The sequence below is a fragment of the Sciurus carolinensis genome, chromosome 3 (genome assembly GCF_902686445.1).
Source record: "Sciurus carolinensis chromosome 3, mSciCar1.2, whole genome shotgun sequence".
NCBI lineage: Eukaryota > Metazoa > Chordata > Mammalia > Rodentia > Sciuridae > Sciurus > Sciurus carolinensis.
In genome coordinates, this window is record NC_062215.1 from 58,123,825 (window position 1) to 58,195,913 (window position 72,089).

General features: G+C 36.8%; 3 pseudogenes; 2 read left to right on the forward strand and 1 right to left on the reverse strand.

Annotated features, from left to right (window-relative positions):
- Positions 1-10,234: 10,234 nt before the first annotated feature.
- On the reverse strand, positions 10,235-11,197 carry LOC124979388 (olfactory receptor 1P1-like; annotated as a pseudogene).
- A 15,709-nt stretch (positions 11,198-26,906) lies between these two features.
- Positions 26,907-27,443, forward strand: LOC124979389 (ras association domain-containing protein 5-like; annotated as a pseudogene).
- Positions 27,444-32,179: 4,736 nt separating this feature from the next.
- On the forward strand, positions 32,180-36,852 carry LOC124979390 (olfactory receptor 1-like; annotated as a pseudogene).
- Positions 36,853-72,089: the final 35,237 nt, after the last annotated feature.

Genomic DNA, 72,089 nt, shown 5'->3' on the forward strand with positions numbered 1-72,089 from the left:
AGGAACATGGGAGATCTTTCCATCTTCTAAAGTGTTCTTTAATTTCTTTCTTTAGTGTTCTGTACTTCTCATTGTAGAGGTCTTTCACCTCTTTTGTGAGATTGATTCCCAAGTATTTTATTTTTTTCGAGGCTATTGTGAATGGAGTAGTTTTCCTAACTTCTCTTTCTGAAGATTCATCACTTATGTATAAAAATGCATTAGATTTATGAGCATTGATCTTATATCCCGCTACTTTACTAAATTCACTTATGAGTCCATAGCACAAGAAATAAAAGCAAGAATCAACAACTGGGATAGATTCAAACTAAAAAGCTTTCTCTCAGCAAAGGAAACTATCAGCAATGTGAAGAAAGAGCCTACAGAGTAGGAGAAAATCTTTGCCAATCATACTTCAGATAGAGCACTAATTTCCAGAATATATAAAAAACTCAAAAAACTCAACACCAAGACTACAAATAACCCAATCGACAAATGGTCTAAGGAAATGAACAGACACTTCACAGAAGAAGACCTACAAGCAATCAACAAACATGTGGAAAAATGTTCAACATCTCTAGTAATAAGAGAAATGCAAATCAAAACCACCCTAAGATTCCATCTCACCCCAATTAGAATGGCGATTATCAAGAATACAAGCAACAACAGGTGTTGGCGAGGATGTGGGGAAAAAGGTACACTCATACATTGCTGGTGGGGTTTCAAATTAGTGCAGTCACTCTGGAAAGCAGTATGGAGATTCCTTAGAAAACTTGGAATGGAACTACCATTTGACCCAGCTATCCCACTCCTTGGCCTATACCCAAAGGACTTACAATCTGCATACTACAGAGATACAGCCACATCAATGTTCATTGCTGCTCAATTCACAATAGCCAGATTGTGGAACCAACCTAGATGCCCTTCAGTTGATGAATGGATAAAGAAACTGTGGCATAGATATACAATGGAATATTACTCAGTCATAAAGAATGATAAAATTATGGCATTTGCAGGCAAATGGATGAAATTGGAGAATATCATGCTAAGTGAGATAAGCCAATCTCAAAAAACCAAAGGAAGAATGATCTCGCTGATAAGTGGATGATGATACATAATGGGGTGTGGGAGGGGTTAGTTTTAGGGTTAAAGTTAGGGTTAGGGAGGGGGGCAAGAATGGGGGAAGGAAGGACTGTATAGAGGGAAAAGAGGGATGGGAGGAGTGGGGGGAAGGGAAAAAATAACAGAATGAAGCAAACAACATTACCCTATGTAAATTTATGATTACACAAATGGTATGCCTTGACTCCATGTACAAACAGAGAAACAACATGTATCCCATTTGTTTACAATAAAAAAAAAGATTTTTGTTTTCAAGGCCTGCAAGATTTTCCTGCAATACCAAAGGGATTTAAAAAGAACATTTTAAAGAATCTAATTTGAGCAAATCAGTTATAAGAAAAGAACAGCAGCTGACGTGTTGCAGAGAAGTCCCTACAGTCCCTGCCATGGCTGCTGGCATGAACCACATAGTAAAATGTTCTCAACAGGCAGGAAGGGACAGAGCTGCTTTTTCTCTTCAGAGTTGCCTCCCTTAACCTACCACAGAACAAAAGATGTCTTCCTCAAACTTCAACCTAAAATAGATGGTGACTCTTTTAAGTATTCAAAGAGTTGTCTTATACAAATTATTGACTTCAAGATATTTTAAAATGGCCAGCAAAAATGACCCTTAACTACCTTACAGGTTCATTGCTCAAAGTCCACTCAAGTGTGTTTCCATATGAGATTGCCTTCTAAGTCTTTTATCTTTCTAGACACTTACATTGTCCCTCAAGAATAGTCATTCTCACACTAGAAAATCAGATAATTCTCAATGATGTTAGTGTTTTTCTGCACCAGGAATCTATGAGACACATGGAATAGACACAAATGCCATACCTTTCAACAGATTTCAAGAAGCCCAGTACTTTAATCATACTTAGCAGAGGATGGCTTAGTATTTTAACTCATGTATAAATGATTCAGGATTTTACTTCTATCACAAATATTTTTAGATATTTATTCCATTTTTTCTTACCAAATTCCTTTTTTTTTTTTTTTTGGTACTGGGTATTGAACTCAGAGGCACTCAACAACTGAGCCACATCCCCAGCCTTATTTTGTATTCTATTTATAGAAAGGGTTTCATTGAGTTACTTAGCACATCACTAAGTTGATGAAACTGATTTTTAGCTCACGATCCTTCTGCCTCTGCCTCCCGAACCATGGGATTATAGGTGTGTGCCACCATGACTGGTCACAAAATTCATTTTTAAGTAATTTCTTGATTACCTACTCATAAAATTTGACATACCAGAGAAGTACAGTCAATACTTTAATTTAAAACACTAAAAATTGCTATAATAATCTTAAAAGGTAGAAACTCCAGCCCCAAACAAAAACAAAACAAAATAAACATGTTACAGTTCTGAACACTGTTATTTTCTCTAACAAATCTAAATTAACAAAATTTTCAGAGATCCTGCTATGTAAAAATTTTAGCCATGAGACAAAGCACCATGTAATGTAAGTACCAAGTCTACACAGGGACAGTCAGATCTGAGTCATGCTGTGACCTGCTGAAACAAGCAGAGGTCACTTGGTCATATGACTTAATTTGAGAATCCCGTGTTCAAGCTTCAGAGAAGTCTTCAATACCCAAATAGTCTGAGAGTTAATTTTCTTTCTTTGTTTGTTTTCAGAGAGGTGATTCACTTAGGAAAGCAGATTCACATTCAAGGGAGCAGACAAGTTAACTTGCAGATTGGCAAACAGTCCCCTAAGTAACCTTGAATAAATGGAGCTTACCAGCAAAGAATCAGAGAAAGCCTGAGAGCCAAAAACTTTCTTTAAAGCAAAACAGATGTATAATTTAGGTGTGCAAAACCAAAAACTGAATTTACCAGTAAAACCCCCCAAACCTATAAGCACAAAATGACAAAAACGAAGCAGCCCTGAACATCCTAGCTAAGTTGCTCAGGGAGTTCTGGGAAGTCTGCTCAGGTGGGTTCTGAGTCAGCATTGTGGTTTCTGACAAGGCTATTCTGGTGGCTGAGCCATGGTCCCAACTCTTGCAGAGCTTGGGACAGTTGAGTGTGCTGCTGGTTCCTTCCTAGCATGTCATCCAAGGGCCAGAAACCACCTTGCACCTGTATGAGGAAGCCCAGAAAATGAGAATGTGTGAGGGGGCTCCAGGGTCAGGGCCAAAACACCCATAGGCACCTTGAGGGGCAGACCGTGTGCTCCTGAAATGGAATCCTGTCATCACCAGATAGTGTCCAAGGAGGTCCCAAGAGGGAGAAGGGGTCTTTAACTGAGCCCTGGCAGGATCTTGACTTTGTGCACAAAGGAATTTTAGGACCCATCAGTACAGACACAGGCAAATATTTATTCAGGAATGCATGCCACAGAGTGGGGTCTGTGCCTGGGGTGAGGTGTGACTTTGGAGTCCTGAATTCTTTGAAAGAAAACATGTAGATGGTGAACGTGAGAAGCAAGAGTCATGGTGTCAGCCTGGTAAGCTCTAATTCTTGGGTCATGGGGTAAAATGTGGGTTGCAATCATTCAGTTTCCTCTCAGGATTCTCAAATTGATGCTATCTAGTTGAGATGCAGCACCTGGACTAAATCCACATCTTGGGTCTTGAACAATGTCTCTCCAGGCTTCTATTAATTAGTTCAAAACTACATTCTATAAAGAGTATGTAATCACTAATTACCTGGGAATACAGGACTCTAAGACTTATAGGACCTTTAAAGAATCTAGGCCTGGAGAAAAACATGCCTAGAGGTGAAGGTGAGGGTGATATTTTAGGTATAGCGCTGCAGTCCCTCTTTCCTTCCCTGTTTGTCTCCTTTCTCCAGGTCCTTATTTCTTCTAGGTTACCTCACTGTGAGACCACTGTGTATTACAGATAACTGACACTGCTATTAGAACCTGTCCTGTTAGCACCCTGGAGGGAGCAACTCTCTCTTCTCTTCAGAGACCAGTGAATAAGTTCAGCAGGACTGTTGCTGCCAGTCATCAATTACCCTAAACTCTGCCAACCTGGCAGCCAAGGTAATAGCATACATAACTAGGCACAAGAGACCAAGATTAGCTTTCAGATATGCAACCCCAGTGCTGCAACACCCAAGCCCTCTTTTCCTGAGTTGCAAGTTCATGTGAGCCATGTACAACTCTCTAGGGAGATGTGGCATGAAATTGGTTTTCCACCTTTCTGCAGAAGGCCACAGAGGTCCCGAAACACACCTGGTTGCTCTGCTTCTCTTCTCTCTTTCTGTAAATGGTACCACAGTCACAAACACCCAATGGACTTTTCAGAATATATGTGCAAGAAGACCCTTCATGGCCTCAAGAGAGAGTCCCCAAATGGAATCAAGGAGAGAACCAAAGACAAGGAACAGGGAGGAGGAGGAGGACCCCTGTGACCTGTTGGAAAGTATTCACTAGGGCTAGACTATGGGGCCATAGTCACAAAATTTATCTTTCCCTCTTTTCAGAAGCAGTAATGGAATCAACACTGGCTCTCAGGGACAGAGAGTCAGGAGATAAGACTGACTTTTGTACCTGTAGGGACCCCTTTACCTGTTCCTCATCCTGGACCATTTAGTCTTGGGCAAAGCCCTGAGAGCTGTATTCAGTGACTCCAGCAGAAGGCTATAGTCCCACCAGCATGGCCAAATTTTGTCCTGGGGCCCAGGCCAGAGAGGCTTGAATCTGGTGTCCCCACTGACTAGATTCATTGGCCTACCTGCATCATGAAGGAAAGAAAACAACACTAAAAGGAGAAACAAATCGAGTCAAAGATTGGTCTTCCTGGGAAGACAGCAAATCTGTCCCCCAACCTTATAGAATGGGTCATTTAAAGTGGAGGCTATTGTCCAGGGGAAGCAGAGCACAACCCAGGGTTGCAGTTCTCTGACTTCTGTTGCTTTCTCTTGGCCTCTGGGCCAGGGATTTGGGGACAATTAAGGTTCCTGTTCTCAGCATGAGAGCATTGCCTGTGGGAAACCCTGACAGATATAATAAGGAATTAGTCGAGAAAAAGCAATTTGAGGCTTCTTAAAATTTCCATTTTAAGGGAGTCTTTTACAAGAGAAGTCTGAAAAAAAAATCAGGGTCAGAGTCATTGTCAACGTGACCTGATAAAACAGGAGTCTATGAGCAAGGCCCCCAGGTGCTCAGGCTTCCCTCTGACCTACCAGGGTCAAAAGCAGGAGTGCTCTGAACAGTGCAGGCACCTGGAAACTTAGTCCTCCCAGCAGAACCCTCACCTTTGCTGTGCAGAGATTTTATGTGAGAGTTCTTTAGAATAACAATGCCAATAAGACCTCTCTGTCTCTCCTGGTAGGTGTTGGAGGGGAGTCTTGTAGGCTGGGGTAGCCTCTAAGCTTTAAGTTTCCAGATTTCAGAAGGTATGTTACCCTGGGGACTGGCTCTTGGAAGAATGAAACCAGGTTGTAGAAATGTCTTACTGGGCTATCAGCACCTGCCTCTGCTGAGAGGCCTCCTCACAACAGCCCCTTGTGGGGACCTAACATGAAGGGTCCCATGGAGGGTCCTGGGGGGCTCCTGGAAAAAACCATGGGAGGAAAGAGCTCCTGCTAAGGTTTTCCAAGGACAACAGAAAATCCATCAAATTGGCAGAGCTGGGCAGAGTCCTTGGGAGTGGTTAGGATAGAAAGAAATGTGATGACTGAGAACCCAGACAGTAAAGCATTTATTATCTATCAAAGTTTGCCACCTACAGATAGGGACCACAAGTGGGAGATGCTATGGGGAGCCCACACCAGGGGAACTCATCAGTGGGAAACAGTGGGTCTTCCTCCTTTCTGGGTCCCAGACACCACTGCAGGGAGTTTTGTGTGACCAGCCTGGAACTCCCTCAGTCTGGGAGATGGATGGTGTGGTGGCAGTCACATGGGCATCTGAAGTCCTAAAATGTGTGAGCAGCCTCCTTAGGGACTTTGTGCTCAGCCCTACTTAAAGTGCATGGATTCTTGAATAAAACATATCACTGTGCATTCATGTGTTGTATGTACATAAATAGTATTGTGCTATAGATCTAATTAAGTTTCTCAATTTTTGCATGAACACTAATTTTTATTATCCACTTTCCTTGTTGTATAATCTTTCTCCTTGCTTCTCTTATCTCTTTCAAATCCACTCTTTACATACAGATTGATTTTCTTAAAGTTTAAATTGAACTACTCACTTCACTGCTTAAACCATGACATCACACTGAACATCACAGAGGCAGAAAATGAAAACAGTCTAAAATCTTTACCTGGTCTTTCTCCTATACATATTTATAACCTCAACCAATACTATTCTCCTTTCTTTGTTCACAATACTTCAGCCATATGACTTTATTTCAGTTCTCTGGATTCACAAAATTCTTTGTCATCTTGAGGCTCTTATTTTGCTTATCCCCATGCCAGGAAGTTCCTCTCTGAACACTAAATGACTTTCTGTTTCTCAGTCTTTGAGCTTAAGCTCAAATATGTATATTGGTACAACCATTCTGGAACTTCAGCTATACTAATCATCTTGGGGAAGTTCCCTAGAAGCAGAGCATCTCATAGGAATGGATATAGTGGGCACTTAATAAACACTTTCAGAAGAAGATGGAGATAAGCAGGATGCAGGTTCAACTTCACCCTGGTCTTCAGTGAGTCTCTGGAAAATGAATTGGTCCCATTGAATTAGTCCCACCCAGAGTCAAGAAGTCAGCATTGGTCACTGGATGCCTATGTCCTACCTCCCAGGGCAGTAGAGCTTGGAAGGAAGGTTGGATAACCTCTGTTACGTAAATGAGAAATTATGAACTGTTACCAGCCAACAATCACAACAGCTGGGGCAGGGGATGTGAACATGGGTGAAACAGCCAGTGAAATACCTCAATCGCATTCTCTAATAAGAGTTGAGGTGACTATGGTCTTTCTCTCAACTATCCATTTTTAGCTATGTACTCTGGAAAACCTTCATTCATATGTCTGAAGAAAAGTACATTAAAATAGTCATCTCAGCTTTGTTGAAAATGGTGAAAATCTAGAAAATATTGATTAAGGCTTTCTTCTTTTCTAAAGCATTAATTTAGTGCCATGAATTTCCCTCTCATAATCATTTTAAATATGTCCTAAAATTTTGATATATTGTACTTTACTTTAATTCAGTTCAATACAGTTTTATTACACTTGTAACTACTTTGTGAATTATTTAGAAGTATGATGTTTGACTTTCAAGAGTCTGAAAATTTTCCTCTTATCTTTGTGTTATTGGTCTCTAGTATTTAATTGTGATCAGAGAATATCTTGTGTATGATTTTAATTATATTAAATTTATTGAAACTTGTTTTATAGCCCAGGTATGATCTATCTTGGTGTATGTTCTGTGGGCACTTGAGGTAATGCTTATTCTGCTATTATCAAAGGGAGTGGTCTATAAATATCAAATAGATCCCGTTGCTCACTGCTGCTGTAGTCTTCTATATCCTTAGTGATTTACTGTCTAGTTAAATCAACTGTTGAAAGAGGGATCTTGAATTATGAAACTATAAATGTGGGTTTGTCTATGTATCCCTTCAGTTCTGTCAGTTTTTTTCCCACATATTATGCTTCTCAGTTGAATGAGCACACATTACAGATTGCTATGTCTTTGTAATAGATTGACCTTTCTATTATTATGAAATATCCCTCTCTGTCTCTGGTAATTTCCTTTGCTCTAAAATTCTAACTTATATGAAATCAATATATCCACTTCTCTTTCTTTCCTTAACATTTGCATGTCTTTTTCAATTCTATTACTTTACATCTGACTAAGATATTACATTTAATATTTGAACAGAACTTCTTGTGGACAGCATACAAATGGATAATGTTTATTTCAAACCCATTCTGCCAATATTTGTTTTTAATTTGTGTATTTGGAACATTCATATTTAACACAGTAGTTGGAATGTTCAGAGTTAATATTTGCTGATTTATTTTTTGTTTGTATTTGTCTTCTCTATTTTTTCTTTTCTGATTTATTCTTCTTGTCTACCTGTGAGTTACTCAAATGTTTGATTTATCTTTAGTGTTTTGAGTGCATCTTTTTTTTTTACAGCTTGTTTAGTGGTTTCTCCGGGCATTTACATTATATAAAACCCATCACATCCTAATGTTTTCATTATTTTAGCACTTTAAACAAAACACACAAATATTACCTCCCTTTAAGGAATACATTAAAGTAGAAACTGTGATTACTCTCTGACCATATGTCTTCCTCATAAAGTAGACCTACAGAAAAATATAGGTGTTACTTTTCTAACCAGGATAATTGATATTGATTTTCATGAAGATTTGTGGTTGCTACTACACAATTAGGACAAGAAGTTAAATGTCTTAAACTTAGGGCATTCGCTATGATATCTCTTAGTATTTCCATGAATAGAAATAAATATGAATGAGAAAAGATAGTTATTTTAATACAAAAAGATTGGGATAACTAAGAACTCATATCTATATGGATGAAGACCAAAGATATTATACTAGATCTGCCAAAGTGACAGCCTAAGTAAGAGAAATTTGGAATGAGAGAGTGGAGATTATGACCTTCAGTCTCCACTCTCCTTGGGACAACCTTTAGTGCTGGGGACTGTATCTTGTTTCACTCCACTTCTACTTAAATCTTTCCATCTCATAACTCATAACAACCTTGAAGGGAATTCTTAAATTCTTGATTCTCATCCTATTTGGAAAGGACTGAGGATGAATTCCTTTTCACAACAATAACAAATAAAGGCTCCATATTGTAGGGTGAAAGCTGGATAAAATGGGAAACTACAAATGGATATGAATGACAGAAGGTATGAATTTTAACGATAGAAGGCATTGAATTGCAACCTTGTGCACCTCCACAGACTCTCTCCTTCTTTCAGAAGGCATAATCTGAACCCTGAACCATGGCACTACTACTAATTGCCTCACCGCTATTTGTGGGGGCAGGGGTTACTACTCAGTATAAGGAAGAACAAATGTGTGTGTGCTCCATGACCATCTGTGCCAAACACCCTGAAATGGCTAGAGTCCCAATTGAAGCTTCAGACCTGCAAGGACTGTACAATATATACTCATACAACTTTCATAATCAGTCATGATGTGGTAAAGTTAGAGAATGACTACATGCCAATTCCCAAAATAGTGAAACTTATTTTATTGTATGTTCTCATAAATATTTTTACTAAAAAGTGCATAGATCATTCCTGTTATTGTTGAGAGCTTTGTTTTAATAACTGAAAATATTTTTGATGATTTACAACCTTGAGGCAATAAGTATATAATTTCCTATTTTGTAGGAAAAATATACTCATTCATTTAAAGTTTAAATGTTTGCCATCTGGTATTGACCTTACTTGTAAATTGATTTATCATTAACCCACTTTCCATGAACTCACTGTTAAAGCTTTGATAAATTAGCATAAAAGACTACACAGACTTTCAGAATTATGAATGTTACAAAGACACTTCTCATTCTGAAAATTTACTAATAAATACAGTCATTCATGTCTTAATGACAGGAACACATTCCAAGGAATATGCTGTTAAGTATTTTCATCATTGCATGAACAAATCTAGTTGGTGCAGGTCAATGAATCAATGTGGCCTTTTTTTTGTACTAGGTATTTTCATTGTGGTACCACTGAGCAACATCCCAGTTCTTTTATATATATTTTTTTATTTTGAGACAGAGTCTTGCTAAATTGTGGAGGCTGCCCTCAAACATGGGATCCTCCTGCCTCAGCCTCCTGAGTACCTGAGATTACCAGCATGTACCAGTACACTCAGCTTCAACATGGCTCCTTAGTACAGTCAAGAGATTCAGTAAGCAAGATATACAAGACTTCCACCAACACAACAAAGCCTGCAGTTTTGTTGTAAGCTGATTTTTGAGTAGATGTACACTCTAAAATGTGATAAAACTATAACATAGTAAATATAATAACAGTGACCTAATCTTTCATTGTCACTATTAAGTACGCTAAGTTCTTAAATGACTGGCAGTGCACTAGGAATGCACTGTGCCCTCATGTTAGGACACAAGAACACTAGGCAATGGGGATTTTTCAGCTCCATTGTAATCTTATGGGGACAATGTCATGCATGCAGCCTGTTGTTGACTGAAATATCATTCTGTGGTGCCTGACTATAAAACAAATGAGCAAATTTGACTAGTGCTCTTTCATATCCTTTTCCCTGAGGCTACAAATGAAGGGGTTCAGCAGGGAAGTCACCACTGTGTATATTACTGCAGTCACTATGTCCTCCAATATGAAGGTGAACATCCACACCAAGAGAAGGTCCATCTCCTATGCAGGAAAGTTCATCTCCTATGCAGGAGAAGCACAGATAAACCCTGATCACTGTCCCAAAGAACAGGGCAACCAGAAAGAGGTGTGAAACACAGGTAGAGAAAACCTTGAGCCTTCCTGGGCAGAGGGAACTCTACAGATAACTGACATAATTCAAATATAAGAGACTAGGATGAGCAAGAAGGGGTTTAAAATATCTGCATCGCCCCCCACCCCAAGAAAAGAAGTACAAGTTCTTTGACCTGGCTATCAGAGCAAGAGACCTTCATTAGGGGTCCCAGGTCACAAAGGAAGTCAGGAATAGTCTTCTTAGAACAGAAGGAGTGCTGGAATATGAGGAAGGTATGGATCTTAGCCAAAAAATATGTGATGATCCAGCAGGCAATTACCATAATCATGCAGTACTGGAAGCTCATTCTCATTGTATAGTGCAGAGGATGACAAACAGCCACAATGTGGTCATAGGACATTGTGGGCCAGGAGGAAGATGTCCATATCCCCTAAAGTCAAGAAGAAGTAGAGTTGGGCCAGGCATCCTGCATAGGAGATGGACCTTCTCTTGGTGTGGATGTTCACCAGGGCCTTGGACACATTGGTGGAGGTGAATAGCATGTCTGCACATGATAGGCTGGTGAGGAAGAAGTACGTGAGGGTGTGGGATGTGTGTTGGCACCAATGGCCAAGACAATGAGCAGGTTCCCAGCCACAGTAATCACATACAATCACAGGAACAGCAGAAAGAGGATGTGCTGCTGCTCTGGCCACTCTGAGATTTCCCCAGAGGAGAAACTCAAAGCTGTTTGTCTGATTTCCTCTTGCCATGATCCCAGAGGTCAGAGAAAAAGATCTTGAATAAGCTGTATTATAATTCTGTAAAAATATTTCACTTTAGATGGTTGGTGAGCATGTCATCCTCTGACTCTAGAGAAGAGGAAAAATAATAATGTATTTGACAATGTAATGACTACCTACTATCTGTGCAGTAAAGTTTTTAAATCCTACTAAATACTTTTTGCCTTTTTGCTAGAAAGTATGGAGGATACAATTTAAGATATCAAATTAGAATTCTTCTTTGATTTCTCTACATTCTTATTTGATCCAACTTTTTGGTTGTACTTTCTCTTTAGTGATACTCTCAGAAGGGTTCAAAAACAGTATCCACTCATTCATTCATTCTACAGACATATAGTACCACATTTGAATATGGTATAGTGTCAGGTAAATAACAGTGGTGATTCTTAACCTCAAACATTTTCAATCTGATGTGATGGGCATAACTGCCTATATTAATATCTTACAAAATTTTGAGGTTGGGTTTGTGGTTTAGTGGGATAGCAATTGCCTAGCATGTGTGAGATAATGGGTTTGATTCTCAGCATCACATATAAATAAATGAATAAATAAATGTCTGTCAACATCTAAAAAATATTTTTTAAAATTTTGATTCAGAGTCCCCTATCCATTCAAACCACTCTTAGACCCCAGGATGGACCTGTACTGTTCCAGAATGTTTAAAGTCAATATTCTAAAGACATAATTTTCTAGTATCAGTTCTTCCAGAAACCAGCATTCAAATTGTCAGTGAAATAGCAAAGAAGAAATCATAATTTCTAGTCTCCAGAATCTCAAAACTGTTTTCACACACATGCACGCACACACACACACACACACACAAACACACAAATTTGTGACACAAACCGACCAAGGGAGAATCAGAAGACTTCTAGGAGAGAAATGCAGTTGAGAGTTTTACCAAAAAGATGTAGACAGCATAGTGAAACAAACTCTTTTTTCCTTTTGGTACCAGGGATTGCACTCAGGGGCACTTGACCACTGAGCCACATGTCCCAGTTCTGTTTTGTAATTTATTTAGAGACAGAGTCTCACTGAATAGCTTAGCACCTTACTTTTGCAGAGGCTGGCTTTGAACTGCAGAAGTACCTCAGCCTCCTGGGTCACTGGGATTACAGGTTTGTGACACCCCAGCTGGCATGAAACAAAATCTTGTACAAAGCCTGGAAGGGATGAAGCCTTGAACATGCCCAGCACAGAAGCAGGTGCTTTGAGCATGATGTGGAGAGATAAGTGACTGAGATGAAGTAGGAAAGGGAACAAACTGAAGGTAAATTTTGGAAAAGTTCTGAATCAAAAGCAAAGAATCTGGAATCTTGCAGGTTATAAGAAGTTTCTAAAACTATCTGAGCAGGTAAAGATATCAGGTCCAATCCAGGAAAATCCTGCTCCCCTCCAATATGTGGAAATAACTGAGATATCTGGAGTAGAATGTTCAGATGGAGACAAAACATATTTCTTTGTTACTGAAAAAGAATAGGTTGGAGAATGTGCTTTAGCTGTGTTCATTAGGTGAACAAAGGACACTATCAAGAAAGGGTAAAAACAGCTCATGGGATGTGGGAGAAAATTTTTTTCCAATAATTTATCTGATGAAGAATGTTAGTCCAGGCTACACAAATGGCAATTAAAATTCAATAATCAAGAGGCAACCGACAATGATATATTTAAGGTATTGGTCCAGAAACAAGTTTTTCTCAGCAACCTCTCTGATCCCATGTAATTGGGTGCATTTTTCTTTAAGTGAGTCTGTATAATCATCTTCTATGGGTACCTGAACTAATGTTTTAGTATAAAGAAAATAGATGATAAAATTATGGCATTTGCAGGCAAATGGATGAAACTGGAGAATATCATGCTAAGTGAGATAAGCCAATCTCAAAAAACCAAAGGACAAATAATATCGCTAATAAGTGGATGATGACACATAATGGGGAGTGGAAGGGGTTAGTGTAAGGGTTAGAGTTAGGGTTAGGGAGGGGGGCAAAAATGGAGGAAGGAAGGACTGTATAGAGGGAAAAGAGGGGTGGGAGGGGTGGGGGGGAAGGGAAAAAATGAATCAAACAATATTACCCTATGTAAATTTATGATTACACAAATGGTATGCCTTTATGCCATGTACAAACAGAGAAACAACATGTATCCCATTTGTTTACAATAAAAAAAAGAAAATAGATATATGAAAAAATGTTCAACATCTCTAGTAATAAGAGAAATGCAAATCAAAACTACCCTAAGATTCCATCTCACCCCAATTAGAATGGCGATTATCAAGAACACAAGCAATAACAGGTGTTGGCGAGGATGTGGGGAGAAAGGTACACTCATACATTGCTGGAGGGATTGCAAATTAGTGCAGTCACTCTGGAAAGCAGTATGGAGATACCTCAGAAAGCTTGGAATGGAGCCACCATTTGACCCAGCTATTCCACTCCTTGGCCTATACCCAAAGGACTTAAAATCAGCGTACTACAGAGATATAGCCACATCAATGTTCATAGCTGCTCAATTCACCATAGCCAGATTGTGGAACCAACCTAGATGTCCTTCAATTGATGAATGGATAAAGAAACTGTGGCATATATATATATATATACATATATATATATGTATATATATATATACACATATATATATACACAATAGAATATTACTCTGCCATAAAGAATGATAAAATTATGGCATTTGCAGGCAAATGGATGAAACTGGAGAATATCATGCTAAGTGAGATAAGCCAATCTCAAAAAACCAAAGGACAAATGATCTCACTGATAAGCGGATGATGACATATAATGGGGGGTGGGAGGGATTAGCGTTTGGGTTAGGGTTAGGTTTAGGGTGAGGGTTAAGGAGGGTGGCAAGAATGGAGGAAGGAAGGACTGTATAGAGGGAAAAGAGGGGTGGGAGGGGTGGGGGGGGAAGGAAAAATATAACAGAATGAAGCAAACAACATTACCCTATGTAAATTTATGATTACACAAATGGTATGCCTTTACTCCATGAACAAACAGAGAAACAACATGTATCCCATTTGTTTACAAAAAAAGAAAAGAAAAGAAAATAGTGTCTGTGGTTTAGAAGACATCAATGAAATAAAATTGTTTCACATCTAATGAAAAAGGAAAGAAATAAGAAAAAGCCAAACATATCTGCATGATATACAACTTCACACCCTCTAGGATGGCTAAAGTCAGATAACAAGTGTTACCAAGGATGTGGAGAAATTGGAAACCTCATACACTGCTGGTGGGACTGTGAAATAGCTCAACTTCTTTGGCAAATAATTTGGTGGTTTCTCAAAAGTCTAAGTGTAAGTTTACTCTGTGACCCAGGAATTCTACCCCAAGATGTATCCAAGAGACATAAAAATGTACATCCACAACAAAACTTGAAACAGATGTTATTAACTCCATTACTCATACAGACAAAACTGAAGACAAGGCAAAAGGCCACCAACTAGTGAAGGGATAAAAAATGTGGCATATTCATCAGTGGAGTAATATTTGGCAACAGAAAGGAGTGATAAATGTTAGAACATATGTGGACTTTCAAAACCTTATCCTATGAGAAAGAAGTCAGTCATAAAGCGTCGTACTGTATGACTGCATTTACACAGTGTATAGAACAGGTAAATTTCCAGACAGAAAGTAGACTAGTGATGACCAGGGGTTGGAAAAGGTGGGCAAATGAAGAAAATGCACAAGGAGTATTGGGTTTCCTTGGGGTGCTGAACATTCTTTGCATTCAGTTGTACTGAATGTTCTCTGCATTCATTTGTGGTGATTGCTGCACTACTCTATGAATACACTAAAAGCATTAGTTATATACTTGGCATGGGGGAATTGTATGGTATTGGAATTATATCACAATAAAACTGTTAATTTTTTAATCATTTAATTTTTTTGTTTTATTCAATTTTTAAATGACACATAATAATTCTATATATTTATGGGTAAAATGTGGTATTTCCAAACATGTATAAATCACAGAATAAAAGTTAGGTAGGAGAAATAAATCTGGGAATCTATTGTACAGCAAGGTGTCTATAGTTAATAATGTACTATATATTTCATGATGGCTAAAAAAGGGGATTTGGTAAAGGGGGAGGGAGGAAGGAAATGAAAAGAGAGAAATTGTGAAATGAAATTGACCAAATTTTGCTATAAGAATACACAAATATACCATGATGAACTTACACCTTATGTATACTATAAAGCACCAAATTAAAAAAAGCAATAAATAAACAGCAGGAAGACCAGTAGTGTAGAGGAAGGAGAATGAGAGAGGGAGGAGAAGAGGGATAGAGGAATGTCTTGAAATTGAGGGAGAGAAAATTAAATTCCATACATATATGATTTTGTTAAAATGAACACTACCAGACACCAGGAAGAACCCAGCCCAGCCCCAGCATGCGGTATAGCACTCATGTTGTGGTCGACCATCTGTCAACACGTGAAATGCCTGTGCCTACTAGCATGGATTATACCCCACCTGGAGGCCACCATCCCTAGAGGGGCAGCACCTTCTTGGGACACTGAATTTTTGTGTTCCTCCTAGGCATCAGGCTACTGAAGAGTAGGAGGTTTGAACAGTACAGTGTAGTTTTATTATAGATTTTTTATTAGTAGTAATATTACAATTATTCCTATTATACCTACTATTATTCCTACTTTTCTTTTCTTTTATTAACATTTTTTCTCACTGTCTCTATTTTCCTCTTATCTATCTATATTCTTGGAGACTTTTTTGCCCTTTTCTCATGCTAACAACCAATTTCTTTTAATTCCACTTTTACTACTTCTGAAACATAATATGTCTATAGACTCACTATTACTCTTATTAATACTATATCCTACACTTCTCCCCATCCTTTTTTTCCACCATTAGAAATTGTGGTCCTTATTGAAAACCTACTGGCTATGTTGTAGGTAATAATCAAACTCATAATCTCCATTTATTAAGACCATATGGTTAATATCTTAAAAGGGACTCTGAGCCAAGGATGCATACTGTTTGTATGGTGTGCTGCCAATATTCATCTCTTAATTTAAGGTGAGGTATTGGAGACTGGCAGGGACACCTATAAGTCTATAGGAGGGAAAATCCAATACCTCAGATTCACACTGATAGAGAGGAAGACACATGAACAACATGATAAAACAACATGAAAAAACAAACCTAGATGCTACATCAGTAGAATCCAGTGACAGCATGGCAGAATAAATGTCAGAAAGGGAGTTCAGAATGTACATAATTAAAATGATCAGAGAAGCAAATGATGAGATAAAAGCAAATCCAGGCAGTGAATGATTGCACCAATCAATGGTTAAAAGACCAAATGCAGGAAGCAAAAGATCATTTCGATAAAGAGATAGAGGTGGTGAAAAACAAATATCAAACAGAAATCCTTGAAATGAAGAAAACAATAAACTGAATTATAAACTCAAAAGAAAATACAACTAACAGGCTAGATCACTTGGAAGACAGAATAACAGAAATTGAAGACAAAATATTTAATCCCTGAAAAAAAAGTTGACCAAACAGAGAAGATGGTAAGAAATCACAAAGGGAACCAACAAGAATGATGGGATATCATGAAAAACCAAAATTTAATAATTATTGGGATTGAGGAAGGCACAGAGATACAAACCAAAGGAATAATCTATTCAATGAAATAATATCAGAAAATTTCCCAAATCTGAAGAATGAAATGGAAAGTCAAATACAAGAGACTTACAGGACACCAAATGTACAAAATTACAAAAGGTCCACATCAAGGCACATTATAATGAAAATACCTAACCTAAAAAATAAATATACAATTTTAAAAGCTGTGAGAGAAAAGAATCATTGTACATTAAGGGGAAACCAATATGGATATGAGCAGATTTCTCAACCCAGAACCTAAAAACTAGAAGAGCCTGGAAAAAATATTTCAAGCTCTAAAAGAAAATGGATGTCAACCAAGAATCATATACCCAGCGAAACTAACCTTCAGATTTGATGATGAAATATAATTCTTCCATGATAAATAAAAGCTAAAAGAATTTACAAATAGAAAGCCTGTACTTCAGAACATTGTCAGCAAAATATTCCATGAGGAAGAAATGAAAAACAACAATGTAAGTCAGCAAAGGGACAAACTATCCTAAAAGAATACTCATATAAAGGAGAAACCAAGTCAAGTTAAAAACCAACAGTGACTGGAAATACAAATCAAATTTCAATAATAACCCTGAATGTTAAGGGCCTGAAAACATCAATTAAAAGACATATACTGGCAGATTGGATTAAAAAGAAAGACCCAACAATATGCTGCCTTCAAGAGACTCATCTCATAGAAAAATATACTGAAAGACTGAAGGTGAAAGGATGGGAAGAAACATACCATGCATGCAGACTCAGTAAAAAGCCACAGTATCCATCCTCATATCAGATAAAGTGGACTTCAAGCTGAAGTTAGTCAGAAGAGATAAAGAAGGACATTTCATACTGCTTAAGGGAAGCATAAATCAGCAAGACATAACAATCATAAATATTTTGTCCCAAACAATGGCTCATCCATGTACGTCCAACAAATCCTTCTCAATTCCAGGAACCAAATAGACCACAACACAATAATACTAGGCAATTTTAACACACCTCTCTCATCATGGGACAGATCTTCCAAACAAAAATTGAGCAAGGAAACCATAGAATTCAATAACGCAATTGATAATTTAGACTTAATAGACATATATAGAATATTCCATCCATCAAAGAATGAATACACTTTCTTCTCAGTGGCACATAGATACTTCTCTAAAATAGACCATATGTTATGCCACAAAGCTTTTAGCTCTTAGCAAATAAAAAAAGTAGAGATACTACCTTGTATTCTATCAGATCATAATGGAATGAAATTAAATCAATGAAAAAATAAAAAATGGAAACTACTCCAACACCTGGAGATTAAATAATACACTATTGAATGATGCTTGGATAACAGAAAACATCAGATGGGAAAAAATAATTCTTACAGGTAAACGAGAACAAAGATACAACATATCAAAATCTCTGGGACACTATGAAAGCAGTACTGAGGAAAATAAATTTCATGGAGTGCATTCAATAATAGAAGAAAATGTCAACAAATAAAGAACCTAATGTTACAACTCAAAGTCCTAGAAAAAGAAGAACAGATCAACACCAAAAGTAGTAGAAAACAGGAAATAGTTAAAATCACAGCTGAAATCAATGAAATTGAAACAAAAGAAACAATCAAAAAATTGACAAAATAAAAATTGGTTCTTTGAAAAAATAAACAAAATTGATAAACCCTTAGCCACACTAACAAAGAGAAGGAGAAAGGAAACTCAAATTACTAAAATTCAGGATGAAAAAGGAAATATTACCACAGACACTATTGAAATACAAAACATAATTCAAAGCTATTTTGAAAATCTATACTCCAACAAAATAGAAAATCCCAAAGACATCAACAGGTTTCTAGAGACATATGATCCACACAAACTGAATCAGGAGGACATACAAAATTGAAACAGATCAATTTCAAGCAATGAAATAGAAGAAGTCATCAAAAGCCTACCAACAAAGAAAAGCAGAGGACCAGAAGGACTCTCAGCCAAGTTCTACAAGACCTTCAAAGGAGAGGTCATTCCAGTACTCCTCAAAGTATTCCCAGAAATAGAAGAGGAGGGAACCCTTCAAAATTCATTCTATCACTCTGATACCAAAACAAGAAACACATGGAGGAAAGAAAATTTCAGACCAATATCCTTAATGAATATAGATGCAAAAAATTTTCACAAAATTGAAGCAAATCACATAGAAAAATATATTAAAAAGTTAGTGCACCATGATCAAGTGGGTTTCATCCCAGGGATGCAAGGTTGGTTCAACATCTGGAAGTCAATAAATGTAATTCACCATATTAACAGACTTCAAGTTAAGAATCACGTAATTATTTCAATAGATACAGAAAAAACATTTGATAAAACACAGCATCCCTTCATGCTCAAAACACTAGAAAAAATAGGGATAGTGGGAACATTCCTTAACATTGTAAAGGCCATCTACGCTAAACCCATGGCCAATATCACTCTAAATGGAGAAAAGTTGAAAGTATTTCCCCTAAAAACTGGAACAAGGCAGGGATGCCCTCTTTCACCACTTCTATTCAACATCATCCTTGAAACTCTAGCCAGAGCTATTAGACAGACCAAAAAATTAAAGGAAAAGAAGAACTCAAAGTATCCCTATTTGCCAACAACATGAATCTATATTTAGAGGAGTCAAAAAATTCCACCAGAGAACATCTAGAACTCATAAATGAATTCAGTAAAGTAGCAGGATATAAAATCAATGCTCATAAATCAAATGCATTTTTACACATAAGTGATGAATCCTCTGAGAGAGAATTTAGGAAAACTACCCCATTCACGATAGCCTTAAGAAAAAAAATACTTGGGAATTAATTTAACAAAAGAGGTGAAAAATCTCTACAATGAGAACTACAGAACACTAAATAAAGAAATTAAAGAAAACCTTAGAAGATGGAAAGATCTCCCATGTTATTGGATAGGCAGAATTAATATTGTCAACACGGTCATACTTCCAAAAGTGCTATATAAATTCAGTGTGATTCCAAATAAAATCTCCATGGTGTATCTCATAGAAATAGAGCAAGCAATCACGAAAATCATTTGGAAGAATAAGAAACCTAGAATAACTAAAGCAATCCTTAGCAGGAAGAGTGAAGCAGAGGTATTACAATACCAGAACTTCAAATATACTACAGAGAAAAAGTAACAAAAATGACATGGTATTGGCACCAAAATATTCAGGTAGATCAATGGTACAGAATATAGGACATAGTGACAAACCCACATAAATACAGTTTTCTCATACTAGACAAAGGTGCCAAAAACATACAATGGAGAAAAGGTAGCCTCTTCAATAAATGGTGCTGGGAAACTGGAAATACACATGCAGCAGAATGAAACTAAACCCCTATCTCTCACCCTGCACAAAACTCAACTTGAAGTGGATCAAGGACCTTGGAATCAGACCAGAGACCCTACACCTTACAGAAGAAAAAGTAGGTCCAAATCTTAATCATGTCAGCTTAGGACCAGACTTCCTTAACATGACTTCTAAAGCATATGGAATAAAAGCAGGAATCAATACTGGGATAGATTCAAACTAAAAAGCTTTTTCTCAGCAAAGGAAACTATCAGTAATGTGAAGAGAGAGCCTAGAGAGTGGGACAAAATCTTTGCCACACACTTCAGATATAGCACTAATCTCCAGAATCTATAAAGAACTCAGAAAACTTTACGCCAAGAATACAAATAACCCAATCAACAAATGGGCTAAGGAAATGAGCAGACACTTCACAAAAGATATACAAGCAATCAACAGATATATAAAAAATGTTCAACATCTCTAGTAATAAGAGAAATGCAAATCAAAACTACCCTAAGATTCCATCTCACCCCAATTAGAATGGCAATTATCAAGAATACAAGCAGCAATAGGTGTTGGTGAGGATGTGTGGAAAAGGTACGCTCATACATTGCTGGTGGGGTTGCAAATTAGTGCAGTCACTCTGGAAAGCAGTGTGGAGATTCCTCAGAAAACTTGGAATGGAACCACTATTTGACCCAGCTATCGCACTCCTTGGTCTATACCCAAAGGACTTAAAATCAGCATACTACAGTGAAGCAACAACATCAATGTTCATAGCTGCTTGATTCACAATAGCTGGATTGTGGAACCAACCTAGATTTTCTTCAATTGATGAATGGATAAAGAAACTGTAGTATATATACACAATGGAATATTACTTAGCCATAAAGAAGAATAAAATCATGGCATTTGCAGGCAAATGGATGAAGTTAGAGAATATCATGCTAAGTGAGATAAGCCAATCCCAAAAAAATCAAAGGCCAAATGATCTCTCTGATAAGCTGATGATGAGACATAACAGGGGGTTAGAGGGAGGCAAGAATGGAGGAAGGATGAATTTTATAGAGGAAAAAGAGAGGTGGGAGAGAGGAAAAGGAAAAAATAACAGAATGAGACAAACATCATTACCCCCATGTACGTGTATGATTACACAAATGGTGTGACTCTATTTCATGTACAACCAGAGAAACAAGTGGTACCCCATTTGTTTACAATGATTCAAAATAAATAAATTATTAAAAAAAGAAACATAAGGAGCTCCTCAACTAAAAAAATGACAAGGGAAGTCAAAGACTTGGACCTATGCCCTGCTAGTAATGTTAAATTCTGCGGCATTAAGAGTTTTTGGACATTATCTATTGGTATTGAAATTGGAAGAAAATGTCTATTGCAGATTATATACCTGGTTTCTCAGAATTTTTTTCACATTGTTGACTAGGAATCACAAACAAGAGCCATTACTTTCAACTATTGTGTTGAGGATGGATTAATCTTCATGTCTTCCTGACCCATTAAATCAGTAATTCTTAGTTTGCAGTGCACATAGTAATATGTGAGGGCAGTGCTTCTAAACTTTAGTGTGCATGCAACTTTCTTGGGCATCATGTTAAAATATTTATTCTGATTTCATGTTTCAGATTTGTAATTTTTAACACCTATAGAAAGTTAATTCTTTGGTAGATGAACTGAACAGGAATAAGAAGGACAAAATTTTTCCTTAAATTAGAGAGTACTGGGTTTTCTCAGAAAAATTTAATCAAAATTTCTGAAGGGGGGGTTGCCCCCAAAATGATAAAGTTGCACAGATGATTTTAAAAGAAAGCAAGACTTTACTACTAATGCATTAAAGCCTACCTAGCTCACAGAGATGTCATTATGTTGAAATTATTTAATCTTGTCATTGTGTCATAAGATATACTAAACATTGATATTTATGAATATCATCATTAAAAATTCAACTGGCAAACAGACAAAATACTTGCACAATATTGGAAAGATGTGAGAGACAGAGTCATAGAATAGACAAGTCATCACATATTAAAAATCTACCCTAGAAAACATGTAATCTGGAAAAACTATACTTTCAAATTTGAAAAACACTACAGGTAAAATATGCACCACCCTTCTTCACTTACCTAGAATTTTTGACAGTGACTCCAATACCCTGACCTGAGACCCATCTCCCCTAGGCATGTGAAGTAAAAACCTCCATAGTCATAATTTGTGTTTAAACCATCCCAGTTCATATTTCTTATGCTACTTGCTCTTGTACCTACGGGAACCTGCTCCTGATGGAGTTCAGATCCTGAGGTTACTAGTTTAAAGAAAAGCAATTACCCAGAACATTTCTAGTGTAATTCTCTCAGAGTCCTGCTGCAGTGAGTGATTATGACCACTGATCTCACCTGACTATACTTTGGGGAAAACTGAGAATTTAAAGAAACTCAGGGATGCATGCTTAATAGTTTCCTGCTTGGGAAATGGGCAGGAGTTCTGAGCTGGTGGTATCTACTCATTGCAGGGTAACAAGGTTATTTGGAAAATCTTCAAAATTTATCAGGGACCATGCCATAAATGATTTAACAGAACTTTATACAAGCAAGCAGTGGCTTAAAATAGATGCCACCATGAAAGACATATGCTTTGGATGGAATCCCAAGTGGCAGTTTCTGACTATAACATAACTCCCTGTAAACAAGTCCAAGAAGAGAGAAAAACATGCTGCTAATAAGAAACAAACTTCTATTATCCAACTATGTGTGTGTGTGTGTCTGTGTGTGTGTGTGTGTGTGTGTGTGTGTGTTAATATAAGGAAAGGACAGAAATAAGAAAAAGGGCAAACACCTGCCTATCATGGTCAATACTTTCTTAGTTCAAGATAGAAAAAGAAACCCAGATTCCAAATTATTTAATTATTTTTGCCTCCCTATCTTTCTAGGAAAATCCTCATAGCTCCCATGATCAACATCATCCCAAAAGTTCTTCATTATGTCAAATGACTTCCTAATGTCATGTTCTATGTCCCTGAAATTGATTATAAGGCCATACCATCATTTATATTTCCTTCTTCCACTGCCTATTCCAGATACCCCTTGTACTTGGAAGTCACCAACTGGATAAAGTTCTGTATGTAGTGATAGAGTGCAAACTTCATTCCTATGGAATCTGCATCCTCAATAGTCTTGCCTTTATTGGGTTGGCATAATTATATTAACAATTTTTTCTGGACATCAAAATAGGATATGGTAACCAAAAATTGCCCCAAGTTTCAGACACAGTCCTCCCTAGTCTGGTTGTTTACAACCTAGCTTTTCTTTGGTATCAGTATCAATCACCTCTGCTTTTTATTATTGGTTTACTAATTACCAATAAGAGAGAGAGAGAGAGACAGAGACAGAGAGACAGAGAGAGACAGAGAGAGACAGAGAGAAAGACTTTAAGTAGTCTCAATTTCCAAATCAGTGAAACAGTTGTTAAATCCCCGACAGAAGAGTACATGTTTTGAGAACTACATATTTGATATACCATTTTAGGTTCATCAGTCTCATCACTCAGCCAGCCACAGCAGCAGGAACCAGCTCGGCCTTGCCTTCAACCACCTTGAGAAGATGCAACTTGACATAATCTCCCTTCAATCCTTTTCCACCAGCTCCTTGATTTGTGTTCTGGGATTTTCTTTTTTCTTTTCTTTTCTTTCTTTCTTTTTTTTTTTTTTTTGTACTGGGGATTGAACTCGGTGCTACTCAACCACTGAACCACATCCCCAGTCCTTTCTTGTGTTTTATTTAGAGACAGGTCTCACTGAGTTGCTTAGTGCCTCACTAAGATGCTGAGATTGGATTTGAACTAACACCCTCCTGCTTCAGTCTCCAAAGTTGCTGGGATTACATGCTTGCACCACTGCACCTGGCTGTAGGACTTTTCTGTCTCCAGAGAACATGTCATGGGAACTCTCCTCACACTCATAAAAATGTTAAGGTCAATTAAACATTTTAAGTTAATTATTTTAGAGAATGAGAAGAAACAAGTGAGGGTTTTTAGTGTAAGAAATCTGATTTTCCCAGCACCATTTGTTAGAAAGGCTATATTCCACTGATTTGACTTGGTTACAGTATTAAAAATTAATGGAGAAGATAAGAGTGACTCTAGTTCTAACTCTATGATATTGTGACTCTCAATACTGATGTATGTTTCTCTCTTTTCTTTAGTATCACACTTCCTTTGTTATTGCCACTTATTAGACTGAAAATAAGATATATGAAACTTTCTATCTTGTTCTCTTTAAAAACTGATTTAAGTTTCTAGCTTCTTTGCCTTCACACATAAATTTTACAATCAGATCATCAATTAGTACACAAAAATCTTATAGGAATTATGGTTGAAATTTTGCTGAATCTTGAGATAAGTTTTTGAAGAGTCAACATCTTAAGAATATTGAGTCTTCCAGTCCAGACCATAGTATGCACTTCCATTTCTTACATCGTTTGTTTCTTTAATCAGTATTTTGTACTTTTGAGACACATGCAGTAGTCCCAGTTATCCAAGTTCTCACTTTCCCTGGTTTTAGTTACAACCACTAAACCACAGCCCTACAATATTTAATATATAATTCCAGAAGTAATCAATTCACAAGTTCTCAATTACATGCCATTTGAGTAGCATAATGAAGTCTTGTGCTGCCCTGCTTCATCCTGCTAGGGTACTGAATAATCCCTTTCCACCATATCTGGGTTGTTTATGTTACCCATCTGTTAGTCTTTTATTATATCAACTATTATCGTATTTCAGTGCAATACAAAAAACTTGCATAATAAACCTTAGTAAAGTTCAAGTAGATCTCCAAGTAAAACTTTCATAGTAGTCTAATGCTACATCACAACGTCTATGCCACTCACCTCACTTTATCTTACCATATAGGCATTGTTAACAACTCAAGTAATCACAAGCAGAATGGCAAGCCCTACAGAATAAGATATTTTGAGGGAGTCAGAAAATACTCAGATAATTTTATTACAACATATTGGCATAGTTGTTCAATTTTATTAATTATTGTTCATTGTTTACTGAGCCTAATTTATAAATTAAACTTTACCACAGGCATGCATGCATTTGGGAAAAATAGTATATGTAGGGTTTGGAACTATTTCTGGTTACCTACTGCAGGTTTTGAAGTGGATTTCTCTGGATAAGGATCTACATTTTGTAGGACTTATACTTCAGTATTTAATGATTTGGTATTATTTTAATGTGTACTTTCATTTTTTCATAACATTTTAATATATTGCCTTTGCATCCTTTGATCTTAGTAACAGTCATTTATTTACTAGTTCTGAGACCTCTTTTTTAGATTCTTTGGAATTCTGTATAAACAGTCATGTTGTCTATGAAAAGAGGAGATCTCATTTCTTACATCTTGAACTATATGTATTTTAGTTCTTTTTTGCCATTTCTCACCACATAATGATAAAAGGATCAATTTTTCAAGAAGATGTAAAAATTCTTAAAAGTACTTTGACTCAATGAAAAGGAAAGTACAACTTTTAAAAATTACCAGGATACAACAAAAGTAGTCCCTAGAGAAAAATTTATAGCATTAAATATATAGATTCAAAAATAAGAAAGATCTAAAGATGATTATTCACATTTCTATTTTGTCAAGTTAGAAAAAGGGAAAATTAAATTAAATTTAATTAGAATTAAATAAATAATAAAATGAGAATAGAAATTAATGAAATTGAAAACAGGAAATCAATACAGAAATCAATGAGACAGAAAGCTGCTTCTTTGAAAAGATCTGTGAAATTAAGAAACCTCTAGTGAGACAAAGGTAGAGAGAGAAAGGGACATAGAGAGAGGGAAAAGACATAAAATACATCAGAAATAAAATAATACTGTGAACAACTATATTACCAGAAATTCACTAAACTAGATGCCAGGGACCAATTCCTTGAAAGTAAAAAACATCTTGCAAGTATACCCAAGAAGAAACAGACTATCAGAATAGGCCTATTACTAATCAAAGAATTTGAGTCAATAAGTAATTACCTTCTAAAACAGAAAGCACCTAACTCAAACAATACATTTGGGTATATTCTGCAAACATTTAAAGAGGAAATTATACCAAGTCTGTACAATTGCTTTGGAATAAAGAAGAAGAGGGAATACTTCTGAAATCATCCTATGAGAACAGAATTACCATAATACCAATAAAGAAACCCAATAAAGAAGTTGCAAGAAAAGTACAGTCACATATCTTTCATGAATCAGATGTAAAAATTCTCAACCAAAATATTAGGAAATGAAATAAAATCATGTATAAAAAATCATAAACGATGACCAAGTGAAATCTATCTATCCCTGGTATATGAGGCTGGTTTGACATTCAAAATTCTTCAAAAAGTGAAACAGAGGAGATGGCACTCTGCATGACAGGCCTAGCGAGCTAGCCAGCCGGCGCCTTGCAGTCAAGATGAAACCGCATATGCTAAGTACAGCCCAGAGCGAGCCCTGGACCAAACCTGGGACTGATCCTGGGGTTGTGCAGACGCAGGCGGCACTCTGGGACAGCAAGCAGGTACCCCGCAGACCAGGACACTCACCAGTGACAAAAGCAGGCGGCCCCGCCCTCTCAACCCAGCCAGCCCCGGAAGGGGTCCCCACCTCTGCCCCTATCTTAAGCCTGCCCCCATCCATGGGGACTGTGGGCTTCATGAGGAAGGAAAGCAGCATGAGCAGTGGGTACTGCAGCCTGGAGGAAAAGCTGGGAAATTGTTTCTTCACGGTCAAGACCACCTTTTTCTGGAATGTTCAGAGCAAACATCCGTCAAAGAATGTAATCCGGTGGAGGCTCAGCGCCCGCCCACGCTACACAAGATCAAGCAGAAGATCTGAAGTGCATTTGAAACTTCTGCGGTCCGTGACAGTGCCTACTGGGATCCAACCCTAGTCCATTTACCATGCCATCAAGGAAGTGAACCTGGAGTCCTCCAAGGACTAGCGAACATCTTTCTACCTGCCACTGGATGCCATCAAGCAACTGCACATCAGCAGTACCATCACAGTCAGCGAGGTCATCCAGGGGTGCTCAAGAATTTTATGGTTTTGGACAATCCCAAGAAGTTTGCACTTTTTAAGTCAATACACAAGGGTGGTCAAGTACTCTTCCAGAAACTCCGTTGCTGTCTGCCCCCTCTATCTGCATCGCCTTGTCTGCCTGGCACAGATATCCTCAGCAACAATTTTTTAAGCCACAAAAACCCTGGTTGTCTGCTATTTCTGCTCAGCCTTATCACTTTTCTCCCTTAAAACAAACTGTCTCCCTGCTAAAGTGTGCAGGTAGAGACCATTTCCCTTCATCCTGCATGTCTCTGACCTTAAGAGAAGGCATGGTTCCTGTTGCAAGCACTGAATGCTGCTGAGATCCTCCCTCCATGTAAAGGACTATCTTATTTTTTGAAAAGGAATAAAAAGAGTCATGTGTGTGTGTGTGTGTGTGTGTGTGTGTGTATGCATATATATACATATGTGTGTGTGTGTGTGTGTGTGTGTGTGTGTGTGTGTATAATGTGGGGGGAGAGATGGAAAGAGAGAGAGAGCAAGAGAGAGAGAGAGAGAGAGACATACAGCTATATGTAAAAAGATAAGGGTGTTTATGAAATAATAAAATTATGGGAAAATTCAGACTTTAGAGCACAGTTAGACCATGGGACCTATGCTGAGTTCTGAGCCTCTGGAAGAGGTGTAGGTTCATTCCCTACCAGAAGTGGGTGTGACTGCTGGTAGTGCCTTCTTTGGTCATGTTGCTCATGTGTGTTTGTTCCGAGGATACTTTCTTTTTAAATGCCTTTCTCATATGGGTTTAAAAAAAGTAATAATAGCTTGTTGTAAAAATGAAAAAAAGAGTTAAACAGAATTACTACTACTTAGAAATCCTTCTCCTAGGTATAACCTAATATAATTGCATATTCAAACAAGTAGTTTTACCTGAATGCTCATATCAGCACTATTTGCAATCATCCCAAAGTGGAAACACCAATCAACTGATGATTGGATAAATAAAATGTGGCGTAGTCATAAAAATGAAATGCAATATACAGCAATAAAAATTGAGATGCTGATACATATTTCTATGTGCATGTGCCTTGGAAACATGTGAATTGAAAGAAGGTAACCATCATGACCATATATATTGAATGATTCTGTTTATATGAAACATCATGAATAGGTAATACATAAAGACATAAATTATATTGGAGGTATTTATGGTTGGATGGAGGCAGAGCTGGGGAAATTACAGAGTAGCTATTAATGGGCACGGGACTTTGCCAGTTTGCAAATATAAAAAAAAAATAGTTGCATACCTTATACAGGTGAATAGTATAGTTCTCCGATATGCTCTTCTGCCAAGATATGTGAGAACAGTTTCACTAAGTTGGAAGTTGAGTCTACCACCGTCATGTTTTGATTCTTATGTAATAACAGATGTCTTTCTAGTTGGGGTGATTGATGCTGATAACAAGGGAAAGTTTGATTGCTCTATGTAACTGAAGCAGGAAGGATGGTCTGAAATTCTGCATTATACCTTGGATACCACTTAGCATTTCCATCCAGAAATAAATACTAATAAAAACTATACCAATCCAGCAAACAGAAGACCAATAAGGATGCAGATTCCCTCAAATGAAATTCTGCATCATGTCACTGTGTACAAAACCTCATTCACAATATTATTACCACATACAAGGAACAGGTAGTGGAAGAAGAAATGATAAAGTATGATCAATTTCAGGGATATAGAACATGACTTTAGGAGGTCATCTGATACATGTAAAGAGTGGTTAGGATGTTGCCAGTGACAGCTGCAATGAAGGTTTTCCTAGAGTGGTTAGGAGGCAAAAATGATTGAATGGTATGAGAATTTGGATTTCTTTTTCTACCTTGATCTGAGTAAAATGTCAACATGATCTGGGGGAGTTCGTCTTTTTTCTCATTCCTCTTCTTTCCTGACATTGGCAGATATAAAGTTGGGACATAGAAGACTGATCCTTGTTAGCAGTATGTTTATCTCTTAGGGCTGTTTGTAGGAAGTTGTGTTGTTGTCAGAGTCTGCCACCCGTCTTTCTCCACAATTTGACTTTTTTTTTTATTGTAAACAAATGGGATACATGTTGTTTCTCTGTTTGTACATGGAGTAAAGGCATACCATTTGTGTAATCAAATTTACATAGGGTAATGTTGTTTGATTCATTCTGTTATTTTTGCCCTTCCCCCCACCCCTCCCACCCCTCTTATCCCTGTATTCAGTCCTTCCTTCCCCCATTCTCGCCCCCCTCCCTAACCCTAACTAACCCTAAAACTAACCCCTCCAACGCCCCATTATGCGTCATCATCCACTTATCAGCGAGATCATTCTTCCTTTGGTTTTTTGAGATTGGCTTATCTCACACATTGCTGGTGGGGTTGCAAATTAGTGCAGCCACTCTGGAAAGCAGTATGGAGATTCCTTAGAAAACTTGGAATGGAACCACCATTTGACACAGCTATCCCACTCCTTGGCCTATACCCAAAGGACTTATAATCAGCATACCACAATTTGACTTTTATAGCAGTGTTTTGCTTCAAATTCACTGATGACTTCTTGTGTAAACTTCAGACTCCTAAAATATTTTAAAACATTCACATTCTGGCCCCTGATTATGTTTAGGGACATTTTCAACCATCCTTCTGTACCAGTCAAAAAACAGGTTCAGTTCATATAGGAGTCCTGTCAATTCCCTAAATAGGTGATGAGCAAGCATCCCCCATGAACTTCTCTTCAACCCTAAGTTTCCCTGAAGTATAGTAGGATGTGATGAGTGCCTGTAATCAGTCACTGCTGCCTGACTCTGAGAAAGTGTGTCCTAGAGAGGTCCTGGGTAATTACTTCATGTTTAATGAGTTACACCAGAATCTGGGCTCCTCTGGGATGTGGAGACTCTTGGGTCCACGGACAGCTTAAAGGGAAGATGTGAGAAGGGATGTTGCAGAGAGGTGATGATTACAGAAGGCATTATTTCCTATGCCTATAATAAATGAAGGGGGACAGAATTCTGGGTCAATCCCTGGAGTCACCCTCAAAAACCTTGGGTAAATTGGCAGGAGAGAGAATGAGCTGGTGCCTTACTACCTTTTTAACCAGAAAGTCTTGATTTGCCAGGTTACATGACATTCTGTAAGATAATTTTTAGGTTTTAACTTTCCTCCTTTTTATATGTCTGCCTCCCATGGCTCTGTCACATTGTATAAATATTTAATTAATGGTCATCATTTATACTATTTTTTATTAACAAAAATGTTCATTGATGGTACTTTACTGTGCAAGAAATTCAAGATAATTTCAACATCAAAACATTTCTGTGAAGTAGGGTTCAGAGCAGTAGTTCTTAAACCTTTATTTTACATTGGTCCCTGGAGCTTTCAAAAACTTAACACTCATCAGCTTAGGGTTAGGGATAAGGAGGGTGGTAAGAATGGAGGAAGGAAGGACTGTATAGAGGGAAAAGAGTGGTAGGAGGGGTGGGGGTAAGGGAAAAAAATAACAGAATGAATCAAACAACATTGCCCTATGTAAATTTATGATTACACAAATGTTATGCCTTGACTCCATGTACAAATAGAGAAACAACATGTATCCCATTTGTTTACAATAATAAAAAAAAGAAAACTTAACACTCTACTCATAATGGCAATTATCAAGAATATAAGCAACAATAAATGTTGGCGAGGATATGGGGAAAAAGAACACTCATACATTGCTGGTAGGAATGCAAATGGTGCAACCATTATGGAAAGCAGTATGGAGATTCCTCAGAAAACTTGGAATGGAACCACACCATTTGACCCAGCTCTCCCACTCCTTAGTTTATACACAAAGGATTTACAATCAGCATACTACAAAGATGCAGCAATATCAATGTTTATAGCAGCTCAAATTCTCACAATAGCTAAAACTAGGTGCCCTTCAACAGATGCATGGGTAAAGAAAATGTGATATATATATGATATATATGATGGAAAATTACTCAGCTTTAAAGAAGAATGAAATTCAGGCATTTGCTGCTAAATGGATGGAGTTGGAGAATATCATTTTAAGTGAAATAAGCCAAACCCAAGAAACCAAAGACCAAATGTTTCCTCTGATATGCAGATGCTAATTCACAATAAGGGAGAAGGTCTAGAAAAAAATAGAGTTACTTTATATAAGGTAGATGGGAGTATAGGGAGGGGAAGGGGTATGGGGGAAGGAAGGATAGTAGAGTGAAATAGACATTATTACCTCATATACATATATGATTGTATGACTTATGTGATCCTACAATATGTACAATTAGAAAAATGAGAAATTATGTTCAATTATGCATGATTTATCAAAATGTATAAATGCAGTTGACTTTCATGTATAACTAATTAGAACAAATTAAAAGATCTAAAAAGGTCAAAAAAAGAAAACTATACACTGTACTCCTCCTAGAGATTGTGATTAAATTTATCTGCGGGGGCTAATTAGTATGAAGTTTTAATGGAAATTTATTTTCTACTCAAGCCTATTGACATAATTATTGACATAAGTTTGAAATTTAGATTCTGAACTATAGAACCAGAATCAGTGTTTTCACACAATTCCCTGGTAATTTGCATGTAAACTAGATATTACAGATATTGATCTAGGTGGTTTTTGTATGTTAACCAGGTTTAGAAATAGGGATTTGACAACTGGGTTATCAATGAAAACATCAGCAGGTGATGTCTCTGATTTGTGATCCCTGAACTGATTCCTGAAACAAGAGATAATCTCATTTAAGGGAATGTAAAATATTGAGAAACAAATTGCATGATTTTCTTACATGTTTCTTCCTACTTTAATTCCAACATATTTTGTCCACATGTAAAAAACACTTGTGTAACTTTATTAAACACCATCAGCAGGATGAAGCTTACAGCAGTATGGGCTCAGGTATGAGCTTCCTACATCTCTTAATGCTCCTCCTCTGTTTTATTTAACAGTTTGGAGGAAAATTATATTTTACTAGTCAGGGTTGTGCAGAAGAAAGCAGAAATGTGTATGTTTGGATGAGGGATTTATTTTAAAGATATATTGCATATGGAGCTGCAGACTGATAAGTCTGATAACTGCATGGCAGGCCCACATACTGGTGTCCTAGGAAAGAATAGAATGTTACAGTCTTGACTACAGAGCATTCTGGTGGAAGTATTCTTCATGTTCAGAAACTCAAGACTTTTTTGTTAAGTCCTTCAAATGACTATACAAGGCTCATCACAGTTTAAAGGAAGTAATGGTTTGGATGTGAGATATCCTTCATAAGCTCATGTGTGATAAAATGCAAGAAGGTTCAGAGAAGACAGGATTACCTTAGGAGAACCTTAACCCAATCGGTGAATTAATCCCTTGATGGGGATTAACTGAGTGGTAACTGAAGTGGTAGAGTGTGGCTGGAGGAGGTGTGAATTGGGGGTATATACCTGTATCTGGCAAGTGAGGACCACTACCTTTTTTTTTGGTGGTGCTGGGGATTGAATCCAGTGCCTTGTGCTTGCAAGGCAAGCACTCTCCCAACTGAGCTATATCCCCAGCCCTCACTGTGCTTCCTGATCACTATGTAAGCTGTTTTCCTCTGCCATACTCTTCCACTATGATGTTAAGTCTCACCTCAAGCCCTGATGAATAGAGGCAGCCTCCTATGTATGAACTGAAACCTCTGAAACCACGAGAACTAAATAAAGTTTTCCTCCTCTACAGTTGTGTTGGTCAGGTCTTTTAGTCACAGCAGCAATAAAGCTGACTAAAACAGAGGGTAATTTACTTTACTCAAAGTCTAATGATTTCAATTTTAATATTTCATAAAATACCTTTATAGAAACATTTACAACTGGTATTTGAGAAAAACTTTGTATCAATGTTAGCCAGTTTGACAGATACAATTAACCATCACTTATGGTGTGGACATATGAGGAAGAACTTAAGCAAAGACTTGAAGAAGGATGCATCTTTTTTCTTTTTACCCTGTATGATACAAAATGTTCATTATATTTATTTTTCCACATCAATATCAATGGGATCATATGAATTAAATTCTAAGGATAGTTGATTTGAGTCACTGGTATTACTGAAAAGTATAGCACAATCAAAGTACTTTAATATTTTTTGTAAGATCAAAATTACAACTGTGAAGTTGGTAAACTAATGTTAAAATTTAGTGCCGAATGGCTAAATCTGGTGAATTCTAATTCTGGGAAGTTTTAGTAGGAAAATATTTCTAACTCAGTAGGAGTTCATTGCCTTTAATGTTGAACGAATCTGTCTTAGCTTGAAGGACAATCAAAAATTATGATGAAGTCTTGGCCACATCAGGCACAATGACAGGTGCTGCCCTGCTGCAGGTGTGAGGTAGACAAGATGATTCCTGCATGGAATTTCCAATCTGGTGGGAAGTCAGCTATCCACCAGTGATCAAGACAAAAAGTGTTATGACTGCAGCAGGACTCACATGATCTGGAGAAATGAGAAATATCTGTCTTAGCAAGTGCCATATAATATCCTTGAAAGATAAATCAGGATATTACAGGCAAACAGGAAGCAGAAGGGAGAAAATGATAGGCTGTAGAAACACTGTGTATAAAATGCTAGAGACAATAATTTACCAGCTTAAATCCAGCATTGCTGGAGAGTGTGATGCAAGAGTCACTATTGGGACAGAAGACACCCGGCGGTGGCAGGGAAGATACAGGTCAAATAATGAAGTATAATTTGTGCCTTGAAAATGACTATCCTTTTTCTTAAGACCAATGATAATATAGTAAGGCACTCAACAGGCAAAATTTGATCATCTTTCCAACTTTGCATGCCACTGTGTGAATGAAGTTTATTGAAGGAGAAAGATTTGGAGACATAGAAACAGGGACATGATGTGAAAACTGCTTCAATAGTCCAGGTGAGATAAGATATTATTGTGGTCTAGGAAGGTCATCTTGTGATAAAGGGTGGATGAAGTAGCAATGTCACCAGTCAGGGGTCTCAGGAAGTCTCTCCAAGTGAATCTCAAATTCCCCAGTAGTTCCTTGATTACACCACTAAAAAGAATTTCAAGACATGTCAAAAGCAAGGCACAAGTAAAAATTTCTTAAAGAACTGCAAAGCAAAGGCATACCTAACCCCAAATCAAGATGCAGATACCTCTCCTCTCTCAGAGAAGAGAATATAAGTGAGGGCCCCAGGATTGAACTCTATAACTATATATGACTTTTCTGGGAAGAAAATGTATTCCAGGGAAACTCTTGTGAAAATCAAATCCCATGTCAATCATTTGATATTTGATGTTCAGAATGGTTTTTGTTTTGTTTTGTTCTTGTTTTGGTTTTATTGTTATTGTTTTTGTTTTTTGGTTAAGCAGTCTAGCCATAAATCAGTTGTGGACACATTGTTTAGGTGTTTGAATCTGATGATATTTTAATTGATTAAGTTTTTATTCTAATTAATCTGTTAAGGGTTTGCTGAAGACTTTGTTCCTCTAACTAAAGAGACAAAGATGACTGGTTTTGTTAGTCAGCTTTTTGTCTCTCTGACCAAAACCTGACAAGAGAACTTAGAGGAATAAAAATTGGTTTTGACTAATGGTTTACAATGTTTCAGTCTGTGATTCACAAACTCTATTGCTCTGTGCCTAAGGTGAAGCAGAACATTGTGGTAGGAGAATGTGGTTTAGGAAAGCTGCTCAGTTTGTAACAGCCAAGAAGCAGAGCAAACAAGGAACCAGAGAGAAAATAAAATCCCCAAAGGCACATACCCCACATTCTTACACTTATCATCTGGAAACCCATTTAAACTATTAATTTGTCAAATGAATTAATCCACCAATTCTGTTACAACTCTCATAATCTAATCATTTCACCTGTACATATACTTGCATTATCATATGAACTTTTCAGGGACAGTTCATCTCCAATCTGTAACACAGGCCATACATTTGAGTACCCATATACTGAGAGACTTTTTTCTATCTTTCATCTATCTCAGCAGAAGAATGGACTGTAGAAACTATCAGACTTGATAGGTTGGAATTTATGACACAATGAGAGAATGAATAAAACAAATTTCACAGATTTCTTATTGCATATGGTATTACTTTTAATGAATATAAGAGAGTAGAAGAAGAGGAGGATAAGTAGAGAGATCCCATAAAATCAAAGATTCATTTGGGACCTGTTGAGCTTAAGATGCTAGTGATACATGCAGGGGAAGATGATCAGTAAGCAATGGATTGCAGAATCCTGTAGGTGAGAGAGACATCTACACCAGACTTTTAAATGGTAATCTAAGCCTTCGGAGAAGAAGAGGTTTTCCTAAGGTTATATAGAGTATTTTAAGATAACAGGGTTTACAAAAGTACCTAAGGAACATAAATATGCAAGATACTCATAGAGCAGGAAATAATTACATGTGCCTGGGATGATCAGTACAAAGGTAAGAGAAAGATCAATACAATTTGTGTCTTAGAAACAAATATATGTGTTAAGAAAAGGATGAACTATTGAAATATATTGAAAATAAGACAACAAAAGTCACTAATGATTATCAAGAATAAAGACATTTGTAGTTTATAGATGATTATTTTGATAATGGTGAGTTCTATTATTGTAGAATTAACATCAGATTATATATGAAAGAAAAATGATTATTTTTATTTGGATGGTAAAGAATCTTTTTAATTTTAAAAAACTCTACTGGAGGCGAATATACTGGGGAAAAAAACCAAAACCTCATCTTAGATTTCCTCCTCCTGGGCCTGCTCATCAAGCCATATCACAAGAAACTGTTCTATGCCCTGTTCTTACCACTATCCTGGGGAACCTCCTCCTCATTGTCCTCATTTGCCTGGACTCCCATCTCCATACACTCATGAATTTGTTTCTCAGAAACTTGTCTTTCTCTGACCTCTGCTTTTTCTCTGTGACCATTCCTAAACTGTTGCAAAACATCAGGGTCGAATTTTTCTATACAGGGTGCCTGACACAAATGTACTTCTTCCTGTTTTTTGGAGACATTGGGAGTTTTCTCCTTGCAGCTATGGCCTATAACCACTATGTTGTCATCTGCTACCCCCATCACTACACCACCATCATGAACCCCAAGTTATGTCTCCTGGAGGTGCTATCCTCAGTGTGACCACATTCCATGTCCTGTTGCACACCCTGCTCATGCCAAGACTGTCTTTTTGTGTGGAAAATGTGATCCCCCACTTTTACTGTGACACGTCTGCTCTGCTGAAACTGGCTTGCTCCAACACGCATGTCAATGAGTTGGTGATATTTTTCATAGGAAGACTCATTATTGTCATCCCTTTCCTACTTGTCTTCGTGTCCTATGCACTAATTGTCTCTTCCATCCTCAATGTTCCTTCTGCTCTGGGTATCCACAAGGCCTTTTCTACCTGTGGCTTCCACCTTTCTATGGTGTTACTGTTCTATGGGATAGTCATAGCTCTGTATTATGACCATCAGCTAATAATTCTGCTGTGAAGGAGACTGTCATGCCTCTGATGTACAAAGTGACTCCCATGGTGAACCCATTAATCTACAGCCTGGAGAACAGGGAGCCATAAGAAGAACCCTTTGTAATAAGAAAATTACCTTCAGTTCATTATGGTAACACTTGTAACATTTACATTTTATCCAGTAAATTTCTAATATTATTACTAGAATATCATTCTAGATTTTTCCCTCACCATAGAAATTTTAGTTGAAGTGGCATTCTACATAACTGTTTAATATGTTAAAAGAGGATGTTTACCTAAGTAGTTGAACTGGGGAAGAGTGTCTTGGTGATGTGGCTTGGGCTTCCTCTTTGTCTTTCCCAGGCAATTCTGCAAAAGCCTAGTGTAAGAGCTACAAACTAAGAGTTTATGTTATCTCTCTTGGTGAGGTTTTTAGGTTACCCTTAGATATTTAAAATTTATTCCAAATGTGCTTTGACTATGGTATAGTTTGTAAATATTGCTCCATAATCTAGATCAATAATAATTTACTAATATCTCAACCTCCTAGACTCCTCCTAATATCTTCTACATATTCTACACAAATTTTGATACCATTCTCTCTTAACTTTCTTATACCCCATATTTATTTTCTTGTCTACATTGTTTTCTGACCTATCCTGACCCTAAGTAATTTTTTTTCCTAACACTTTGGAAAATCATATCTTTGGTTCAATTTGTCTTTGTCTTTAATTATTACTAGCCAGAGATGTTAGAGTTTATTTCCCCAGGGCAGGACAAAAAAGGTAGAGATTGGTAAAATATCCAGTTTTTAAAGATGACTCTCTTCGGTTTGGTATTTGAGGTTTGCAAGCATTCCTTTTATATTTTCATTGTACCCTCCTGACAATATCATGGAAGTAAAGTACATACTGTTACTGTTTTGTGAATAGAAATATATGAAGTTCAATGACTTTCCATTTCACACAGGAGGCCTTGGGTTTACCCTGTGCAAGACTGCAAATGCTCTGATTGTAGTTTCTTTTCTTCTCACTTTTTTCCAAATCAGAAAGGAAAACAGAAATTCATTTTTAAATTCTTAGTACACTATGTCATGGACAAAGTTTCCAGACTTGACCCACTTGTTTCCTTAGTCATCTCATCCAATTGATGATATCCAAACACAGTCTTTCCAAACTTTCATATAGTGTGCTGACCCTTACATGTTTTATTTATTTATTTGGGAGTTTTCAGGGTATATTATTGTATCATGCTTTATGTGAATTTGCAGCCATTGAAGTTTGAATAAAGCCAAAATTCCAAGTATAATTCTATATGTGGAAATTAGAGGCTACGATGTTAAGTAAACAGAAATAGAATAGACCACCTACATGCATCAACATCCATGAAAAGTGACATCAGTAAGTTTGATCTTATTACTTTTTTGTCATTTTTAAATGTGAGTAGCTGTTTGGAATTTTTCCTCCTTTTCTTAGCAGTGCCTGTTAATTATATGGAATGAGATCAACTTTTATCTATGACATATTTTGCTGTTTACTGCTATTAACAATAAAATACAACTTTGTTACAAATGCTCTCTTCATTTCTTGTCATAACATACTTTTTCTTATATTATTACTCATGTTAAATAGAATTCCTCAGATAATTATTCAAATATTATGACCTTTGAGTTTTTATTTTGATTAACTTCTTGGTAGAAAATGGTTCATGGATGCCATGTTTATTATATTTTCACATATTTTAGATAACTCTTTTATATATGTGCTTACACCTAAAGGGTTAATTAACTAGATAAGAAATTTTGTAGATAGGTTTTGCCCTCGAAATCTCATTTTCCAAATCACCTGTAAAATAATCTTTGTCAAAGTTTTCTACTCCAAATCCCCTCCGCCCCACATATATTATCTCCCCCTTAGTGTTTACAGACTTATTCCCCCCAAACCTCAGGGTCAATCACATCAAATTATTTGAAGTCTATATCTTTGTTCATTTCAAGAGCTTTTACTACTATTATATCTTGGATATTATTTTTGCTCTTTTTTTCTCCATTTAGACTAATGATTTTTGCAGCAGATTTTGAATTTTTACACCCCAATTCATAAAAACTAAGATAGTAATAATCATTTTATTAACTCAAGTGCAAAACATAATTTAATTGCATTTCTACAAATATTATCACTGAAGAAGTGACGTGCATGACTGAACTTAAACCTATGATATTCATAGCAAATGTTACCAGCTCAATGTCCAATTAGTTTTTATTTCTATTACTCTATGTATTCCTCAAATCAGGCAATTTTCATTTGTTCATATCATATGCCTATCTTTTTGCCTCAATCCATTCTTCTGTTCTTCCCTTTATCTTTCATTTCTCGCCATTTTTCATTTCTCTCACCATTTTTTCAATTGCTGATAATTTTTGACCAGTCACTTACTGAAAAATAGTCCAGCTTTCAGAATCTCCTACAAACAAGAGCAATCTTGTACACTATTACTGTATCATTATTAGAACCAGAAATTTAACATTAATGCAAAAATATTTAATATACAGTCTGTGTACAAATTTTCTGAACTCTAAAGACATATTATTCACAGATTTTTAACATATATTGTAGGTAACATTTTATTCACTTAAAGTGTACAATTAAATAGTTGCTTTTGTGTATTTTCCTGGAATGATGCAACCTTCACCTCAGTTTTAGAACATAACTGTTACCCCAATGGAGTGTTTGTGCCCGTTAATAACTCCTCTCCATATTCCCAGATGTACTACCACTTAGCAATTGGGAATGACCTTCTATCTCTATGATTTTCCTACACTTAATATTTCATATGAATAGAATTACAGAATATATGGTCCTTACCCCTGCCTTCTTTCAATTAGCATAATGGTTTCAAGGTACATGTATTATTTTTCAATTATTTTATAGATGCATTTTAATTATGTGTAATAGTGAGATTCATTGTTATGAGCACATAACATAAGTTAGTCAGTTGTGTCCCACCATTCAAGGTACATTTATGTAATAGTATGTATCAGTATTTCATTTTGTTTCTGGGTAATTGCATGGAAATTATGTAAATCAGAAACAATGTATAATGAAGAGCATATGTGGGTAGATAATGGAGTTCAAATTTCTGTGAGGCAGAAATCATCAAGTGAAGATTTCCATTGGACAAAAATGAGAATAAAAAACTATTATGTATTGATGTGGAGAAAGTCTGGGCTATAGAGATGTGGAGGTCAGTGCCTTTTAAGAGAAGTTGAAAAGACAGATTTCATTGTCACCAGTTGCAGGGGAAAAGGAAACATATAAGCCAAGGATGAAAACCTAGACAATGACACATGAAGTTCACATTGAAAAATGTAAGACTGCACATTCTATTTCTGAGGTGGTGGGGAGTGAGAAGAACACCCACAATCAAATAATCTGCAGTTTGAAACAGGTTCAGTACTGACACACTGTAGAGCACTGATGTGTTCACATTCCACATTCTTTAGTCTTTGACATCATAATAAAATTCCCTTTCCTTCATGGAATCATCACAGTTAAGTAAGATCATGGATGTAAACAAATCATGCTTATTTATAACTTGTGAAACCAAGGAGGGAAAGGTGATCCTTAAAGAGTGAGGTTGAAACACAGACTCTGACCTCCTTGATCATGCTTGAGGCAACAACATTTAGGGTCCCAAGAGGACTTAGTTTCCAAGTAAATACAAACTAAACTGCTGTAAGAAAGTAAATGGAAAGTTCATTATAAGTACAGATTGGGTAATAAAGAATAATGTATACAAGGAAAGTAGAAGAAATAAAGGTCAGGAGAATGTTGTGAATACTTTCTCAGAAAAAGATAAGATTTTCTACTCAGGAATGAAAAGTTCCATTTAGAAGAGCAAGTGTTGACCTGAGTTGTTTGAATCATGGCATTGACCTAGGGGAGGAGAATATCACTTAACAAAAATGTATGGTTTTAAAAAGGAACACATGATAAATTTAGTGGTTTAAGAACTTTGGACAGAAATTACAATTAAGTGATTTAAATTATGCCTTCAGGGTCAGCTAGAATTAAAAAATAGAAAAGCTTTCCAGCAGGTTACTGAGAACATGCTTTATATCAACTACCCATCTCCATTTTATTCATTTTTTTCACTTCAACTTTTTAATAATTGAACATTATGTGATATTTCATTTTAACAGACATATTTATGATGGGAAGAAAATGTGCAATAAAATTTAAATATCCATCACAATATTTATACTGGACAAAATTGTGTATATATTGCAAAAGTTTCCATGATACAGAGAATCAAAATACTCTTCTCAGAGCTCCCTTAATATCTCTGTTAATCAGGCTATAGATGAATAGGTTCAGCATGGGAGTCACTACCATGTTCATCAGAGCCATGACAGTATCTTTCATAGTAGAATTATAAGCTGAAGGACATAGAGACCAATAATTGTTTCATAAAATAGTGACACCACAGAGAGATGGGAGCCAAAGGTGGAGAAGCCCTTGTGGATACACCACACAGAAGGAAACTTGAGGATGGAGGAGAAAATTTGTATATTGGACATGAAGATGAGTAGGAATGTGGTGACAATAACAAGTCCTCCCATGATAAATATTACCAACTCATTGACATAGTGTTGGAGCAGGAGAAGTAATTCTTAGATAGACTGGTTCCTTCCTTTCATGTTCTTTCTCTAGTATCTTTAAAAAAAGAGAGTTGTGTCCCTTAACAATGCAAATAAATGAACATTTTTTCTCTCAAACATGATCTGGTATTCATTCTGCAATAACTGATCTCATTCTCAATAATTATCTTTAAAATCCAATTGTCCATCACCTCTACAATCATTAATTATTTTTCTTAACTTCTTTGTAATATGTTTGAATATTCCATCCTATTCTAAACACTTACTTCTTGGTTTATGAGACAAAATGCATTATTTTCTCTCTACATGCCTGGCTTATAATCCTGGGGAAACATAATTTGACCCTGTTCTATCAGTATCTTGTATTTTGATGTTCTTCATGAAGTTTTCTAAACCCTATCCTATTGTAATTCTATATGTAACTCTCCAAATAAACCTGACATATTCCAATGTCTTATATCACCATATAAAACTTAGATGTGGAAGCTGAGGATGTAGCACAGTTGTGGAGTGCTTGTCCAATATCCACAGGTCCTAATGCAATCTCCAGCACCAGAGAAAAAAATTAATCAATTAAATAAAAATAAAAATTAGTAAATAAAACTCAGCTATTGACCTCTCTATAACCTATCAATATCTATGCCCCATAGCAATTATCTTCCCTTAAATGTATCATAGGCACCCTAAACACACCAGGTCTCTAATGAAACTCATCATATTGCATTTCATCTCTATCACCCGCCACCTTAAAAAAAACAAGGAATTCAGCATCAGAACAAATGTCTGTGAATTGTTTCATTCATTCTTTTCTCTTACCATCAACTACAACATACCCCACTATGTTCATTCCACACTTCATTCTCCTGCTTCTTCATCCACTCCTTATCACAAGGCCACATTCCTCATCCATAATGGCATCTCATCTCACCTGAACTATTGAAGCAGTCTCTCAAGTCATGCCTATTGTAGGGGAAATTTTGCACCTGGTTTTTCACACTGTTGTGTCCCTTCTCAGTGAGTAGAATGATTTCTCCAATAGGAGTAAATGCCAGGATCATGCACTGGAAATATAACCCACTATTGTCACTGCTGAACCAGGGAACACCTATCCTATCCTGTGGTAAAATTCATAATTCTCATTCTGGACTGCACATAAGAATCACCTATGGCAGTGTTTATGAAATTTAATAGATATGAAAATTGCCCGGGGATTCTATTTAAAAACTCACTCTGGTTCTGTAGCTGAACTTTTACATTTTATATGATTACCCAGGTGATGGAAATACTGTGGTCAATAATCTGCACTTAAGTAGAAAGTACATATACTGCAATGAAAATACCGATTACTGACCACCTTCTGATAAAATTAAATAATAATATTTGAGAGGCTTGTGCAGAATTTTTAAAATCTCTGAAGGCAAGTGCAAAGAAGAGAAAGAAGGAGGAGGAGGAAGACAAGAAGGAGGTGGAGAAGAAGGAAGAGAAGCAGGAGGAGGAGGAGAATTAAAAATTACAATACTCAACCCAACATCAAACAGCTGTTATTATGTTAAACTAATAGAATTGTTGATAATATATTTCACAATCAGTGATATTAACATTTTTAAGAAAAATATTATAATAGTGAATAATAATCAAAATATTCAAGCCATGTGGGAAAGTTTTGGGAGGCAGAAAGATGGAAAAGAGGAAACTTAACAAACCTGAAAAAAGATTCTGCAGAAACTCATACAACCTGGGAATTAAGACAATCATATTTGAAAAGCAGACAAGAGCTTATCTAACTTTCTGCAAACTCACCCCGTCAAGTTGAGGGTGACTCCAGGGCCCTGATCCTTCTCTTACTTCTGATACAGGAAGTAATAGTCTATGTAGTTTTCGCCTAACTGAATCATCCCTTCTCATTTATCCCCACTACACACAGGAGCCTGAGGAATTCTGCATCCCAAAGGAGTACCAATGCTGGAGAAACTCATTAAAGACCAAATAATTAGCCAGGACCTCACAGAGACAAATTCTTCTAGAGTCCTGTATTGGTGGCTGATGACAGCGTCTGTTCACATTTGACCATCCTTTGTGGGAGGTGAGGATGCTGAGCAGCTCAGGACGGATGTTTTTTTGTTGCCTGGGTAGTGAAGGGGCAGTTTACTTGTATAGTTAGAACCTATATTTCAGCAGGTGAAGGTGGATGCCTGCAGAACCCATGAAGATCATTACGGACCACAGTATGAATGTCCCAACATATCTTAGATGTTTAAAAGTTTAGGCTTTATCCTGTAGATAACAGGTAGCCATCAGTGGTCTTTGAATAGAGTACCACCACAAAACTCATGTTTCAGAAACATTGCAAAGATGGCAGAACCTGTTATTACTCCCCATATTGCTTACCACAGTATCTAGGAGAGGAAAAAATGCAGTTAACAAGGATCAGACTACTATGATAAGATCACATGAGATATAAAGAAAATTTACAGGAATGAGAGAAAATGAACCTCCCAGACCATGTTCAATGCTTTCTCATGCCAGTTTGAAAAATTGACATTTGTACCACATTTGGATGCTTTTCTAGGGAAATCCTTAAGAGCACCTAGCACAACCATTATCATTTTATATCATTATATCACATCACTTCCTAATGCCAAGATTATTTTGGCCCTGCATTTGATCATGAAGCCAGGTTTGGTATATATGAACTTTCTCAACATCCATTGTCCTTTAGCCATCATCACCTGGAGGTTATTCACATAGTAGCGCATTACAAATTTCCTTTCTATGAACCTGAATCTTTATTGGTGTTCCTTTATGGAGATTTATACTTTTCATTTACTATTTGTCAATGGACTTTGAATCATAAAGTGACACCCAAAGAATTCCCCATGATTTCAGACAATGCCTTCTCTATTCCAGTAGTGTAGAGTAATGAAGTTTAGCCTTGATGATCAATATCAACTACCTCTTGTACAGGAGCAACCCTGGTATTTGCATATTAACCTACTCATGAATCAGAAAATGGCCAAATGGTAGTCTAAAGTACTGTTATGTCCTTTGGCAGAAAAGCATGTTCCTTAGAGATACACACTTCTGATGTTCTATTCTAAGTTTTCTCAGTCTCTTATTCTGATAAATATTACAGTGATCTCAACTGACTTTAGTGGCTACAACTTGAAACCACTGCACATCCATCCAGCTCAATCTCCACCTTGGCTTTTGCTTGGGGACCTCTCTGGCTCTACAGAGTATGATGTCACAGAGACTCTCCTCAGTACTCATATAGATAGTAAGGTTTATGATCCACTTTGTAAAAATAGAAAATGAGATGTGGGTTAAAATTTAAAAATTTGAATATGGAAATTCAACTCTTCCAGCACCATATATTAAAAAAACAATTGTACCAGCTTTTCATGAGCACAATAAAATACTTAGCACAATGTATAAAAAGTTTCATTGAGCTCACAGATGGAGGGGTTCAACTGCAAAATGGTCTAGTGCAGCCTTGGCCAGGGAACCCTTGCATGATCATCTCATGGTGTGGGATAGGGATGTCAGAGTTTATGCAAGAAAGAATCACATCTCAAACTAGAATGGAGAGATCCACAATCCTTTTCAATGTCATCCACAATGACCTTAGGACTTTCCACAAGGTCTTGCCACTTAACCATAGCAACTCCTAACTGCAATCCAGAGTCTAGGCCTATACCCTTAGGAGATAGTCAACATTAAAACAATAGTAAATTAGGCACAGGAAAAGATTGACAATATAAAATTATAAAATAGAATAATTAAAACAATATATTGTAATGAAAGTTGTTTTACTGATCTCTCATTATTTTTCTTTCCCTTTCTCCCTAAAATATTAATGTACTATATGCATTCTTCTTCCTGTCACACTCTATCATGAAAAAATGCCTTCAGAGTGAGAAGAAGTGAGGTGAAAGACATAGGCTTTGTTAGGTAGCATTAGCTACATAATATAATGCTAACTTGAAGGTTCACTTGAAACTTACCAACTAATGTAACTTTTACTTGTTGCACAGCAATGCAAAATCATGCAACCTGGTGCCACTCGTATAAATTGTTATACTCCTAAGATACTTGATTATTTTATGGATTGTTCTACCATTTTTCTTGAAGTCCCCAATGTAGACTCCAAAGTAGATTTCTGTGCATTCCCTAAGTGGAAGTTGAGAAATCATTCATCACTGAACTCTTCATCCCCACCATTTCCCAAAGTGTAGTCAAGAGTGATCAGTGGCTGCAATCAGTCACCATACAGGATTCTGAGAATTTGCCTTAAAGACGTCCTGGATAATTACTTTGTGCTTAATGAGTTATGCCCAAATCTGAACTCCCCTGGAATTCAGAGCCTCTCAGGTTCATGGATAGATAGAAGTTGAGACATGAGAAGGGATGGCATAGATATGTGATGACTACAGAGGATGTTACTTCATATGCTTATAATGAATAAAGGGAACAGGATCTTGGGTCAGGACCCTGGAGTCACCCTCTGACAATCTGGGTAAATTTTCAAGATGGAAAATGATCTGTATGTTTCCAAACAGAGGGTCTTGATTTGCCAGGTTGTATGAGGTTCTGCAAGGTAATTTTTCAGGTATGATGACTTTCCTCTTTTTCATCTATCTGCTTTCTAAGAATTTGTCACCGTCTAGAAATATTTTGACTAATGTTCATCACTTGTAACACTTTTTATTTAATAACAGTATTCATTAATATTACTGTGCAGTAAATCTTCAAAAATTACAGCATTTTGTCATAACAGGCGTGTACAGTGCAATAACAGTTTTTAACCTTTCTGTATTTTATATTGACCTAAGAAACTTTAAAAAGCTTTTGCACAGGTCACTTCTCAGAGATCCCAATTAAATTACCTGAAAGGCTCAATAATGTGTGTTTAATTGCAATGTTTGTATTTGCTACTCAAGTGCAGTCCAGTAATCACCGAATTGACACCACTATTTGGGTGTTCATTTAAAATGTAGGATCTGAGCTACAGAAACAGAATGGATGTCTTAATGATAGGTAATTTAAATAGATGTTAACTTTTAGAAACACTGCCCTACAAAATTCTTGTGTACAATCCAGATTGGGGACATTGGATTTAATAGCTGAAGAAGATCGGAGGTTCAGTGAAACATCAGTGAAAATATCTGCATATGATATCTCTGGTAATGTGATCTCTGCACAGGTTCTTGACACAAAGATAGTCCCATAAATTCAAAAGGTAAGCAAAAATCTGAGAAACCAGGTACATGATTTTCTCCATGTTTGTTCCTACTATGATGCCAACACATTGTGTCCAAGGTACAAACTGTTAATGTAGTTACATTAAAACCTCCCCAGAAGTAGGGTGAACATCACAGCAGCAAGACTCAATTATATAATATCGGCAAGCAAGCTTCCCAATCTCTTAATACTTCTTTTTTTTAACAGCTTTGGAACATAATGGATTTTCATTGTTGTTTTTTGTTGTTTTGTTTTGTCTTGTCTTGTAGCAGAGATTGAACCCGGGGTGCTCAAACACTGAGTCACATGTACAGTCCATATTTTTTTAAAATTTTTTTAGAGTCAGGGTCTCACTGAGCTGCTTAGGGTCTCCCTTATTTGGAGAGGTTGGTTTTGAATTTTCAAACCTTCTGCTTCAGCTTTCCAAGCTTCTGGGATTACAGGCATGCACCAAGGCACCACGCCACAGTGGGCTTTATGAGTCAGGATTATACAAAGGAAAGAAGGGTGTGTGAGGTGTGTGTGTGTGTATGTGTGTAATTTATTTTAAGGATATAGTCCACACAATACTGGAGATTTAGTTTAAAATTTTCAGGGCAGTCCTGCCTACTGGAGTCCCAAGGAAGAGTAGATAGTACAGTCTTGAGACCACAGCATTCTAGAGGCAGAATTCTTCCTGTTCAGGAGAGTGAAGTCTTTTCTCTTAAGATTTCTATTGACAGTAGCAAGGTTCATCATAGTTTTTTGGGGGGAGCAATCTCCTTCAAAGTCTACTGATTTAAATTTCAATATATTATAAAATACCTTCATACAAACATCCAGAACTGGTATTTGACAAAAGCCTGATACCAGAACCTAGCCATGTTGACACATACAATTAATTATCACATATGATGTGGACATCAGTGGATGAACTCAATTTAAAAAATAACATGTTTTCTGCTTACCCCTTACTTTTTAAAATGCTCATCATATTCATTTTCTCACATCAATGTCACTTAATGTATGTGAATTAATGCATAAAGATGTATAAATCATTGCTATGACTGAAAAGTGTCATATTTATGACATACCCTAACATTTTTAATGTGTAAAATTTACATCTTTGATGTTGGTAATGGAGTGTCAAAATTTAGTGCTATATGGTGAAGTCTGATGAGTTTGTACTCTGGGAGGATTTTAGAGCAGTGGTTATTTTACTCAAAGAGAGTTTTCTGCCTTTAAAGTTGAAGGAATCTGTCTCATCCTGAAGGACAGTCAACAAATATTAATGAAGCATTGGCCGCATCAGGCACCATGACAGGTGCTGCCCTACTGCTGATATGAGGCAGACATGGCCTTTCCTGTGTGGAGTTCACAACTTGGTAGGAAGTCAGCTATCAACCTGTAATCAGGACATTCACTGCAATCAGATGAGAACTGGATACTGTGCAAACAGCAACACAACTCACCTAGGGTGGGGACACAAGATAGGTTCAGTTTCACAAAGGCAATCTGTTTTCTCTGAAATATAAAGCAGAACAAACCAACTAGAAGAGGAAGCAGAGGGAAGAATGTGATAGGGTGGAGGAACACCAAGTATGAAATTTTATAGTCAATTTATTATGATTTTTAGTCTAGCAGTGCTGGAGAATGGAAGATTTGTATTACTTAGAGACCAGATGAGTCTGTGGAGAGAGACACAGATCATATATTGAAGCACCATTTGTACCCTTCAAAGGAACTTCACCTTCATCTTAAAAGTGATGTTGATATCATGAAGCATGAATCAGGAGAGATGATTCAGTTTTCATCTCAGAATGACACAGTGTGTTTTTGGCAACTTTGTCCAGTCTGAGATAACCTGTATCTATGTGGGTTTGTCTCTATGTCTTTTATTTTGTACATTAGTCTAGGTGTCTGTTTTGGTGCCAATAAAATACTGTTTTTGCTACTGTAGTTCTGTAGTGTATTTTAAGTTCTGATACTGTGATTCCTCCTGCTAAGAACTGGGTCTCATATATCCAAATGAATTTCATGATTGCCTTTTCACATTCTATTAAGAATGTCATTGGCATTAATTGGGATTGCATTAAATCTGTATGATGCTTTTGGTAATATGACTATCTTGACAATATTAATTCTGCCTATTCAGGAACATGGGAGATCTTTCCATCTTCTAAGGTCTTCAATTTCTTTCTTCTTACTGTTCTGTAATTTTCATTGTAAGGGTCTTCTACCTCATTTGTTAGAATGATTCCAAAGTATTTTATTTTATACTAGCTATTGTAAATGGGATAGTTTTCCTAATTTCTCTCCCCATAGATTCTTCTCTGATTGTATAGGAATGTGTTTGACTTATGAGTGTTGATTTCACAACCTGTGAAAGGTGCCAAAAACATTCACTGAAGAAAAGATAGCCTCTCCAGCAAGTCATACTGGTAAAAATGGAAAACCACATGTGACAAAATGAAATTAAGCCCCTCTCTCTCACCTTGCATGAAACTCAACTCAAAGGGGATCAAAATCTTAGGCACTAGAACAGAGGCCCTGGGAGTACTAGAAGAAAAAGTAGGCCCAAATTTTTACCATGTTAGCTTAGGTTCTGACTTCCATAACAAGACTCCTAAAGTGCAAGAAGTAAAATCAAGAATCAATAAATGGGATGAATTCAAACTAAAAAGCTTATTCTCAGCAAAAGAAACAGTCAATAATGTGAAGAGAGGACCTACAGAATGGGAAAATAGTAATTATCAATCAGATGGCAAGTATCAAGAATATAAGCAAAAATAAATGTTGGTAATGATGTGGGGAAGAAAGGTACACTTATACATTGCTCTTGGGACTGCAAATTGGTGCAATCATTATGGAAAGCAGTATGGAGATTCCTTAGAAAATTTGGAATGGAATCATCATTTGACCCAGTTACCCGACTTCTCAGTTTACACCCAAAGGACTTAAAATAAGCATATTACAGTCAAGCATCCAGATCAATGTTTATAGCAGCTTAATTTACAAGAGCTATAGACCAAACTTTCAACAGATAACTGGATAAAAATTTGTGAATATATATATAAATCAATACAAATAAATCCCCCAAACCAAAAGATTGTTTTCTCTGATATATAAATGCTGATTAAAAATCAGGAGTGATAGGGAAGAATAGAGCTACTTTAGATTAGGTAGAGGTGAATTAAAGGATGGGAGGGGGTTTGAGAGTAGGAAGGATAGTAGAATGAATCAGATATTTTTACCCTATATAAACTGTATGAACTTTGGGATTTTGCATCATGTATAACCAGAAGAATGAGAAATTATAATTCAATATATATGACATATCAATGTGCAGTCTACTCTCCTGTAGATCTGAGCTTAAAAAGAATTATTAATTTTATAGGTTAAAAAAAGAATGAAGTGTGAATGAAGCATAACTGAAGGAGAAGGATATTTAAGGTATAGAAAACAGGGACACAACTTGATTCACAACTGGAGTATTTAAATAGTTCAGGTAGATAAGATGTCATCAAGATCTAAGAATGTGACATTTGATAAGGAGTGGATGAAGTAGCAGAGGAATGTAATGTAATGTAGAATATATGGGGTGTGATAGATACGATTGGAGATGATGGTGATAGGGAAAAAAGAAAATTCACAGATTTCTGATTGAATCCTTCATTCCTTTCTAAAAATTTTTATTAGTTTTATTAATTTTTAAATGTGTTCTAATTAGTTAGACATGACAGTAGAATGCATTTATGCATTTTGATAAGCCATACATAAATGTAGTATAATTTTGCAATTTTCTGATTGTACATGTAGGATCACATTGGTCATGCAGTCATATATGTATATGAGGTAATGATATCTGTTTCAATCTATTTTCCTTCCTACCCCTTCCCCTCACATGACTCCCCTATACCTAATATAAAGTAACCCTATGCTTCCCTAACCACCTCCCCTTATTGTGAATTAGCATCAGCATCTTAAAGAAAATATTCAGCCTTTGGTATTTTGTGTTTGGCTTATTTTTCTAAGCATGATATTCTCCAACTCCATTCATTTACCAGCAAATGCCAGAATTTCATTCTTACTTAAAGCTGAGTAATACTCCTTCATATGTATCACATTTTCTTTATCCATTCATCTGTTGAATAACACCTAAGTTGGTTCCATAGTTTACTTATTGTGAGTTGAGCTGCTATAAACATTGATGTGGCTTTGTCATTGTAGTATGTTGATTTTAAGTTCTTTGGATAAAAACTGAGGAGTGGGATAACTGAGTCAAATGGTGGTGTCATTTCGAATTTTCTGAGGAATCTCCATACTGCTTTCCATAATGATTTCATGAGGTTAGCCCCCTGATATTCACTGATTTGTCTCCATCCTTCTATTTTCTTCCTTCTTCCCTGTTTCTCTAATTACTGATTCACTACTTTAAGAATATTTTCAAAAGTAAAAATCTTCTGTTCCTGTTCTTCTTTGAGTCACAAATAGCCACACTCTTTTATACACTTCACTTTACACTGTTTGGGTCTGGATTTAGAAGTAACACCTGTAAATATGTATGTTTTCTTCAGAAGTTTGAAGACAAGGAACAAACTTTTGAATATACAACCAGGATTGATTTTTTTGACCCTGAGCAAATTATTTCCCATGATTTGCATTTTTTAATGTATTATCAGAAATCTAAACCACATACAAAACATGAGGATAAAAATAAATTAATAATTGTGGAAGAGTTTTGAGAAAATGGCAAGTATTGTTTGATCACCAAAAATTCATTAATAATTATGGCAACAATGGTAGCAGATGACATTTATTGCAAGCTGACCATGTGGTAATTGTTTTCCATGTGTAATCAGTTTTGTTATGATGTATTAGTTCCTAAAAGCAATGCTGTGTGAAATCATGCAACCACTGTGTTCGTTGGAAAAATGGAGATAGGAACATTACACTATCAGTAATACATAAGCATAAAAAAGTTACATTTATGTCATATGTAATAAAAAGGAAATAATTTTATGCATGTTGTTGATTAAGAAATACATAAATACCTGCACAGGCATAGTGTGCCTGCATTACAGCTCCCCAACTTCTTTGGAGCTGGCACGACATTTTGAATTATCCAGAGGGTGTGGCCACCATCATTGGAGATGGAAAGCTCCCTGTCTGAGACACCTACAGGAGGCTGGAGGCCCTTTGATAGGTACCACACTCACATCAAGATACTGAGAACAGAGAGATATGAGTAGTGAATGACTAAAACATATTTTTTATTTTTAATTTTTTATCTCTTCTTTTTTCTCACTCTATTTCCATTTTATTTACCTATTCCCTTGGAGTCTCTTTCTCCCTTTATTCACAATAAATACCAACTTCTTTTGATCCTCTCACTCTTTCCTTGATCAGATACCTCTACTTACTCACTTTTCTCCCATTGACAGTTTCATCCTAAACGCCCCCATTCTCTTTGTCCACCACTAGAAGTTGTAGATCTTATTGAAAGCCTATTGGCTATATTGCAGGTAATAAATGAACTCATCCTGTTTATTACAATACTGTTAAAGTCTTTATAGGAGCTATCTGGTTTAGTGCTGCATATTGATTGTTTTGGGTGCTGCTAATATCACTCTCCCCCTCAAAGGTCAGGTACTGGAAACCTGCAGTGTCACAATAAGCCTATGGGGGGAAGCTGTAGTACCTCAGATCATCACTACTAAAGGGGAATATACAGAAACAATATAAAAAAACAGGGGAAGAAAGTGTCCCTAATAAACCAAAATGCTTTTTCATAGAATCCAATGACAGCATGGCAGTAGAAATGACAGAAAAAAAGTTTAGAATCTACATAATTAAAAAGATCCATGAAGCAAAATATGAGATAAGAGAGAAAATGCAGGCAATGTATGATCACTCCAGTAAACAGCTAAAAGAGCAAATGCAGAAAAAAAAGAGCACTACAATAAAAAATAGAGAATCTGAAAAAAACATAGAAATACTTGAAGTGAAAGAAGCGATAAACCAAATTAAAAACTCAATAGAAATCATCACCAAGAGAATATGTCTCATGGAAGTACAGAATCTCAGACAATGAAGACAAAATATTTAATCTTGAAAATAAAGTTGACCAAACTGAGAAGACAGTAAGAAATCATGAAAGGAACCTCGAACAACTATGGGATATCATGAAAAGACCAAATTTAAGAATTATTGGGATTGAGGAAGGCACCGAGAAACAAACTAAATGAAAGAACAACCTGTTCAACAAAAAAATCAGAAAATTTCCAAACCTGAAAAATGAAATAGAAAACCAAATGCAAGAGGCTTACAGAAGCCAAATGTATGAAATTACAAAAGATCCACATCAAGGTACATTATAATGAAAATACATCACATACAAAATAAAGATAGGATTTTAAATATCACAAGAGAAAAGCATAAAATTACATATAAGGGGAAGGAAACCAATATGGATATCAGCAGTTTTCTCAGCCCAGACCCTAGAAGCAAGAAGGCCCTGGAACAATATATATCAAGTTCTGAAAGAACATGGATGCCAACCAAGAATTCTATACCCAGCAAAACTAACCTTAAGATTTGATGATGAAATAAAATATTTCCATGATAAACAGAAGTTAAAAGAACTTACCAATAGAAAGTCTGCACTACAGAACATTCTCAGCAAAATATTTCATGAGGAGGAAGTGAAAAAGAACAATACAAGTCAGCAAAGGGAGGAACTACCCTAAATGAAAAGCCGAATAAAGAAGAAATCAAGTCACATTAAAAACCAAAATTAAGCCAAAATGACCAGGATTACAAATCATAACACAATAATAACCCTGAATGTTAATGGCCTAAACTCTTCAATCAAAAGACATAGACTGGAAGTTTGGATTAAAAAGAAAGACCCAACAATATGCTGCCTTCAAGAGACTCATCGCATAGAAAAAGATACACACAGATTAAAGGTGAAAGAATGGGAAAAATCATGCCACACATGTGGACTCAGTAAAAAAGCAGTGGTTTCCATCCTCATATCAGATAAAGTGGACTTCAAACCTAAGTTAGTCAGAAGGGATAAGGAAGAATATTTCATACTGCTCCAGGGAACCATAAAACATAAAGACATCAAGATTTTAAGTATTTATGCCCCAAACAATGGAGCACCTATGTACATCAAACAAACCCTTCTCAATTTTAAGAATCAAATAGACCAAAACACAATAATAGTGAGTGTCATTAACACACTGCTCTCACCACTGGATAGATCATCCAAACAAAATTGAACAAAGAAACTATAGAATTAAATAATACAATCAATGATATAGACTTAATGGACATATATAGACTATTTTATCCATTATCAACTGAATACACTTTCTTCTCAGCAGCACATGGATCCTTCTCCAAAATAGAACATAAGCTATGACACAAGGAAACCATTAGTGAATACAAAAATAGAGATACTTCCTTGTATTCTATCAGACCATAAAGGAATGCAATTAGAAATCAATGTTAAAATAAAAAACAAAGATTACTCCTATACCGGGAGACTAAATAATATGCGATAGAATGATGCAATGATAACAGAAGACATCAGAGAGCAAATAAAAAAAATTCCTAGATGTAAATGAGAACAGAAACACAACATATCAAAATCTCTGGGACACTGACAGCAGTACTAAGGGGAAAGTTTATTGTATTGAGCTCATACATTAAAAAAATAAAAAGTCAACAACCAAATGACCTAACATTACATCTCAAAGCCCTAGAAAAAGAAGAACAGATCAACACCAAAAATAGTAGAAGAAATGACATAATTAAAATCAGAGCTTAAATCAATGAAATTGAAACAAGAGAAACAATTCCAAAAATTGACAAAACAAAAAGTTGGTTCTTTGAAAAAGTAAGTAAAGTTGATAAACTGTTAGCCATACTAATGAGGAGGAGAGAGAAAACTCAAATTACTAGAGTTTGTGATGAAAAATGAAAGATTAAATCAGACACAATTGAAACACATAACATAATTAGAAGCTACTTTGAAAATCTATACTCCAACAAAACAGAAAATATCAAAGACATGGACCAATTATTAGAGTCATATGATCCTTGCAAACTGGATCAGGAAGACATATACAATTTAAGCCGATCAATTTCAATCATGGAAATAGAAGTCATCAAAAGCCTACCAACCAAGAAAGTCCCAGGACCAGATGGATTGTCAGCCAAATTCTACAATACCTTTCAAGAAGAACTAGTACCAAAGTTCCTCAAAGTATTCCAGGAAATAGAAAAGGAGGGAACCCTTCCAAACTTATTCTATGAAGCTAGGATCACTCTGGTACCAAAACCAGACAAAGACACATCAAGGAAAGAAAATTTTATACCAATATCCCTGATGAACATAGATGCAAAAATCCTTTAAAAAATTCTGGAAAATAGCATACAAAAACATATTAAAAAGATAGTGCACCATGATCAAGTGAGATTTATACCAGGGATTCAAGTTTGGTTCAACATCCAGAAATCAATAAATTTAATTCATCACATCAGAAGACTTAAACATAAGAATCACATGATTATCTCAATAGATGCTGAGAAAGAATTTGGTAAAATGCATCACTCCTTCATGCTTAAAACACTAAAAAAATTAAGAATAGTAGGAATACCTCAACATTGTTAAGGCTATCTATGCTAAGCCCACAACCAACATCACTCCAAATGCAGAAAAACTAAAAGCATTCCCTCTAGAAACTGGAACAAGACAGAAATGCCCTCTTTCACCACTTCTATTCAACATCAACCTTGAAACACTAGCCAGAGCACCTAGACAGACCAAAGAAATTAAATGGATATGAATAGGAAAAGAACTCAAGCTGTAACTATTTGCTGATGACATGATTCTATATTTAGAAGATCAAAAAAACTCCAGTAGAAAATGTCTAGAACTAATAAATGAATTCAGCAATGTATCAGGATATAAAATATAAAATCAGTATGCATAAATCTAATGCATTTCTATTAATAAGTGATGAATCCTGTGAAAAAAAATTAGGAAAACCACTCCATTCACAATAGCTTCAAAAAATAAATTACTTGGGAATAAATCTAACAAAAGAAGTGAAAGACCTCTATAATGAAAACTACAGAACACTAAATAAAGAAATGGAAGATGGAAAGATCTCCCATGTTATTGGATAGGGAGAATTAATATTGTCAAAATGCCAATTCTACCAAAGGCACTATACAGATTCAATGCAATTCCAATTAAAATTCCAATGACATTCCTCATAGAAATAGAGAAAGCAATCATGAACTTCATCTGGAAGAAAAAGGGAACTCAAATAGACAAAACAACCCCAAGTAGTAAAAGTGAAGCAGGAGGTATCATAATACTAGAACTTAAACTATACTACAGAGCAATAGTAACAAAAATGGCATGATATTGGCAACAAAATGGACAGGCAGAAAATGGTACAGAATTGAAGACACAGAGACAAGCCCACATAAATACGGTTACCCTGTACTAATCAAAGGAGCCAAAAACATACAATAGAGAAAAGATAGCCTGTTCAAAAAATGGTGCTGGGAAAACTGGAAATCCATATGCAGTAAAATAAAGATAAACCTCTACCTCTCACCCTGCACAAAACTCAACACAAAATGGATCAAGAACTTAAGAATTAGACCAGAGACCTGCACCAAATAGAAAAAAATGTAGGCCCCAAATATTCATCATGTTAACTTAGGATCAGACTACCAAAACAAGACTCCCAAACACAAGACATCAAAGCAAGGATTAATAAATAGGATGGATTTAAACTAAAAAACTTTTTCTCAGCAAAATATACAATTAATAATTTGAAAAGAGAGCCTACAGAGTGGGAGAAAATCTTTTCCACATGCACTTCAGATAAAGCACTAACCTCCAAAATTCATAAAGAACTTACAAAACTTTACACCAAAAATACAAAGAACCCAATCAACAAATGGGCCAAGGAGCTGGACAGACACTTGACAGCAAAAGATATATAGGCAATTAATAAATACATAAAAAAGTGTTCAACATCTCTAGTAATTAGAGAAATACAAATTAAAACAACTCTAAGATTTCATCTTACTCCAATTAGAATGACTACTATCAAGAATACAAACAATAATAGATGTTTGCATGGATGTGGGGAAAAAGTCACACTTACATTGCTGGTGGAGATGCAAATTGGTATAGCCCCTTTGGAAAGCAGTATGGAAATTCCTCAGAAAACTTGGAATGGACCCACATTTTGACCCAGTTATCCCACTCCTCAGTTTATACCCAAAAGACTTAAAATTAGCATACTATAGTAACACAGCCACATCAATGTTTATAGCAACTCAATTCACAATAGCTAGATTGTGGAACCAACCTAGATGCCCTTCAACAGATGAATGGATAAAGAAACTGGTATATATACTCAATGGAATATTATTCATCCATAAAGACAAATAAAATTATGGCATTTGCAGATAAATGGAGGAATTGGAGAATATCATGCTAAGTGAGAAAAGCCAATCCCCAAAACCAAAGGCCAAATGTTTTCTCTGATAAGTGGATGATGATATATAATGGGGGTGGGGGTGGAGTGAGAGTAGAATGGAGGAACTTTAGAATACATAGAAAGAAAGGAGAGGGAGAGTGGAGTATGACAAATGGTGGAATAAGACAGACGTCATTATCCTAGGTACATGTATGATTACATGAATGGTATGAATCTACATCATGCACAACCATAGAAATAAAAAGATACACCTCATTTGTGTACAATCAATAAAAATTCAGTCTTTAAAAATAAAAAAAAAATTAAAAAAATAAATACATAAATATCAAAATATACAAGACATTTGAGTTTGAAAAAGGTCTGAAGTTTGCTTGTGGAAGTGGATGTTGGAAGAGTTGCCACTTAGGAATTAGTTTGCAGATATAGATGGGATGTTTCTCTGAAATTGGATGGATGATGATAATACCAGATGTGGATGGGTGTGGTTGTAGCATACATGGTATATAGAGGTAAGTGATAGACATCAGAGGTGAATGTGTTTTGAGTGTTCCTGTGCAACTCAGTTTAGTTGGGTTCAGTTTTAAATTTTCACACATTTCTCATGAATGAGTTGTAAAATCAAAAGTATAAATTTCATTACACTGAAGTCATTCCTTATTCATCAATTGTGTTGGTATCAGTTCCTATTTTTTTTTTATTTGTGTGTGTGTGTGTGTGTGTGTGTGTGTGTGTGTGTGTGTGATAATGGAGAGTAAACCCAGGGGAACTTTAGCACTGAACTACATCTATAACCCTTTTTACTTTGAGGCAGTTTGGTCTCGAACTTGAGATCCTTCTGCCTCCGCCTCCTGAATAATTGGGATTACAGGTGTGCACCATCACACTCAGGGAAATTCCTTCTTAAAACAAGTGTCAAAACAAATTTGACTCTATTCTCATTTAGTCATCCAAGCAACCCATTAAGACATGTTATTGTTTCCATTTAACTTAAGAACTCATAATCAGTTCAGTTTGGGACCCAAATTTAGTAGAATGACATCAACATGAAGGTAAGTTCCAGATTGTTCAGAGTTCTACATGCACAGGAATGCTCCAGTTTTCTCTGGTTTCCTTGCCCAGCTGGCAGTGCCTGTCCTGGAAACCATGTCTGCAGCCTTCTGTGCTTGGGCCATCCCAGTCGTATAAAACAGAATCTCCTCTGAGCCTGTAGTTTAAGGCTTTCTATTTCTTAGCATTTTAGACCTGCTGTTCTGTGTACATGTCTGCAATTGAAGCCACATCCTTCACACAAACACCCCATGTTTGTCTGTACCTCATGCTTTCAGGATTCAGTATTTCTTTCCAGAGGGTGAGATGTCACTTATGACTGGAAACTCATGGAGGTTGAACAATTCCTTTTTTGTGGGAAGTTATGTAGGGGCATGAATGTCATTCAGCTGGACCAATAACTGCCCCTCCAAACCTTCAGATCTTGCTAGTGCTCTGAAATATCACCTGCTAGTCTAGGTATCTGTATTCACCTCTCCCACCAGGTGAAAACTCCTCTAGGTGGAGGATTCTGTCTTAGGACTCTAGAAATCTGTTCATTGACCTCAAATCCAACAGCTTGCAGCAGTCATTGGAAATCTTGGGTTTGTGAATGGTGTGGGTGGGGCAATTTTTATGCCTATTACATAAAGACTTTGCTAAGGAGTATGTCAGTCTGTGCTCAGGTTTCTCTTGAGTCTTATTTTTTGAGTGCCTACTGTGTCCAAAGATGCTACTGACCAACAGTATACTGATCTGCCTTTCTCTGCCCCCTGGGCTTCTGAGTCCAATAATGACACCACAGTTTAATTATATAATGTTGACTTATAAATTATTAAAACAATCCCATTTTATTCAGGCTCAGACTTTTTTGTTTTAAACATCACATTCAAGTGAGAGTTGTTACCACAAATCTTTTTGGATAGACTGACCTGGTAGGACCAGTCTTTTGCTTTGGGACTCCTTTGTTGACTGAAGTTTACTCAGGCTCCTCTGACTCCTCCTCTTGGCTAGATATTTCCCTTCAGCCCAGTTTTAACTAAGACTCCTGCTAAACCAGTTTAAGAATTCCCTATCCTAGATATCCAAAACAGGTGCCCATCCTTCACTCTTGATACCCAACCAAGTTCCTCTTAGTAATTTTCCACCTTAGAAAGTTACCCTAAAAGTTGTTTATAAATCCTCACTTATCCCTGTCTTCTTTGAGGGCAGGTTCAATCTCTCACCTCTATCTCAACAGTTTTGAATAAAATCTTCCTTGCCTGTTTAACTCTGGTATAATGTTTATTTGCTAAGAGGCTAGTCTGCCTTCCTACCAATACCTCTGACTCTTCTATACTTCCACACTAGAGACAAGAGGGGGAAAATGACCTCTCATTTTGGGATAGCCCCAGGGAAAGGCACAAGTTAATCTGAGTACTCTGAGAAGAAGATACTGAGACAGGAGTGACACATTTTTTTAGGGGAGAAAATGAAGAAGGAGCTGTAGAAGGTGGAAAACTGTTGCCTGTAAGGCAGGTCTGACCTTGAGCAAAGGAGAGATGGAGGACAGAAGCATTGACTGAGGTGTCAAGTTCTAAGATGAGTTCAGCAAGGTCACACGGGAGTCCTCTAGCTAGAGTTCTCCACCTGAGTATTCCCAAATATTTCTAGAAAGAGCCTAAAACCACTACCTCTATCACACTCAGTCATTGGCAGGAAAAAGAAGGAAGTCTGGCTTTGGTGGATTTCCAGTCCAAACTCAAGACCCAAGAATTGGAAGGCTGATGGTGTAAACCTTGGTTAGAGTCTAAATTCCTGAGAACCAGGAGAGCTATTTGAGGGCATAAGAAGATGAGCATCTATGCAACTTGAGCAAGACAGAAAATTGTCCATTCTCCCCATTTATGTTCCTTTCAGGTCCTCAGGAGATTGCTGATGTACACTTGCATTGATGAGTGTGATTATTATTCAGTTTACCCATTCTAATGGTAGTCTGTCTTGGAAGCATCCTCACCCAGAAATAATGCTTGCCCAACTCTTTTGGCACTCTAGCTCAGTGAAGTTGACACATAAAACTAACGATCATACAAACAAATGCAGCCCGTCCTTCATGGAACAAGTCCTCTTGTATTGCTTGTGGAATGAGGTGGGAGTGTTGGTTATATTCCTGGCTCCGATGTAGGGGCTCCTTTCTGTCCATCTTCTGGGGCTTTCTGGCTGGTTTTCTGCCTTTAGGATGTGATTTGGTGGGTAATTATTATAGTTATACAACTCCCTTCAATAATTTAATGTGCAACTTTATAGGCAATGTTTATGGGAATCAGCATTAAGTTCCAGAGAGAAAATTCAAGACACTGATAGCACCTAAAAGCGATGATCCATCAAGGGATTTTTAATCTCCATTTCTCCACGTAGAGATGATTCCTTCTGGGAGCATCAGGGTCTGGATAAATTTGTAGAAGATAGCCTTTCGTTTTAGACCAGACCCAATTCTGAGCCATTATCAGAAATGACAATCTACTGCATGTGCACCATGCAGGGAAACCTTCTTTTCTAGCAGTTCAGCTGTAGGTGGCACAAAATTACCCAGAGATATTGCTTACATGCAGATTTTGGGAACCACTCTAGAGTTTATAATTCAACTGGTGAGGGGAGCTTAGGAATCTGTATTTTAAACAAGCAACGGGGCATTTTGCTGCAGTCTTTCACTGAAGCAGATTGCGATCTTTATGTCAGTATATCGTATTACAGTAGACTCAGGCCCAGTGATAAGGGTGAGGCTCAGTCAGGGAACTGGGGGTGGAGAAAAGCTCATCTCCACCCATCAAAGGGGATACTTGTCACCATTATAACAAATATGGGAAAATATATCTGCCCCAACAAGACACAGGATCTCAAAGGAAAATGAAAGGGAATCAGTAGAGGGAACAGAATAGAGAACTAAACATAAAACATGAAGCTTGAAAAGAGAAGTTTGAGATGAAAATGGATGATGTCTGTATGAACAACAGGGACATCCAGTAATAAGGAACAGAGAAAAGGCGAGCATCACCCAGGAAACAGAGAGAATCTGGTGAGAAGAAAAATAGAGATACTGGAAGAATCAAAAATTAAATAAAAATTTAAAAATAGCTAGAGCATCTTTCTTCAAACAAAAACAAATTATCAGAGGAAATTTGTGATATGAGACTGCAGAAAACTACCAGCAAACTAGGAACAAAAAGCTGCTGGAAGGAGCTGATGCTCACACCCTTAGGTGAAGTGTTCCCTATCCCTAGTGATGTTAAAAAAGTAGAATAAATTGGTAACTCCAGTAGATAGACTGAAGAGTGAATTGATAAATTGAGCCCATCAAGTGTAATAATAAAACAGAACATTTGAAAGAACTAATAAAAACAAACTACTCTATAATTGGTTCCACATGAAAACATACAGATGAATGGTTAGACAGACACCAGTGACACCACCTTAGGAAAGACGTGGGTGCTTCATAAGAAAGATGGTCTACAAACCTTTCTCCAATGATTGGATTGAGGGAGTTTTACTGAGCCCCCTGCCATAAATTACATTAGAAAAATATAAGACTATCAAAGGGGTCTTTATGACCTTGTTCTAAAATATCAATTGCTTGGATTTATGAGAAATTATCTCTAATAAGGAATCTGAGGAAATAGTCCAGAGAAAATGAACAGTGGGTGTCCAGGTGAAAATCACTTGTGCTACTTAAAATGTAGTAGTGTAATATGATTAAAAAATATTTTTAACTTTTTCAATTGTACTATTTCACATTAAGAAAAAGAGTTTACAAAATCTGGAAAGGTCAAAACTAGCAGATACAAACAGCAATAACTTATTACTAGGACTCAGCAATGATAAAATAAGTAACTCAGATTTTAACACAAGAATTTTGTTATTGCCAGTCAATACCAAGAAGGGTGATTTTGTTGCAGGACTTGAAACCAAATCAAACTAATTTAAACCAAAAGAGGGGGGCATTTATTAAAATTCTACAGGGATGTCTATTTTACAGTGAAGGAACACACAAAGGACAGCAAAAGCTGTCATCTCTCTTGCTTATCTCTCTCTGTGTCTTTTTTATTTTTGTTAGTACTACGGATGGAGCCCAGGACCTTGCAGATATTAGGCAAGTGCTCTACCAACTGATCCACATCCCAGACGTCCTCTTTCTTATCTCTTGCCTCTGCTTTCAGTATTTATCTTTAAATCTTTCTTTCTTGTCTTTTTATTGCCTTGCTGACTTTTTCTTCATAGATTCATGAAGGCTTTTTGTTTAACTTTATTCTCTTCCATAAATTTTCTCATCATTGCCTAGGCTATGAAAATGGATCTGGGCCCTTTCAATGTTTCCTTAGCCAGGCAGCAGGATGTTAGGCTTCATCAGTAGAGGGTGCAGGAGAGACCCTACAGGAGGGAAAGTCTTGCTTCTCTGATTATTTTTTGCTTGCTTGGCAAGTTCTTTATGTTCCCTTGGCAGGCTCCCGCAGTGCATGCTGCATCTTGAGGTCTGGCTCCTGCCTCTTGGGCACCTTCTCCAGCACCAGGTTCTGACAGTGTGCTCAGCTTCTCCTGCATGCTGTGCCCGCTTCTCTGAAATCCAGCATCACTGAAAGATCAGAAAGGTAGTTTCTCTTACCAGCAGCCCTTCCTTGCTCCCACCCTCTCAGTGCCCAGGTGTTCTTATAGTAGAGTGCCTCCAGTGAGACCTCTACCTGTGAGTAGAGAGTGGATTTTCAGGCAGTTCCACTGGCGTGTTGCCACAGTGACTTCCCCATCTATTGGACTGAGATGCAACAGGGCTGGATCTTAGTCTTGTGTTGGGGAGGCTCTTCTGTGGGTACTGTATCACAGCCCTAGGAGTAGTGGCTATTTCTTATCTTTGCCAGTCTTCTATTCTTCTATTCACTTATCAGTAGTCATTTCCTGGTGTTATGGTTTGGATGTGAGGTGTCCCCCAAAAGCTCATGTGTGAGACAATATAAGGTTTAGAGAAAAAATTATTGGGTTATTAGAACTTTAGCCCAAACATTGGATTAATCTCATGATGGGATTAACTGAGTGGTAACTGAAGATGGGAAGGGTGTGGCTGGTGGAGGTGGGCATGAGCCTGTGCCTTTGGGGTATATACTTTGAATTTGGTGAATGGAGTCTCTGCTTACTGATCATCATGTGAGATGCTTCTGTTCACCACACTCTTCCTCCTTGATGTCCTGTCTCACCTCGAGCTCCAAGGAATGAAGCTGTCTATAGACTGAGACCTCTGAAACCCTGAGCCTTCAAGAAAAATTTTCCTCCCCTAAAATTATTCTTGTTGAGTCTTTCAAAAAAACTACCTAAACACTTCTTTAGTCCAATTCCCTGTTAATAATTCTTTATATTAAAACTTCTACTCAAGTTACAGTGTGGTTTCTCTCTTCTGATTGGCCACAAAGATAGTCCAGTTTTCTCAGTGTCTCTGGAAAGAAGTCTCTTTGAAACATACAAGACTACATCTCCCACTTTGAAAAGTCCATCCAGGACCAGCATCTGGTTCTATTTCAGAGTCTCATGGGTCAGAATTTGATTGGACACAGAAGGTTAACTGTTCCCAGCCAGTTAGGATGTGGGCTGTTGTAAATCTGGTGCGTGATGGGAATGTTAAAGAGTCATTGAAGCAGGATCTCAGGAGGTGTCTGCTACAGAATCCTATTCCTTAAATATAAGAGAAGCATGTGGGAAACTGGCTTATGCTCATAACCTAAAAATATTTGACTCTTTAGTGAACATAGATACATTAGCAGTGGTGCTGAAGTAATAATGATGGTAAAGTCTCCTACTGACTAGTGTTTCTTCTAATGACTTTCTTTTCCTTTCTTTCTTTTTTTGTTCAGTACTAGAAATTGAACCCAGGGGCACTCTACCACTGAACTATATTCCCAGCCCCCTCCCACTTTTTACATTTTTAAAAATTTAGAGACAGGACCTCTAAATTGCTAAATTGCCCAGGCTGGCCTTGAACTTGTGATTTTCCTGCCTTACATTTAGACAGTGGAACTATAGGCATGCAACATTGTGTCAAGCTGCCCTATTAGGCTGAATAGTTGCATAGATGTATGAGAGGTTATTTAGTCAGTTTCATCTAGTCTTTTGTAATGGCAAGTAGTACTACAAGGAACATTCCCTTACATAATGTCTTTGTTCACACAGGCAAGTATATCCATAAGATAAATGCCTAGAAGTGGTACTACTGTGGCAGAGGACACGTGTCCTTTGAATATTTTTAGGTTTTTGTCAACTTATCCTTCAAACTAGCTGTATTAATTTATTTCTCTGTATCAATCTCCGAAATTCCTTATTTCTTTACCCTCAATGAACTTTAAAATTCTTGACTAGTAGGTGAAATATGGTATTACATTTTAGCTTTAATTTACATTTTTCAAAACTCATGAGGGTGTTTGAACATCTCTGTTTAAAGGGTATTTGCATTTCTTTTTCTACAGGATTGATAATGCTCTTAATCATTTTCAATTGAGTTTTTATTCCTACTGGTTTGATTTGCAATATTAAGGAATTTATCTTTTTTTTTAAAGAAAGAAAATGGACCCAATACCTTTATTTTATTCATTCTATGTGGTGCTGAGGATCGAACCCAGTGTCTCACATGTGCTCTACCACTAAGCCATGATCCCAGCTCCAGGAATTTATCTTTTTTGTAATTTATGTTGAGAATATTCCTTCAGTTTGTTGAGGTCTTTTGGATTTTTTAATTCTGTGTAAAGTTTTTAAAAATGTATATAGCCGGAGATCCAAGATGGTGGACTAGAGGGAGGCTGCGTTCCTTGTCGCTCTGTAAGGCCAGTTTCAAGCAGAGGATATCTGTTTCTCAGTGAGGCAATTTTTGCTGCTTATCGATCCCCTGGTGTTTTACCTTTTGTCTGCTGTGATGACCTGCAGTCTGCCAGTATATCGACATCTTTTTTGAGAGGAGATTGCTCACTGTCAGGCGTCTATCATCGCCATTTGCCTGCCTCTCACCTGTGCATCACCTGCCTTACTCCTATCCATCACCAAATGCTCGAGGTTCACCTCCTGACTGTCCAACAACAGTCCGCAAACTGATCGCCAGTGGAACACCAGCTGCCTGCTGCTGCCTGGAAGTTCACTGTTACAGTACCTGCAGGTTTGATTACACGTGACTGCCACCATTTTGAGACAACAGCCAGGCCCCGTAGGAACCCTGGCCAGACTGACTGAGCCCCATCTCCAGGATCCCTCAGCCCGACTGATAACTCCCTGCCTCTGGGGCCCTCACATCGACCGACTGCTCCCTGCCGCCAGGACCCCCAGACCAACTGAATGCGCCCTATCACCGGGACCCCAGACCGACTGATTGCACCCCGCCTCCAGGATCCCACAACCACTCCAACCACACCAAACACACCGGACCTCCAGGACCCCTTCTGACCATCTGCATCCCATCTCCAGGACTTCCAGCTGACCACGTCCACACCTAAGTTGCAGCTCCCCATTTGCCAACACATTTCCAAGCCAGAGTGGCCATCTTGGATAATCCTGGAAGCTCTGATCTTTGGGTGGGGCAAATCCCATCCTGCGACGCCTGCTGGAGGCTTGAAGCTCATTGTCAGGTACCTCTCATGCATCAGGCTACTGAACACTGGGAGGTTTCATTAGAATATGACTGTTATACAGTAGATTTTCTTTTTTCTCCATTTTAAAAAAAATTAAGTTTTTATTTCTTTACTTTTCTTGCTTTCTTTTCCTTTTGCTTACCTGTTCCCTCACAGTACCTTTCTCCCTTTTTTGCATGCTAACATCTGATTTTTTTTTATTACACTCTCACCCTTTCTATTTTCTAGAACTTCTGTATATTCTTTTCTTATCCCATTAACAGCCACATTCTACATCCCTCAGCATCCTCTTTGTTCTCCATTAGAAACTGCAGACCTTTTTGCAAACCTGGTTTTTCTACCAAAGATAATATTTGAACTCATTTTGTTTATTATGACAATTTTGTTATTGTCCCCATAGGGGCTTTTTGATCTAGGATTGCATAGTGTCTGATTTGGGCACTGCTAATATTGATCTCCACCTCAAGAAAGGGTTTTGGAAACCTATATGGCCACTATAAGCCTATAGGGGGAAATCTGCAATACCCCAGATCTGCACTGCTACAGGGGAAGATACATGAACAACATGAAAAAACAAGGGAAGAAAATGATCCAAACAAATCTAGATTCTATAGTAATAGAATCCAATGACAGTATGTTAGAAGAAATGTCAGAAAAGGACTTTAGATTATACATGATTAAGATGATTCATGAAGCAAAGGATGAGATAAGAGAGCAAATGCAGGCAATGAATGATAATACCAATAAGCTGAAAGAGCACCTGCAAGAAGCAAAAGATCATTTCAACAAAGAGATAGAGATTCTCAAAAAAAAAAAAAAAAAATAACCAAACAGAAATGCTTGAAATGAAGGAGACAAAAAACCAAATAAAAAACTCAATGGAAAGCATCACCAACAGACTACACCACTTGGAAGACAGAACCTCAGACAATGAAGACAAAATATTCAATCTTGAAAATAAAGTTGCCCAAACAGAGAACATGGTAAGAAATCATGAACAGAATCTCCAAGAACTATGGGACATCATGAAAAGACCAAATTTAAGAATTATTGGGATTGAGGAAGGCACAGAGATACAAATCAAAGGAATGAACACCTATTCAATGAAATAATAGCAGAAAATTTCCCAAACCTGAAGAATGAAATGGAAAATCAAATACAAGAGGCCTATAGAACACCAAATGCACAGAATCACAACAGATCCACACCAAGACACATTATAATGAAAATGCCTACCATTCAAAATAAAAATAGGATTTTGAAGGCCACGAGGGAAAAGCATCAGATTACATACAGAAGGAGACCAATACGGATAGCAGCAGACTTCTCAACGCAGACTCTAAAAGCTAGAAGGGCCTGGACTAACATATTTCAAGTTCTGAAAGAACATGGTTTCCAACCAAGAATCCTATACCCAGCAAAACTAACCTTCAGATTCGAAGATGAAACAAAATCCTTCCATGGTAAACGAAAGTTAAAAGAATTTACAAATAGAAAGCCTGCACTACAGAATGTTCTCAACAAAATATTCCATGAGGAGGAAATGAAAAACAACATTGTAGGTCAGCAAAGGAAGGAACTACCTTAGAGAAAAACCACTCAAAGAAGAAACCAAGCCAAATTAAAACCAAAAATAACCCAAATACCTGGGAATACAAATCATTTCTCAATAATAACCCTGAATGTTAATGGCCTAAACTCATCAATCCAAAGACATAAACTGGCAGAATGGATTAAAAAGAAACACCCAACAATATGCTGCCTGCAAGAGACTCATCTCATAGAAAATACATCCACAGACTAAAGGTGGAAGGATGCAAAAAAATGAACCATGAACATGGACTCAGTAAAAAAGTGGGGGTTTCCATCCTTATATCAGATAAAGTGGACTTCAAGCCAAAGTTAGTCAGAAGGGATAAAGAAGGACATTTCATACTGCTTAAGGGAAGCATAAATCAGGAAGACATAATGATAGTAAATATTCATGCCCCAAACAATGGTGCCTCCCTGTACATCAAACAAATCCTCCTCAATTTCAAGAATCAAATAGACCACAACACAATAATTCTGAGTGACTTTAACATGCCACTATTACCACTGGATAGATCTTCCAAACAAAATCCAACCAAAGAAACCATAGAACTCAATAACACAATCAATAACCTAGACTTAATAGACATATATAGAATATTCCATCCATCAATGAGCAGATTCACTTTCTTCTCAGAAGCACATAGAACCTTCTCAAAAATAGACCATGTGTTATGCCACAAAGCAGCCCTTAGCAAATGCAAATAATAGAGATACTGCCATGTGTTCTATCAGATCATAATGGAATCAAAATAGAAATCAATGACAAAATAAAAAAGGGAAATTACTCCAACACATGGAGACTAAATTGTATGCTATTGAATGAAACGTGGATAACAAAAAACATCAGGGAGGAGATTAAAAAATTCTTAGAGGTCAATGAGAATGATGATACAACATATCAAATCTCTGGGACACTATGAAAGCAGTACTAAGAGGAAAATTCATTGCATGGAGCACATTCCAGAAAAGAATGAAAAGTCAACAACTAAATGACCTAACATTACAGCTCAAAGCCCTAGAAAAAGAAGAACAGAATAACAGCAAAAGTAGGAGAAGACAGGAAATAATTAAAATCAGAGCTGAAATCAATGAAATTGAAACAAAAGAAACTATTCAAAAAATTGACAAAACAAAAAGTTGGTTCTTTGAGAAAGTAAACAAAATAGACAAACCCTTAGCCACACTAACAAAGAGAAGGAGAGAGAAGACTCAAATTACTATAATACATGATGCAAAAGGAAATATCACGACAGACACCATTGAGATACAGAACATAATGAGAAGCTACTTTGAAAATCTGTATTCCAACAAAATAGAAACTACCGAAGACATTGACAACTTTCTACAGACATATGCTCCTCCCAAACTGAACCAGGAGGACATACATGATTTAAACAGATTAATATCAAGCAATGAAAAAGAAGAAACCATTAAAAATCTACCATCCAAGAAAAGCCCACGACCAGACAGATTCTCAGCCGAGTTCTACAAGACCTTCAAAGAAGAACTCATTCCAATACTTCTCAAAGTATTCCAGGAAATAGAAAAGGAGGGTACCCCACCAAACTCATTCTATGAAGCAAATATCACCCTCATACCCAAACCAGGAAAAGACCTATATCCTTGATGAATATAGATGCAAAGATCCTTAACAAAATATTGGCAAACCATATGCAAAAACATATTAAGAAAATTGTGCACCACGATCAAGTGGGGTTCATTCCTGGAATGCAAGTATGGTTCAACATTCGTAAATCAATAAACATAATCTATCATGTCAATTGACTTAAGGATAAGAATCATATGGTTATTTCAATTGACGCAGAAAAAGCGATCAACAAAATACAACACCCCTTCTTGCTCAAAACAGTAGAAAAAATAGGGATAGCAGGAACATACCTGAATATTGTAAAGCCTATTAATGCTAAACCTATGGCCAACATCATTCTTAATGGAGAAAAACTGAAACCATTCCCTTTAAAAAACAGGAACAAGACAGGGATGTCCTCTTTCACCACTTCTATTCAACATTGTCCTCGAAACTCTAGCCAGAGCAATTAGGCAGACTAAAGAAATTAAAGGATACGAATAGGAACAGAGGAACTTAAGCTGTCACTATTTGTGCATGACATGATTCTATATTTAGAGGATCCAAAAAACTCCTCCAGAAAAGTTCTAGACCTCATCAATGAATTCAGCAAAATTGCAGGTTATAAAATCAGCACAAATAAATCTAAAGCATTTTTATACACAAGCAATGAAACAGTTGAAAGGGAAATGAGGAAAACAACTCCATTTGCTATAGCCTCAAAAAAAAAAAATAACATACTTGGGAATCAATCTAACCAAAGAGGTAAAAGATCTCTACAATGAAAACTACAAAACCTTTAAAAAAGCAATTAAGGAAGACCTTAGAAGATAGAACGATCTCCCATGTTCTTGGATAGGCAGAATTAATATTGTCAAAATGGCCATACTACCGAAAGTGCTATACTGATTCAATGCAATTCCAATTAAAAACCCAATGACGTACCTTACAGAAATAGAGCAAGCATTCATGAAATTCATCTGGAAGAATAAGAAACCCAGAATAGGTAAAGCAATCCTTAGCAGGAAGAATGAAACAGGGGGTATCACAATACCAGAACTTCAACTATACTACAATCAATAGTAACAAAAATGGCATGGTATTGACACCAAAATAGACAGGTAGATCAATGGTACAGAATAGAGGACACGGACACAAACCCAAATAAATACAATTTTCTCATACTAGACAAAGGTGCCAAAAATATGCAAAGGAGAAAAGATAGCCTCTTCAACAAATGGTGCTGGGAAAACTGGAAATCCATATGCAACAGAATGAAACTAAACCCCTATCTCTCACCCTGCACAAAAATCAACTCAAAATAGATCAAGGACCTTGAAATCAGACCAGAGTCCCTGCATCTTATAGAAGTAAAAGTTGGTCCAAATCTTCACCTTGTTGGCTTAGGATCAGACTTCCTTAACAGGACTCCCATAGCACAAGAAATAAAAGCAAGAATCAATAACTGGGATAGATTCAAACTAAAAAGCTTTCTCTCAGCAAAGAAAACTATCAGCAATGTGAAGAGAAAGCCTACTGAGTGGGAGAAAATCTTTGCCACTCATAATTCAGATAGAGCACTAATTTCCAGAATCTATAAAGAACTCAAAAACTCTACACCAAGAATACAAATAACCCAACCAACAAATGGGCTAAGGATATGAACAGACACTTCACAGAAGAAGATCTAGAAGCAATCAACAAACATATGAAAAAATGTTCACCATCTTAAGTAATAAGAGAAATGCAAATCAAAACTACACTAAGATTCCATCTCTCCCCAATTAGAATGGCGATTATCAAGAATACAAGCAACAATAGGTGTTGGAGAGGATATGGGGAGAAAGGTACACTCATATATTGCTGGTGAGGTTGCAAATTAGTGCAGCCATTCTGGAAAGCAGTGTGGAGATTTTTTAGAAAACTTGGAATGGAGCTACCATTTGACCCAGCTGTCCCACTCCTCGGCCTATACCCAAAAGACTAAAAATCAGCGTACTACAGAGATACAGCCACATCAATGTTCATAGGTGCTCAATTCACAATAGCTAGACTATGGAACCAAGCTAGATGTCCTTCAATTGATGAATGGATAAAGAAACTGTGGTATATATATGCAATGGAATATTACTCAGCTATAAAGAAAATAAAATTATGGCATTTGCAGGCAAATAGATGAAATTGGAGAATGTCATGTTATGTGAGATAAGCCAATCTCAAAAATCCAAAAGATGAATGATCTCACTGATAAGCAGATGATGACACGTAATCGGGGATGGGAGTGGGCAAGAATGGAGGAAGGAGGGACTGTATAGAGAGGTGGGAGAGGTGGGGGGAAGGAAAAAATAACAGAATGAATCAAACATCATTGCTCTATGTAAATTTATGAATATGCAAATGGTATGCTGTTACTCCATGTACATGCAGAAACAACATGTATCCCATTTTTTCACAATAAAAAGAAATGAAAAAAGAAAACAAATGAACACTAGGATCTCTACAGAATTTTCCATTACATATTCTAGTTTAAAGAAATTTTATTGAAAAAATAGAAAGATCCATGGCATTGTTTTTGCTTTATTTCACAACTTGATAATAAAAATCAAGAATTATCAAAAAAGTGTATACAGCCAAATCTATCAGTCATACCATCAAGGAAGATATTCAGCAACAGAAAATTAAAAAAAAAAAAAAAAACAGCTAATGATGTCTTTTTAACAGAGGTGAGAATATATGTTTCCAGTCATATGCAGGGAAGAATTTGTTCTTTGGAAAATTACATTGTCCAGAGGAAGCCTTTCTGCATTATCTGATTCTGATTAGAGAGTGTAAAGTTTAATTGGGTTCAGCTGTAAAGTTTAAGGGGACAGCAAGTAAAAAGACAAGCACACAGGATGGTATACAGCAAGAAACAGCTCCTGTGGGAAAACCAGTCTTCTTTCATGATCTACTCCAGGGTTATAAAGTTACATTAGGTTACATTAGTGCAGTTAATTTTCTGCATGCACAAATTATATAGCTTGCTTGATGGTCAGAGCTCATTAGTACCAAATGTTTTTGTAATAAGATAATGTCTTCAGGCCTCAAGG